Raw genomic sequence first — 69,511 nt, 5'->3', positions numbered from 1 at the left:
CTAAGAGGAACCTAGTGGAAGGACTGCCCAAAGTGACGTTTCGAAAGGATAAAATTTGTGAGGCATGTCAACGTTGCAAACAGATCAAATCCTCTTTCAAGAGCAAAGCCGAGACATCATCCACTAGACCACTAAGTCTTCTTCACATGGACTTATTTGGCCCAGTGGATCCACCCAGCATAAAGGGAAAGAAGTACACTCTTGTGGTAGTGGATGACTACACAAGATTCACTTGGACCGTGTTCTTAACCAAGAAAAGCGAGACAAAAATTGCCCTGCCAAATCTCTTGAAGCAAGTTCAAGTTGAAAAGGATGTCTCGATACTAAAGATCCGGTCAGATCAAGGTGGAGAGTTCGTTAATCAAGTAATCGAGAGCTACTGCAACGAGAACGGGATTCATCATCAACTGTCAGCTGCTCGAACGCCTCAACAAAACGGGGTTGCTGAAAGAAGGAACAGAACTCTCAAAGAAGCCGCAAGGACCATGCTCTCGCAAGCCAACATATCACAAGGATTTTGGGCAGAAGCAATCAACACAGCGTGCTACACCCAAAATCGGTCCTTGATAGTAAAAGGAGTTGGAAAGACTCCATATGAGTTGTGGAAAGGAAGAAAACCGAATGTAAGCCACTTCCACTCATTCGGGTGTAAATGCTATATTCACAACAATGGGAAGACTCAACGAAGAACTTTTGAAGAAAAGGCAGATGATGGAGTATTTCTGGGATACTCATCGACAAGCAAAGCACTCAGAGTCTTCAACAAGCGGAGTTTGGTGGTTGAAGAGTCCATACATGTTACCTTTGATGAAAGGGCATCAACAGATCAACCATCAAAGACAACGGAAGCTGCTGAGAAAGATCAGCCAGAGTCTATCGAGAGATCAAACTTACCTCTCGAAGACAAGCAGTCGATAGTTCGAGACGTAGCAGAACTCCAGTCAGAATCAGATGATGAAGAGTCTACCAAGAAGAAAGCGCCTGACTCAGTTGATCAAAACCAGATCATAGATGTTCAACCCATATCTCAACCTTCAATGGAAGTATCAACTGAGGAGCCGCAACCCGACCTAAGATGGCTGAGAAATCACCCTGCTGATCAAGTGATCGGAGATGTACGTGACAGAGTTCGAACCAGATCAGCATACAGAGAAAGCATGTTTGCTTGTTTTCTATCTCAAATAGAGCCTAAGGTGATCGAAGAGGCTCTATGTGATCCAGATTGGGTGCAAGCCATGCAAGAGGAACTTCATCAGTTTGAACGGAACGATGTTTGGGAACTAGTTCCGAGACCTCATCATCAGAATGTCATTGGTACAAAGTGGGTTTTCAGAAACAAGATGAATGAGGATGGAGTTATCGTTAGGAACAAGGCCAGACTTGTTGCCAAAGGCTACTGTCAGGAGGAAGGAATAGATTTTGATGAAACCTTCGCTCCAGTGGCACGTCTCGAAGCCATACGCATCTTTCTCGCATATGCCGCCTTCAAAGACTTTAAGGTATATCAAATGGATGTCAAGAGCGCTTTTCTGAACGGACTTCTCGAAGAAGAGGTGTACGTTGAACAACCTCCGGGTTTCTTGAAGGACGTAGGAGCTGACAAAGTATACAAATTAAAGAAGGCACTTTACGGCTTAAAACAAGCTCCGAGAGCTTGGTATGATACCTTATCCTCTTTTCTACTTCAGTGTGGGTTCACCAAAGGCCTAGTGGACAAAACATTGTTTAGAATTAAGGATGGGGATCACATCTTATTGGTGCAAATCTATGTGGACGATATCATTTTTGGAAGCACCAATCCAGACTTGTGCGAGAAGTTCTCCAGTTTGATGAAAGGAAAGTTCGAAATGAGCATGATGGGAGAGCTCAACTACTTCCTTGGACTACAAGTGAGACAGCTTAGGGAAGGTATCTTCATCAACCAGGAGAAATACACCAAGGATCTGCTCAGGAAATACAACATAGAAGGGAAATCCTCAGTCAAAGTACCTATGGGAACCTCTCTACGTATCGATGTCGACAGCGAAGGTCGAGAGGTCGATCAAACCACTTATCGAGGTATCATCGGATCTCTTCTTTATTTAACTGCAAGTAGACCAGACATATCCTTTGCAGTAGGTGTATGTGCTAGATTTCAGGCAAGTCCTAAGGAAAGTCACCTAAATGCATCCAAAAAGATTCTTAGATATCTAAAGGGTACGCAGAGTGTTGGGCTGTGGTATTCGAAAGGTGGATCTTTCGAACTTATGGGTTATTCAGATGCGGACTTTGCCGGTTGTAAGATAGATCGAAAGAGCACATCAGGGACATGTCAGTTTCTAGGTGGAAGACTTGTCTCATGGTTTAGCAAGAAACAACATTCGATAGCTACAAGCACTGCTGAGGCAGAATATGTAGCAGCTGGAAGTTGTTGTGCTCAGATCTTATGGATGAAGCAACAGCTAATGGATTATGGTGTTGAGTGTAAGGAGGTTAAAATTATGTGTGACAATACAAGTGCATTGAATGGTCATTCATATTGCATCCCGTGACTCAACAGTGGTAATCCTATTGGGCTATAAATAAGAGGGTTTCTTTCAGAAGTTCATACCATCAACTTCCCATGGAGAAAAAGAAAGGAAAAGATGATGTTCCATTCTTTTATAGAGGAAAGAAACCGGCAGTCAAGTCCAGAGATTTTCAAGGAGAAAACTATCCAGAATCAACGAAGGGTGAACAGATTACGGAGCTTCCTGATAATCCAAGCAAGAATCCTATTCCCATCCAAGGTGAATGGATCCCCAAATACGAGGAGATCCACAACGATGGGATACTGGAATCGGGAGAAGAGTCCTGCACAAGAGGGACTCCTACTGCTGCACATTCTGGAAAAGGGCCTTCCTCAACCAAATGGAGAACCAAGGGAAACGGAGAGGAAGACCAGATGGGACTTTCTGAGGTCTGCAGCAGCCAAAGGGATGATCATACCTAATCCAAAGACATTAAGAGGATTAGCGATGAAGATGGTCACTCCCAACTATAGTAAGCAGCTCCGGAGAGAAGAATAAGAAAAGGGAATAGCCACCCCCAGTTCTGTTATTAGACAAATAGGACTTTAGATGGCTAGTTCCCGCCTTAACGATAGATTCCTATTAGGCTGACCAAGGCCAAACAAAAGTTTCTAGGGAATTTAATAGGATATTGATTCATATGTAATGTATCTGGAAATCACTAAATGAACTTAAGGATATGTTCCAAGTGATATCTTTTAAATGAATCAAACTTGTTTCTCTCGCAATCTGTGTTCGAAAGGTAGTTCGAGAGGTCACCCGATCAGTTTGTCTACAAACATTATGTCTCGAAGAAGGGTAGTTCGAGAGGTCACTTCGAAAGGTAACAAACTGATATCTCTGAAGGAGGAATAAGGAGAGTTAGGGATCAAAGGGAAGATCCCTAACCAGATCAAGATGGAGGAATAAGGAGGGTTAGGGATCAATCACTCAGGGGGAAGATCCTTAACCAGATCAAGACGGAAGAATAAGGAGGTTTAGGGATCAATCACTCAGGGGGAAGATCCTTAAACTCATGAGGAAGATCATTCACCTTCGAAAGGTGAATTTGATAAGCTCAACGGATATATGAGGTGGAACGGCTATCTTTGGACATAAATGCTAGCCACGTGGTCATCGGTTACTGACGGTTTTTCGCACTTAAGGGCATTATCTTGATTAGTGGGAGCATGCTTATTTTAAAACATCAATACTCCACTATCTCAAAGCTTAAACCGTTTTATACTTTACCAAAATACCCTTACCAAAATACCTTATAAGCTGACCGTTATCAGGGGTATTTCTGACTTCTTACATCTTTTAAATCAACCGGGATCCTTTCCACGGGTCAAACTCTCAACCCTACCCATATATCCAACCCGAATTCGCCTAATATAAAAGCAAAATCCTTCTTCTTTACCCGGATTCAAACTCAAAACCATATACCCAAAATCCCCAAATCCTTAGACGCTGTACACATTCCCTCCAAAACACACAAACTTTCTTCAATGGCGTCTGAAACATCATCTTCTTCATCTTCATCTTCATCCTCCAGTGCATACCAGAGAGAGCTAGACCACATACGCTCTCAGATTAAACAAGTCAAGGCGGGAAGCATCCTTGACAAAGATGGCTTCATCACCCACTCGCCAAATCCAACAATGGCGGAGAGAGTCCTGAAGAAATTTGAGAAGGCAGAACTAATGCGATACATGACGCATGACTACCGAACCATTCATGACCTCGACTACACAGAATGGTTCGCTCATGCCAAGGTCACGAAGGGCAAGGTTGAAAGCCGCTTCAACGAAATAGACGTAACAATCTCCGTGGGTGATTTACGAGCAGCATTCGACTTTGCTACGTCGGAGGAGGCAGTCAAGCACCTATCGGACTACAACATGGATAAGCAGGAGTTTTGGGACAAAATCCGATTGGAGACTGCACCACCCAGAGCATCCTCCCCTCCGCAGATTTCATTTGAAGGAGAGGTTTGCCCTAGCCGCCGAGCTCATCATAAAATTCATCCTCGGCAAGGTGTCCGGAACAGACGAAGTCAAAATCTGGACACTCTGAAAATCCTCCACGCCATCTGGAACAACAACAAGTTGGACTGGGCTCACATCATCTTCGACTGCCTCAAACACCAAGTGCAGAGCTCAGTTTCCAACTCCGACCTGACAATCTACAAAAAGGTTGGTTTTGGCTTTGTTGTTCAATTTCTATTGAGACTGAAGGGCTTCGAACTGAGGGAAGGGCGAGAGGTTCATCGGAATACCTATATGGGTAGAACGAAACCTCAAGCTAAGGCAAAAGGTGCTAAGGATGCATCTTCACCCTCAAAGCCTAAGGGAAGGGGCAAAAGGAAAGCCCCAGCTAAGGAGAAGCGCTCTGATGACGAGCTTTTGGACACCCTAGTCAAGAGGGTTGAATTGAAAAGGAAGGCCAAGAGGACCAAGACTGCTGCTGTCACCCAGGTTCGAGAGGTGACACCATCCGCTATACAAGTACCATTTGAGGACAGGGCACAAGCCCAGGGGGAACCTCAGGCTACACTGGCCACTGAGGTTGAGAGAGTGCCCCCTACCAAGTCCCTGTCAGGAACTTTAAGTGTTGATATACTTGCTGTTGATGGTGCTGAGGATGTTGATGAATCTGTTGGTTTGCCTCAAGAGGAGGCTCGAGAAGTTGAAGGTACTGGGATCAGTGATCCAGTACAGGGTATTGTTGAGGAACCACGACAGGTGGTTCGAGAGGTAGATATTCCAGCAGCTGAAGATCTAGACTGTGTGGTGGCTGCTGATGGTCAGGGCACTGTGGTCAGGAACCCAGTGCAAGCTTTTCTGAATGATGGGTTGACACATGATCTCTCGGTTGATCGAGAGATAACTGAACAAGCTGTGGAGTGTGCATCAGCAACAGAAATCCTACCTGCTGACTCTGATGAGCTGAATGCTGAAATCACATCTCGATTGAATCAAAGTGTTGAGAATGTATCGAGTTTGGACGACTTCTCCAGAGTACTTCGCTGGATCAACTGGAGAACAGGTCCCTTTGATCAATTGATCTCAAGAGCAGCAGAGATGGAGGCTGAGGAACGATTTGCACTAAACTGGTTAGATCTCACTGAAATCCCAGCCGACGAGCTTCAAAACCGTGCCCATGAGATGCAAGTAATCAGGAGTAATCTTGGTCGATCTGACAAAGGAAAGGGCATAGCTGTTGATGCACAAGAAGATGAAGCCGAGCCTGAAGAAGATCCTGAACTAGATGCTCAATTTCGAGAGGATATCAGGCTTGCCACAGCAATATCCTTGGGACAAAGTGTAGAACACACGAGAGGTCCAGGAGAGACCTCTGGGGTTGCTCGAGATGATGCTGACACTCCTACTCCAACTGCAGCAATCCCCTTGTCCCAAGTGAGTGAATCTGCTCTAGAAGACCAGGTAGCTTCGAGAGGTGAATCCGAGACCTCTGAAGCACATGAGGTGGCACCTAACTCTGTCTTACTAATGCCACCACCTGAGTCCACACCCTCGAATGCAACAGATGAAGCTCAGACAGTTCGAGAGGGTGAAATTTTGTTGCTCCAACTCCCAGGCTTTCCCATCGATATGGTTAATAGGGAAAGGTGGAGTGCACCAGTTGCTCCTGAGATAATAGATATTCCAGATTCACCAGAGCATACTGAAGTACAAACAAGTGAGCAACAAGAGCAGAATGAGGAGAACCCTGCTGGTTCGAGAGTTGAGGTTCAAGAAGGTGGAAACCGGGAAGCACCTGCCGATGAATCAACTCCTCCAGTAGATGATCACGTTCCCAGCACTGGTTCGAGAGGTAGTGTTGAGGGGGAACCTCAATCAGATGGAAACCGGGAAGCATCTGATGCAGAGACTCCCACCTTGGCCAATCCTACCTTACCAGCAGCTGAAGCTGAGGCTCCAGGTTCGAGAGGTGAAGAGCAAGAAGTGATCCATCCCTCAGGTGGAAACCGGGAAGCACCTGATATGGAGCTACCTTCGAGCTCTGATCCCAGTGTCCCTGCTGAACCTCAGGAAGTCAGTCGAGAGGTGGAATCACGAATGCAAGTCATGGGTGGAAATCTGGAAGCACCCAAGTCCCCTCCGACTAGAGGTACCACTCAATCTTCTTCTCCTTCTTCTTCTGACTTTGATCAACAGGCCGAACGAGCTTTCATTGGTGAGGTGCGTCAATTCATGGCTGATCAATCTCAGAGGATGGCTCAACTTGAGCATGTACTTGCTGTTGTTCGAAACGCTGCAATACCTGTGACTGGCTCCGGTGACTCCCAAGCCAATCACGAATAACTTCTCGAACAAGCAGTGTGGGCTGAGAATGCAGCACAAAGGGCTGCGGATGAGGCTGCAGTAGCTCGAGCAGAGACTAAAAGGATGAGAACTGAATTCGCCGAGTTACGAGCAGAACTTCAAGCCCACCAACGCGCAAGTGAACTTCGACAGGATGTAATACAAACCATACTCACTGACCTGTCGCACCAAATGCCTGCCCAAATCCATGCACTCTTCGACGGTTTGTCCTCCTTACTTTCCCTCCGCTATGATGCCAACAAGGGGGAAAAGAAGACTCAGGGAGGGACTTCAACCAGCAAGAAGAGGGCGGCAAGTGAACCAGCTGGACCTCCTCCTCCTCCAAAAGTTCCAAAGTCAAACAAGAAAACAAATGGAGGAAGCTGAAAGAGCAGATATGTTAAGGATCCAGCGTTCACTGGAAATAGGAGAAAGAAGAGAAGAAGACAAGGAAATCGAAGAAAGAAACAAGAACAACAAACAGCCAAAGAGAAGAGAGACAAGCTACTCCTACAGAGCTACAAGGCAGGGACCAAAGAAGACTCAAACGAATATCTTCATGGAATCATAGTAAGTCTTCTTACCAAAACTGACTTAGCTCTTCATAGCGGTCTCACTCTTCCGGAATGCATCGAATGGTGGAGAGATGGGGTGATTGAAGGCAACTTCATAGGTGAAGCCTTTGTCAATTACCTTCACCTGGATATATCAAACGAATATCTAGAGCAGGTGAACTTTGAAGACCTCCACAAGACACGAGCAGCCATAAACGAGAAGAGGAAAGCGAATAAGCAGTAAGCTCTCGATGTCTACATGCATTCGAATTTGATGTTGTTCTTTATCTTCTTTCTTTTCTGCTAAAGCCCTGTAAAACACTCCTGTTATGATAATATATATATCTTTTGTTGGGGTGTTGCGTGAGTTTGGTTATTCTTGCTTTAGTAGAATTGTTGTCAAACTTACCATATGCGCTGAAAATAAAATCAATGCTTTTTCCTTTTCAAATCAGCCATATAAGTAAGTATAAGTGTTGGCATCATCAAAAAGGGGGAAATTGTTAGGAACATCATGTAATAGGTTTTGATGATACCAACTGTTAAGTAAGAATCCCCAAGTCTCGATACATAGGCAAAACAATGTAAGTTCGATAAGTAAACTAAGAGCGAAAATACAACCGGGTAATTTGAGCTCAACTCGGGAAATATTTAAGCTTAAGGTAAACTTGTTTGAACAACTTAGAAGTTTTCGTGTTGTAAGCAAACAGATAGATCAGAAGCAGGCACGAGACAACTCTGGAGGAATAAGGGTCTACGAGACATCAACTAAGTCTCGAGACACAAGCCAAGTTCGAGAGGTAAGGACCTCTCGATATACCTATCGAGTTCGAGACGTAAAGAATATTCGAGAGATAGACCTCTCGATACATGGGATTGAAACATCAAGTGGTCGAGACATCTTCTATGGTCTCGATAAACCGGCACTTCTCCAAGAGGCTGAATGTTAGTCAACATGTGCAGACAAAATACTCTAAGTTTGGAGAAGAAGAATATCATGGAGATAAAATATTGAAGAGGTGCTGAGCGGGAGGTTTCAAAATGGACGGAAGTGGATGACACGTCAGACCTCCACCACAAACGGTCAAGTGCACCAATCCTGAAGTGGTCAGATTCCCCAAACAAGGAATGGGAACATAAAAAGAGTAACTTTATCCAAAAGAGCAAGTGAAGCATGACTCAAGAAAGTGGAATATGGAAATTCACTACAAACAAAAGGCTCAAGTTACAAGACCACTACTCCATGAAAAATGCTGAAAATGTGCAAGACCCATGTTCGGCGTGGGAGACAATTTCAAACGGAATAATTTTCCCTCCAACGGAATATTCTCTACTCTCATATATAAGGACGTAAAGACACAAAGGTTGTGAAAAAGGTCAAGAGGTTAACAAGAGGTGTCTGATAAAAACGTTCCAGTGCAAAGTGCTTAACTTGGAATATCATCCTGATATTCAATACAGCGAGAGAACACATCTTAGTGTTCGAAGAGAGTTACAAAGCTAAACTGTCATACATCCAGAAGGTGACCAAAGCTGCTCTACATCAAAGTTGATTCAACGATAGCTTGTGGTCAGATTGGAGATCGTTACATTCAACTGTGACTATCAACAACGTCTTGCTTTGGATTAAGCAAGGGAGGTGGAGTATCCTGGCTGCTGTCCGAGCGAAAGAAACCTGAGGCTTGACGCGGCTTGGTGATCAAAGGTCAAGTGCTCGAGAGGTGGAGTAACTGGAAGCGGGGAGAAAACCTGAGGAGAGGCGGAGTAACCTGGCTGCTGTCCGAGCGAAAGAAACCTGAGGCTTGACGCGGGCTTGGTGATCAAAGGTCAAGTGCTCGAGAGGTGGAGTAACTGGAAGCGGGGCGAAAAACCTGAGGCTTGAGGCGGGCTTGGTGATCAAAGCTCAAGCGCTCGTTATTGTACTAGAAAGGGAAGTTTTTAGTGCAATCCTTCCAGGGAGTTTCTGGAAGAAGAGTGGAAGTAGGCGGGTTGGCCGAACCACTTAAAAATCTCTCTTGCATTTACTTTCTGTTTTTATCTCTCGCTAACTTCTCGATTGCACTGCATATAATCACACCTCTCGAACTAACCCAAACTCGTGCTAACCAAAAGGGGATAATATTTCCGCTGCGCATAAAACTTTGTCTTCACCTCGTGAGGTATCGAACCTAAACATCCTAAGTTCAATACACACGAGAGGTCGAAAAGATTTGCAAAATCTTATACAAGTCTATTCACCCCCCCCTCTAGACTTGTACCCCATCCCCTTGGGACCAACAGTAGTAACATTATTATTACTTGTATTATATGTGGTTAGTGTGTTGTATGGTGTAGAGTGATTTGACTTAGGCTTCCCTATTGTATAGGAGAGTCTTGAGGTATCCTTAGTGTTACAGGATTGGTACTGTAACTGAATAATCCAATTCATAGTTTGAACTCTCATCTCAATTAATGCAACGAATGATTAAATGCCCATTGGACATGTAAACGTCCAAAATATGCGAAAGTGTGTTTGTAAAAAAAATTGAAAATATTAAATCGTAGCATAGAATAGAATTGGACATGTAAACATATATAATCCTTCTTTTTTCTTTTATTGATTGATAATTGTTCCATATACTTCTTTTTTTTGAATACTATTGACTATGTTACAATGTAGTATCTGTTCATACATATTTTCTCAACCTACTGAAGCACAAAGAGCCAACGCACCTGTAACATCTCACTTGGGAGGGCTACAGCTATGCCGCTTGACCACAAGGTCTTTGACGTTCCATATACTTCTTTATTACACTAATTAAATGATTTATCTTCTAACATTGGGGAATGCAAATACGTGCACTGAGCGGTGCATACAGAATGATACATTCAAATACAAATCGTGTGAATGCATATAGAACAATAAATATAGCAATATACACAGATAGATTGTAACAGAACGACGTCACTTTCATTTGGGCGGGAAAACGCTAAGCTGTTATTAGCCAAGAGGTTATGGCTTTATTATATTGAAGGATGTGAGTCTCAAAAAAGGTGTCTACATCAAAAATTTGTGAGAGAAAGTAAAAGTTGTGAATAAAAAATGATTGGAAAAAGTGTCAAATAGGTCACTAAACTTATCGCTTTTGTGCAATTAGGTCATTGAACTTAAAAAATGTGCAATCCAACCATCAAACAAGTAAAATATGTGCAATAGAACATTTTTCTAATTTTTTAAAATTCAATTTGGGTTAAAAACATTTCAATATTGACTCCCAACTAGTATGGTATAGGAAAATGTAACTCTTAATACATACATGTAAGTAATATAATCGGATTTTACCGATAAATCTTTAAAAAATGTTTCAATTGCACAAATTTTACTTGTTTGATGGTTCAATTGCACACTTTTCAAGTTCAGTAACCCAATTAAACAAAAGCAGGAAGTTCAGTGGTTTATTTGAAACTTTTTTTTCAAAATAATAATACATGTAGTATTTTCTTTCTAAAAAATGATTATTTTTTAAAAAATATTTCCAGATTTCCAAACAAATCCTTATTTGATTATTTCGGTGATTGTCTTTCTCTACAATTACTCAATTAGCACAGCCCAAAATAAGCGTTTAAACCCAGCCAATCAACGGCGTCGTTTTCGTTTCCTGTGATTTCAGAGCTTTCCAGAATCGCAAGCAAATCGAAGCAACACGCCAACACTACAACCCTTCTACGCCCCGGTCTACTCCAGGGGAAGACAATCAAACAGAGAAAAAGCAACGCAGCAATGGTGTTGATCGAACCTGTGCCATCCTCTGACGAAACGTCAAAGCCAAAACCGCCACCAGTCAAGGCGGCTGAAGCATCGACAGACGCTGGTTCGTCCTCTGCGCCTGCGGCGGCATCTGGATATGGTTCCGATGGTTACGAGACTGCTAGCGACACCGAACTTAACGAGACCGATGAGGCAGAAGGGAAGAAAGAGGAACAAAACCTTAGTCACAGTAGTGTAAAGGACGAGAAAGCAAAAGAAGATTATGCGAGCCCTGCCACATCAACACCGTCGTCTTCTTCGGGTGGAAACGAAGAGGCGCCGATACAGAAAATGGAATCCGATATGGATCAACTTCACGAGGTTCTCTCTCTCTCTCAATACATATGACTCCGATGCTAAATTTGTATATGCTTATGTTGCATTCAGTCATTTTGAAAAGATTGATTAAGCTAAATAAGGGAATAAATATCTTCTACACTGCTGTTTATGCATTGTGATTTCCGGTATTATTGGAGCTTTGTAATCCAACGATGCCTTGGGGGTTCGCATTCGTGTTGCTAATATCTAGTTAACAGTGTTGCTAATATCTATTTTGGAGCTGCATATGCGTATTATTGTGCATATTATTATTTTTGCGTTTTGGAATTCGGAATACCACTGTGTGTATGTGAATTTTGGGAACGTAGGAGCAGACTATATTTTCTTCCCTATTTTGTGCAAGTAGTACTTAAGTTATTTGTTACAATTTTTTTTCTTTTATCTTTTTTTTTTCTTTTGTTTTAATGAATAAGTAGTTCAGTTGCTGATCTCTGTTGAGCTTGAATGTGATGGATGTAGTGAGCAATAGCTTTGAATATGATCAAATTCTTTGGGAGAAGAAAGTTCTGTTTGGGACCTTAGGATCATATTAGTTGCTGACTTGACCGAAAATAAATTGTTTCTAATGCTTGGATGACTTATCCTGTTATCCCAATTTCTGGGAAACCATAGAAGGAAAAAGAAAATACAATAACTTATATCTGTGAGGAGACTCCTTATTTAGTGCAAAAGAGAGTTTAGAAGCATTTGTGTTATTGTTTGTTAGCCTTTCTACTCGTTGTCACCTGATGCTAATTTTTAATTCATTGTTTCTTTAGTTGTGGCTTGTTCCTTTTTCTAATCTCTCTTTGTGGTTGAAGTGTTATCTCTTTTGCTCTTTTATAGCAAATTCTATTTGTCGCTGCTGTTTGTTGACATCAGTTCTTGTGTTTGAGCATCAGAAAGCAATGGCTCTGGCCAATGATTTGAAGCTTGAAGGAAATACATTGTTTAGGGATGGGCTTCATGAAGAGGCATTGTCCAAGTATGAGCTAGCTTTGCAAGCTGTAAAAGATGCCCCTTCATCTAGTGAAATTCAAGCAATATGCCATGCAAACCGTGCAGCTTGTTTCTCTAAACTGGTATGTTCATTCAATCATTTTAGTGGACATTCTATATTGAACTATTTTATCATGGAATTGGAAGGACATTCTTATAGGCACTTTGTATCCTAAATTTTCTGAAAGCCATGCCAAGATCTAACAAATGTAAACTCGTGTTATTACTCTCTCTAAGGAATATATGCTTGTCATTGGCATCTTGCTTTTATTCTTATTAGTGTCTGTCTTTGTCATATGCTATTTTGTGATCAATGCTTCAAAGTTTTGACTTCTTACATGTTTATAATAGTGAATTATGAATTTATGATTGTGGTGAGTGTATGAAATGCACTTGCTGTTTTGATACCTTAGCGATATCCCATAATTCCCTATATTATCTTTGACAATCTCATAACTAGAGTGATTTAAAAATGGTCTTTATAGACATATCCTCTAGACTAGATTGTTAGTCTTTGGCAATCTGTTGGATGAAGGAATATGATTACTTATTAACTGAATATTGGTTGCTCTTGTTCTCTCAAACCTTAATCTACACATAACCAGGCTAGAGTTATGCTTCAATGTCCTGATTAATCTATATTTTGAACTTACAAAGTACTGTGAGAACTTATGGTTTCCTTTTCCCTTTTGCTTGCGCTTTGCTATGCCAACTTTCACCAGTTTACTCTTATTTCCTGACCATTGGTCAAGATGTTCCCCATACCAGAGTGCCTTCAGAACTTCCTATAAGTTTTCTCTCCTGTCTGTTTTAGTTTGCTAAGGGGTTCATCTATTAATATAAATCTGTTAACTTACTATTCTTTGTATTCCAAGATAAGAGGTCAGGGAAAGGTTTTTCTGATAACATGGGGATAAATGACAGGCAATTTCTTCCAGTTAAATCATGTCTAGTGAATGAAGGATATTGTTAGAACCATAGTTATCACGGCGTCGCCTAGTCGTCGACTAGGCGACGCCTTGGCGTCCTGTCGGTGGAGACAGGACGCCTGGAGGCTTCGCCTCGCCTGAAAACGGTGAGGCAAGCTCCGGCGTCTTTGACCTAATAAGAATGAGAAGAAGAAAGCATTTCAGATCTAGTGCGTCGACTAATGTCTCCCACAGCTGTCGCCGTCGCCCTCCCACAGCCATCGCCCATCGCCGCCGCCGTCGCCCTCCCACCAGCGTCGCCCATCGCCGTCGCTGTCGCCCTCCCACCGCCTGAGTCATCCTTCTTTCTTATTCTTTCCTCTTCTTCTTTCTTCTCCATTTTCTTTGGTTTTCTGCAGCTGCGACTGTTTTTCTTCGCCCACTTCTTTGGTCAATAATATCAGTGGGCAGTGGTCAGTAGGCTAGGCAGTGGGCAGTGGTCAGTAGGCTGGGCAGTGGGCAGTGAGCAGTAGGCTAGACAGTAGGCAGTAGGCAGATGCAGTACAATTTATATGTTTAATTGTTTATATATATATATATATATATATATATATATATATATATTATAGTATTTTTTTAACTTGTCGCCTAGGCAACGCCTAGGCGACATGGCGGTCGGGGGGCGCCGCGACTTAACAGGGCGCCGTGATAACTATGGTTAGAACAGCCACAGACAGGTACTGGTGTTTTTATGAGTTTTAAACAATGTGTACTAATGAATTTAAGAATATAAGCAAGTATGAAAGTAATACAGACACAAGATTTCTGTGGAAAGCATTAAGGGACAGCGGAAAACTACAATAGGAATCCACTTTAATGAAAGCATTACAATAGAGATTCAGTTCAACTATTCCAACACTAAATATGGTGATGCCCCTCAGTGCCTGCCTTGGGGGTTTATATTAGCTAACAGGTCTATAAAAGTTGTGGTATTGTTATCTGAGTAAAATAGTTACTTAAATATAGGAGTCCTTTTGACTCAATTCCTTCAAGTAGTTTCCCTGGAGTCCTTGCCAAGTCTTTGGTATGATGGGGCTAAGCACCTTAGCTACCTTCGTTGGGCTTCCTTGTCACACCTTAGCCGCCCCAAATCCTTGTTGGGGCTGGACCAGGGTGTTCCTGGGAGATGAGGTAGTGTGGATGGCCACGCAGGCCCCTAGGGAATGACTATGCCCAACCTTGTCTTATCATGATACAGGTAGGATGTGAAGTTGGCATTTATGATGGACTTTCATAAAGTCTAACCTGGGTGGGTATTGAGATATAAATGGAAATCTTGACCCATGTGGGTATTGTACCCATAAAAATCTTCACTGTACCCTTATATTTAAGTAGAAATTTTCATTGAAGTGCTACTGGAAACCTTCAGGATATGAGACATTTTATTATTTCTTCCTCAGTTGCTTTTACCTTCTTTTTTTTTTTCTTTTTTTTTTCTTTTTTTTTTTTCACAAATTACATAACTGGTAAATCAATCATGGGAATCGGTGTTCACCTTCTTTGTGGAGCCATTTGAAAGCATTTTCATGTCATGCATCCAATATCTTCATTCAGTTTCAGTACTTGGTTTAGAGTGAAAAGACTCAACATAGTGCTTCATATGAAAATATATAAAGCTAGTCTGTTTCTGGATTCAGATTGCCTTACTTTTATTCTGTAATGGTGTTTTCTTCTTAGAGTTGATTCCTCTTTTGGTTTCTTGAGTATAGTCGCAATTCCAAATCTAGTCCACAACTTCAAGTTTGACTGGTTACTTTTAAAAAATTGTTCAACATTTAGTAATGCTCTCATATGTAGAAAATGATGAAATTTGGTGAAATTTCCACAATAAAAAAATAGATTGGTCTGACAAGTAATAAACAGTATGAACAGAGAATTCTCTCTGGGTAGTAGGAGTTTGGGGTGGGTGAAGAAAGTTGTTATACAGAGAGTAAGGACTAGTTTTCTGTAGTATTATTTCTTTGCTTTTTCTAGAAAATATAGCGGACTAGTGGTAATAGTTCAAGTCAAGGAAAGTGTTGACTTTAAATATTGCTTCCTGCAGAGCTCATTCTTGCAGATTCCTCTATTTCTGGTGAAGATTCTACGGAATCTAAAAGATACATTTCTCCTTCTTCAATTCTAGCTTTTGCACCTAGGTGACTAGGTGTTCAAATCCATTCTCTTTCAGAAGGGCTTGTGTGTTGTCCCTTGCCTTTTAGTCTGGTTCAGATTTCAAAGGCGAAGAATATGAAGGGGTAGTAAGGACTAGTTTAACCAGACATGACATTCCTCAGAGTATATAGAGGAAACAGAACAATTCTAAACTTGGAATAGAAAGATATTACAACTCCACATAAAGTAGTGAGTGAACTAAAATGGGAAACAAGATACACGTGCGCCATATTATTGAGTGGTAATGTATAGTCCAACGCATGTTATGCATAGCAACATTTGTATAAAAATTTGTATTTGCTTGTTTGACATGCATTGGCAACAGAAGCTGCTTAAGGAGCTTAGTGATACTAATGTGGATGTTGAGATATTCCAATTCTCCATTTCCAACTTGTATTGTATATGGAGTTGACAAGGTCTACAAAATTTCCAATCTCTTTCGCAATCTACTCTGCAGTCAGTTGAGTCTGAATTATGCAGAATTTCATAGGAAGAAATGAAGTTGAGGTGATCTTTGAATCTTCATTTTCTGCCTATTATTGGATGTTTCCCATTGTTCCTCTGAAATGGCTTATTGGAACAGAAAAGAGATGGGAAGAGTAGTTCTGAAAAAGGTTGACTTTTTAGGTTTTTTTTTGTGTGAGAGTTTTTAGGATATTTTTCTGCTTAATGTATCATTAGTGTTCTGCAGTTGGTATAAAGCCAAAATCCTTCAAAATTTTATTCTTTTGAAGTGTTTGAAAGCTAGAAAATGCTCATTACTGAAGAGGTCATTTCTTTAACTTTGTTATACATATGTTATTATTTTTAGTTGCCATGTTCTGGGCCTAACCTTTTGAAATTAGTCTTGTTTTCATTCCTATGCAACAAAGATAGAAAAGTAATCCTAGGGATAGGAATCATAGGTAAATAAGTAAACAATTTAACCAAGAACAGCTGTTAGAACACTACTTTCTAGGGTCTCGGGACAACAAAATGTATTGCAACCAATTCCTCAAAAACATTGACTCTTTGCATGCCTTTGATTTGAGCAACTTAGGCACTACCAGTGAGCTTATGAAAATCCTACCAATACCTCAAAAACATCTTTGCATATGCTTGATTTGACCAACTTGGGCACTATCAGTGAGCTTATGAAAATCCAGTGTTCCAAACCCAACATGAGTGATGATGTGAGAAACAATCATTATTGACTTTTACACAATCTTCTATACAAGTGAAGTTTTTCCCAAGTAACTTCAAGCTGCCATTTCATGTGTTCGTTAACTATTTCTCAATTTAACGCTTGACTTGTGTTCTAGAAATAATGTTTTCTAATTCACAGGGAAAATATACAGAGACAATCAATGAATGCACCAAGGCGTTAGAACTAAATCCTACATATGTCAAAGCATTGCTTAGAAGGGCAGAGACAAATGAAAAGCTTGAACATTATGATGAGGCTATCAAAGGTGAATAATACATTTCATTCTGCTAGGGAGTATTATTTTATCTCCAAGGACATTTCCATTTATTAGAGTTCCTTTGATTGATGTTATATTGAATTCATATTTTTCCTCTGATATTGGTAACATTAGCTGATATTCACATTTTCCCCTTCCTCCTAACACACCAGAATAGGCCAAGATTGCCCCTGACAAGCATCCGCATGCTTGAAATTGGTGTTGCAAATCCTTTAGTTTCATAATTGACTATTTTATTTATAAGATAAAATGCTTCTTATGTTGTATCCTCTTATAGACATGACAAAAATCTTGGAGTTGGAACCTTCACATGATCAAGCTAGAAGAGCAATTGTTCGTTTGAAACCACTGGCAGATGAAAAGCGTGAAAAGATGAAGGAAGAAATGATTGGTGAGCTTTAAATATCTCCTCATTTGTATTACTACCTCGGTACTATTTTTCAAAAAATACAAGTACTAATTAAATGATGCTGCTACCATACCATCCTGTCTATGACAGTTGGTAATGAATTGGCTTCCTCTCTAGTTTTATGTTGTTTGCGTAACATCCTGTATCTGTGTAATGGAGGTCTCTGTTAAAAAAAACAAGTAAAAACTGAGCAAGTGGGCTGATACCAATTTTTGTTTTATTGTATGTTTTTTTTTTCTGTCTGTAAAATTCTGATTTTGTCTTGTAAAATGAAGTTGATGTAATCATTTTGATGTTTGTGCAGGGAAGCTGAAAGACATGGGAAACTCCATTTTGGGGAAATTTGGGATGAGTGTCGACAACTTCAAAGCTGTCAAAGATCCAAATACAGGATCCTATTCCATTTCATTTCAGAAGTAGTGGTGTGACAATTCTGGGATGCCTGTGGGACTATTTTTTGTTTTGTTTTGTTTTGTTTTGTTTTGTTTTTTGGTTTTTAGTGGAGTATATAAAACCATATGCGGATATGCCCTTGTATACGTCACTATTGACTATTTGGGTCTCACCTGGGAAATGACATGATCTTTTGGAACAGGGAAAATCTATAAAAAGGGAATGTTATTAGAGGGATTATTCTTCTAAAATGACTTAAATTTGCGGATTTTTAGAATTATATTCGTTTTCATTTCTTAATTGAATACTCTTATTCACTATTGTAATTAATCATTTTATTAAAGCGTCATTTCATTTTTTGCCCTTACACTAGTATAGTGAAATTTATGTGTTACTGATATTTAATACTATATTTGTGAAATGACACTTCTTTTGTAGGTTTCCTTGTGGATTATTCTTGTGAAATGACTTAAATTTTGAATTTTTATAATTATTTTCGTTTCATTTCTTAATTGAATATTATTATTCACTATTGTAATCAATCATTTTATTGAAGCGGTCATTTCATACACAGTAGTATAGTCACAATTCTATATCGTGCTACTGATATTTCTCAAGACATTTAATTTTATACGTCTATACTTGTGAAATAACACTTCTTTTGTGGATTATTCTTGTGAAATGACTTAAATTTTGAATTTTTATAATTATTTTCGCTTCATTTCTTAATTGAATACTCTTATTCACTATTGTAGTCAATTATTTTATTAAAGCAGTCATTTCATTTTTTGACCCCTACACGGTAGTATATGAACAATTCTATATCGTGCTACTGATATTTCTCAAGACATTTAATACTATACTTGTTACATAATTAAATTTGAAAATGTCTCAACCAAAACTCGTGGATTCTATATTGAATTGCCAATATGGTTGAAATATCAGAAGTTGAATATACTCTTGATTAAAATTTTTAGCATATTATTGTTTCTTCTAAAATGCATGGTTTTAAGATTTAGATGGAGACAAATCATAGAAGTTAGGACAGAATTTAAAATGTATCAGTAAAGAACTAAATATGTTGCATTGTCACACAATTAAAGATTATATTTATAAAACTAGACAATTATGGACTAAAAGTACTAGTTGTACACAACTTAAGAATGAATGTAATATTTTTTAAGTAAAAAAGAAGAGTGTAAGATCAACCAAGTGAGATGATTGAAAAAGAAGTAAATTCTGATTACTTTATAAATTTTGATTTTGAAATTTATTGTAGCTCTTATTGAGGTCATCTCAAAGTAACGGATTGAACCCAAACAACATTTCAGTCTTCTTTTATTTTTTTATTTTTTTGGGGGTAAAGTTCTAATAATCACTTTTATTGTTCTTTTTTTTTTTGTTAGTTCTTTTGTATCATTTTCAATTCTCATGCTAAATAATATGATTTTACATGCCTTAAAAGTATGTGTTAATTTTTGTCAATAATAATAATAATAGACAATTTAGGAACTTGGTTGCACTTACACTTTTGCGCATAGTTCATTAGTTAATTTGAAATTTTGTTGTCATGCACCTTGTGCTCAAATGTCACATTCATAGCCCTCCTTGAGGAAAGGTCACAAGGAAAAAGTATAGAACAGATACTACCTTATAATAAAGTCAATAATATTCTTAAAGAAATTAAAATTTTTTTCATTATTCTTTTATTAAAAAATAAAAATAAAAACAAATCAAATAAATAATAGAAAAAAAATTGTCAAATATGTCACTAAACTTTTACATATTGTGTAATTGAACCATCGAACAAAAAAATGTGCAATTGAACCATCAAAATCTCAAAAATTGTGTATGTAACAATTTTTACAGGATACTTCAAAGTTGTCTTTAAATATGATGTCATAATTTCAAATTATATAAAAAAAATTATTTTAATTATTATTTTTAAAAATTTTAAAAAAATAATTTTCAGAAGGTGACTGCAACCACCTATTGTGGATGAAGGGAAAGACAGTCATGACTGCCCCCACCTTCGTTGGGTTTATCGAGGCAAACCCCACTCCTCATCTGAGTGGGATCCGGCTCAAACCACCTTCGTTGGGTTTATCGAGGCAAACCCCACTCCTCATATGAGTGGGATAAGGCTCAAACCCGGGTGATAGACGATTTCGAACTCAGGACCTCACGGCTGCGAGCGTCTTGGTCTTGCCACTCAGGACCCCCTCTTCATCTGAACAAAGGAGGGAGTAGTTATGGTTGCCTCTCCTTTATACACAATAGATGAAGTGGGAGATTGACTTAACCTTCTTAAATTTTTTTAATTTTTAAAAATGAAAATTAAAATAATTTTTTATATATAATTTGAAATTATGACATCATATTTAAGAAAAATTTTGAAGTAACTTGTAAACAATGTTATTTACACAATTTTTGGGATTTTGATGGTTCAATTCTTAATTTTCTTTATTTCATAGTTCAATTACACAAATAATGTGTGAAAGTTTAGTAACCTATTTGACATTTTTCCTAAATAATACTAGGTAATTAACATTTACAGCAGTCTCTCCTCTCTGCCGAGCAACTCTGGTCGTCTCTCCTCTCTCTCTCTCTCTCTCTCCATTTTCGACCATTTCTTCTTCGCGTCTTCGGAATCTTCGATCTGCTGCTTCTCCGGCCACCGCCCAGCGGAGTCCGGCGACATCGCCACTGATCGAAGCCTCTAATCTTTCAGTTCGTCACTGCCTCGAACTCCTCACCGCCTACTGCCACAAGCATCATTGCTTTCTTGATCAGCTTCCTGAAACCGTAATAGGTTGTCGTCTCTGTTCTCAGCGATGGCAAATCAAGGAGCGAAGAAGCGCAAGGAAGAGAACGCTCGGCACATGAGGACCCTCCTTCGCATTATCCTTATATGCAATGTAAAAACTTTTTCTTATTTTACTATTAATTTTGAAAATTACGATTTTATTTTTGGGGTTTTCCGTTAATTGATCATTTAATTGTGTGTATATACTATATAGGCTGTATATCTGCTGGTGAGATTTGGGATTTTCTACTCTAGTATTTCCTGGATGCACTGGTTCGGGCTAGTATTCACTTCTGTAGCCTACATTTTACCTTACCAACAATTGGCCGCCATGGCTAAACCCAGTTATGGTGATGATGGAGAGCTCATTGATGGTGGATACGATATGAGTACTGCCGGAGTTTGCGGGTATCATTTTCATTTTGTCTTTATATTTCGAGCAGCATTGATTCGAAAAGATTTTGATGTGAATTCTATATGTTTACCATGTGGTTTTTTTAGTTGAAATTTGGTCTGATTGTGTACTGAAGAACCCATGTAGCTTTAAATTGGGTTGTTACAGCAAAAGAAACTCATTATAGTTGCATTTTCTTTTTGCAATAGTGTCATCTTGCATGGGAGTTTTCCAGAAATTTGGCTCTTAAAGCATAATGGGGGAAATTAAAATAAAATGGAAATGAAGAAAATTTTCTGATACATTATCAATCCCTTGCAGTATCCTAGCAAAGTATTAAGTTTTGTATTATATGCTTGTTTTTTGATCATTTTAGGGATTTGCTTACCTCATTTTATTCTTGCAGCTATCTACATGACGTGATCTATATCACATGTTTTGTTCAACTTGCATCTATCTTGTCGGACAAGTTTTGGTACACTTACCTAGTGGTATGCTTTATAACTTCAGCTTTTTTTCCTAATGAACTTTTTCCCTCATTACATTCTTGTAGTTATTAAAAGCTGTAGCTTCTAAACTTCAATTTATATTCTTTATCAAAAGCATTTCTTAAACTATGACATGCTTGCAAACATGTTAAAGGTTGCCAAACATAGAGGTTGTCTCATAAAGGTGAATTTGCTGGACATGTTTTTAGGAGCACATTTTCTATGTTGAATTGCAAGTGTAATATAATTGGGAAGTTGAAAGAAAGAAGAGATTCGAGGAATAGTGAAAACCTAATCGTGATTGGTGGCCCTTTGATGTTCAATAGTATCTGCCTTGTGAATATGCATGGCTTTTATGTAGCATTGTGGATTCTCACAGGTTTTTAATATTGTTTGCAATAAGCGAAGATGCTATAGTTTGATTGGAATATTGGATTTTGCTTTCTCAAAATGGTTCTATAACTTGTTCAACCCTTTTATATTATTATTTGAAGCAGCAGAAATCAAGGAGAGCTTTGACACCCTTAGAAAATTTGTTTAAAAAAACTTTGCATAGGCTCCTGAGAACCGAAGAGACTTCTTTTTGGTTAAAAGAAGTGCAAAAGAAAAACAACTAGCTTCAAGTTAAGAAGAATAGTTATCTATTGAAAAGTTGAACCCCATCCATGACTACAACTCTACAAGTGTACTTATTAGGGGGAATACCCAATATCAATTCTAATTCTACTAGGAATCATCATAGAATATTTAATTTATAAAAGAAACAAAAGATTGCAAGTAATTTATATTCGTGATAGTTTTGTAATACCATTAAATGTAAGTATGTAACTCCATCTTTATAGGTTTCTTCTACTAGGAATTATAATGGAATATTTAATTAATTTAGAAAAGAAACAAACTATTATAAGTATTATTGGTGATAGTTTCCTAATACTATTAAATGTAATCCCAATATCTGTAGGTTTCTAAATCTCTTTCAATTCTCAGTTCTAGTCAGATTGCTTTGTGTCAATTTTCAGAATGACAATACTAGCCCGCTCAAGCTCATGGTTATCTTCCTCATCAAGGCCACAAACATCCTCTACCTCATTCTCTCATCTAGTTCTTCAAACTTAGTTTACTCAGCTATGTTCGCCATCTTCTTCCTTGGGCAGCTGTTAGATGCATAGCTAGGCTCTCATATTTAAAAGATTTATTGATTGATATTTGGCTGTGCATATGGAATGTTGCTGGATTTCTTATGCCCTTCTCAAACCTCATGTGCTGGTCTCTTTTCTTCTCTCTTAAGCTCTGGGTGAGGCTGCCCTACTTGGGCATCGCTTTTTGTAAGAGTCCTGCCTTCATGGCCATATTTCACACCTCAGTTAAGGTCATGGCTGTGTGGCAGTCCATCTTTCCTTGGGTGGTTGGCTTCAGTCTATTAACGTAACTTGAAATCTGTTGGTCCTCATATTCTGTTAGATTGTTGTTTGTAGAACTGGTAGAAGACAACTTATTGAACTCAATGGGATAGTCATAGACATCATTTTCCATCAGGAGCATAATTGGATTAAATATTGCCCATGTTTTGCTGTTGGGTACTGTGCCATTAACAACTTCTTTATCTTTGACTGAAGTCATATTGGTTGTTTCCCTAGATGCCTCTGCCAGTCTTATACTTTTTCTCACCATTATGATGCTCCATTGTTGAGTTGATAAGCCACTAATTTTACTTTTCTCAACCTACCACCATTGTGTGGTGGAGTAACGTGTAGGACAGGCTGGGCAATTCCTTGACTACCAATGCAACTCTATTTCCTCTATTCGCTTGCAATCATAGGCGATACATGATGTCACGAGATCATTTAGGGTTCCTATAGTTTGATATATACGTCCTTAAATTCTCCCCATGCATTTTTCTCAGGCTTGAAAATTTGCTTGCATCTCAGTTGTGATGTGTTGCAGTTCCCAGACTCTATCGATAGGATCAATATGGCCTTGTTCAGTAGCCATTGAATTGGGTGGATCTCTGGTTGATTTTTTCTGTGATGCAAATTATTTGAATCCTCTGTTGTTTATAAGAGAGGATGGTTCTTGTTAGTACTACATTGTTAGATAATCTTTGGCCTGTAATTTGGGAAAATATTTAGGTATGAAATCCATAGTAAACAGAAAACCCCTAATTTCTTCTCAAACACCATCCCTCAATTGTCATGGCTATGAAAAGATTCAACTAGTTCAGCTTCTTCCCTACCCCTCTCTGGTCAGATTTGAGTCTTAGCACTGATTATAGTAGTACAACCCTGGAAGGTTGTTTTTGTTATTCATCTTGAAATCTTTTGCTATGATACCATAGTCTTAGATGCAATTTTCAAATTGAGGCTGTTGAGACTTTCATCTCAAGTCTTTCAATTGCTTGAAAAATTGGTTATTCCATAATTTTTACTACCTGAACCAAACACATCAAACTACAGTTTTGTTAGGTTTCAATTTATAGATTTTTCAGGTCCCTAGCTTTGCCGGTTAGGTTGGCTTGGTTCCAACTTGGCCCCCGCCCCCGCCCCTAGGCTAGGCTGATATGAGTTGTGTTAGTTTTAAGTTTGAAGCCTTTTCTGCTTTATGCCGGTAAAAGTGTAAGACTTGAGAGAGTCATCAGAATAATAGAGTCCATTCATGTCCAAAATATTCTTGGGAGATTTGTCTTAGTAAACATTCTAGGGAGATTTTGTCTTAGTATTGGTAGAAAGTGTTGCAGTTTGTGACCCTGGGCTCCTTATTTAGAACTTGTTAGTTTATCATTTCCAGCATTATTTTCAGAGTGATCTGCTTCTGGTAACGAGCAACAACCTAGTCGATGTTTTAAGTGGATTGTGGTTTTGGTTTCCAGATACCAGGATTTGCACTATACAAATCATTTGGATTCCTGAAAGGATTTTTGTCAATGGGTTCCGAGGTATGTATGTTGGTGTCTCTGCTATTTACTCGTGGTTCTATGGGGTGTGACTAATATAATGGTTTTGGTTGCAGGATGCTGAAGAAGATGAGAAGACAAGGAAAAAGAGAGAGAAGATGGAGAGGAAGGCTTCAAGAACTAAATTTGTCAAGGCAAAAGGTCGATGATTATATATTCTATTTAAATGGAGAGATCAAAGGGCCCTTTAGTGAGGGTTGTTGGAGACTTTTGCAGTAGCGCTGCTGTTCTCATGGCTGCTGATGTATTTTACTTTGTGTATTTGGAGAGAAGTGTCTTAGGATTTTGATTTTGATTTTATTTTAGCTAACTCTTTGCTGCATGCACGATAATAAGGCTTTCATTTTACATATAGGTAGAGTTCACCCGATATACACCCTCAATGAGTGGTTATGAGTTTTGCTCGTCACTCTAAAAAATTAATAATTAAATTATATACGAGATAAGAATGAAAAATATGTCAATTTATTAAATTGTTTATTCATTTTAAATGAGCGTCTACCTTTTGGCAATGCATCTTTAACTCACCAAGCACAAAGTACGGTTTGGCATAAATAAGCAACTATAAGTGAATACTTGGGTAGGGGTTCACCTTGCATTGTAGACCCTGATACAAAAATAACTTTTAGATTTTGTATCTTTAGTTGACACATTCTGTACCTGTAGCTATCATATTATGTGTTAGCAATTATCAAGTTATTTGTTTACGTGTTACCCAGGGACGGAGCCACGTTAGGAGGTAGGGGGCCCTGGCCCCCCAACCGGCCAACCCCCACGCTTTACCCCCTACCCCTTACCTTCACATTAATTCCTTTTGTCTCCTGGCCCCCCCAACCCCCATGCCCTTACCCCTACCCCTTACCCCTTACCTTCACATTAATTCCTTTTGTCTTATTCTCTTGTTTGTTTTTAAAAAAAAATTCTCCCTTATTTTATGGCTTAAAAGAGGGAAAAGTAGCTTTTGCCTTTTGCTTTTCCTCTTTTCTGCAGAAAGAAGCAAATAAAAAAAAAACTATGTGTTGCTTTGCTTTCCTCGAAATGATCAATCGGCAGAATCAGTAATAAAAGAAGATGAAACCCTTTGCTTTGTTAGCACTCCCTAGCTCCTCCTTCAGCAGTAAAAAGGCAACCAAAGAAACCCATTTTGCTTTCCTTCATTTTGTTTCGGCTGATCGAGGGAAAGGGACAAACCATTATTGTTTGGTTTTTCATTTCACCCTTCTTCTTTGGCCTGTTTCCATAATCATAAACTCAGATTTAAGGTTTTCTATTCTCTGAATTATTGGGAGGCTATTAAGGTTCACAGACCAGAGAGGAGAGGTGAAGCAATGAATACATATTTAATTTTCAGATTTTGACAAAAATAGAAATCAACAAGTTTTGTCTAAATCTCTATTTCAGGTAAATATTTTCACATTCAAGTTACATATTTTGAATACGAGATATTATTCATTTTAGCCCTTAAATGTGAAAGAATGTATTTAACCTAGAGTTATATATTTGATAATTTATGGATGTATGATTCGTGTATAATAGCTTGGAACTTTGTACGGTTAATTATAATGTCTACTGACACTTTGAATGTTCTCTACTATATGACTACATTGGCCTCTCCAACCGGAATTTTCTGGCTCCGTCCCTGGTGTTACCTGTATAGAATGTATGTGTTAACTGAAGGTACATAATTTTTGTATCGGGGTTCACAATACAATATGAATCTGGTCCATAATATAACAATTGGAATACATGGCGGTTAATGCAAGGCAGGTTTAACAAGAAAATCACAGCAGAAGATTGTAAGTTAATGCCCCAACAGGAGATACAAATCTATATTGATAAATCAAATTTACAGTTCTACTTCAGATTGAGGCATAGGATTTCATTTTACATTATCATGTCACTGCCTTGTTTATCATAAACTCAATACGCATTTGACTACTGAGGGTGACAACAACACAAGTCATGATGGCATCATTCGACACAAAAGCGCATCGAAAAAGCTTGAAGATGAAACAAACCTATGAAGCTAAGCTGTACCTCCTTTATCTGCAGTGATTGTTAAAAGATTAAATTCCCGCTCCAACGCCCAGGAGGACTCATTCTGATAGTTGACACTGTACCCATATTCCATAAAATATCCTGCTAATGTTATTACTGATATAGTTGCTCTGCGAAATGCCAAAATCCAACATCAGATGAACACATCACTAAACTAAATTCGAATAGCATTATAACAAGCATACTATTGTCTGTTAATTGCGTAATGCACAATAAATAAATATATTATCTGCATCTTGCCTAAGGAAACAATGACAAACCAAATATACATTACAACACTATCTAAATATCAATATAATATATTCAAGTGAAACTATGTGCCAAACAATTGTCACTCGGCAGCTTGTTGAAACTTTCTCCCTGCACAAAATTAAGTTCTGTACACACTAATAAGAACATTTTTTGTGCATTATCTCTCACTAAAACGCCCATTCATGATTTACAACAGCAAAATTCCATTGAGAAAGCCTTAAATTCCGCTGCAAATCACAAATTACAACAAAACACAATTCCCATGAAAAACGCCCATTACAACTTGATTCAACCATAATTGCAATGGAATTCAATTTCTGTTGGGAACGGTTTAACCATAATTTTATTGAAAATTATGGATGTCTTATATTTCATAGTTTCTTGATTAAAAAAAAAAGTAATATAATATTTACATTTAAATATTTAAATTATTTGTAAAATTTTAATTAAATCTTGAACCGAAGATATTTAATTTCCAAATACATATACACTCCCTGCTTTAATTTTTATGTACCAATCACATATCAAGTGTATTAACATTTAAATACTTAGACAATTTGTAGCATTTGAATTTTTTATTTTCAATTCCAAAGGCATTAGTTATCGTGTATTTTGCACAGGTGGTTGTCTAATGCATATGTCTGGAAAGGGTAGAGTACATTCCTTAAGCTGCATTATGTTACTGTTTAACATGGTTACATAAATAAAACAAAATAGAGAAAGAAGCTGGTGTGTAGTGTCAGAAAAAAAAAAAAAAAAAAAAAAAAAAAAAAAAACAGGAACAAATAGATAATAGATAAATGTCAAACAAGGCACCAAAACAAAATGGGCATGATGATATGTGATCTGACCTTAATGCCACAGTTCCAGACGTTGAGGGTTCACTAACTTTGTCTGTCTTGCGGATCAGTGTGTTACTGCAAAAAGAAAAGAAAAAAAATAACGCTTTATAATGAAAACTATAAGAAGATTAAGGCTTTTGAAGTAAAACTCTAACAGATAGAACAGAGCCTGCCTAATGCCCAACCTCAAAGAGGATAAATCAAAAGCTGTTTAAGCCTTCATAATCTTATTAGTAATCCAGACTAATGACTGAATGGGCCACCTGTGGAATCTCAAGGGTGGTCTCTAATGCAAGCCAATTTAGAAGAGAAAACTAAAACCATTTTTAACTGAATCTCATATAGAGCTTTGGTATTTGCATTTCTATCTGCAATCATAATACTGCGGTGACAATAATAATAATTATGTCCTGAACACGAAATAAATGCATGTCGCTTAAACACATGCATTTATGCGCTCCATCTACTCTACAGTTGGGACTAAAACTTTTTAATACTTCATGTGTGGCTGGGTAAATAATTGATGTTACCTTTTGACTCCAGCTGAAACAGCATTATGAAGCACATGGTGATGAGCAGGATCTAATGCATCACAAACAGAATCAGGTATTACTGATGCAAAAAGGCCACTTGATCTTTTGGTTCTGGAAAGAGGTAAAATATGCAAAAATAACAGGAACCAAGTTTATTAATGATAACATTAAAAGAAAAATCTTTAATGTGGAAATCTTATCAGAGACAAAGTTCTAGCATGCTCTTCTATGAATGGCAGTAAGCCCAGCTGAACCAATTAATGTGACAGAAGAGGTTCTTAATGCTGTTTGAAGAGAGGGGAGAAATCAAACAAGGTAGAAATATCAAGCAAATCACTGAATTTCTAAAAAAACCAGGATGTCATGATGTCAAATATGCAATCATACTCAGGGTAACAAAGTTGGTGTTTCTCTTAGGAAGAGTTAATCACCATGCTAGGAAAAATTATGTAGCTTATTTAAAGGGGAGAAATGAAGACAAAGATGTATAAAAAGAAGAGGAAAAATTAATTTTCAAGACTTCAATCCTAGCAATTGGACACAATCGTCATTTTTTCTATTTGGTTCAAACTTAGATACTGGAAGCTGATGTAACTCTGATAAAAGAATAAAAATATGTAGAAACCTAACATATGGTAGTAGTGTAGCAGTATAAAGGGACTCAGCTCTCACCTTTGATTCAAGGTGTTGCTCAGAGAGAAAATGTGAGCAGAACCTGAAGAGCTTGTGGCCAGAACAATATCAGGAAGTCCAGTCATTGGTGCAAATGACAGAGAATAGATAATTGATGGGCATGTCCCCCTCCTGAAACTGTATGACTGCCAATCAAACAGACTAAGATCCCATACACACAAGAAATGGAAAATACCAAACAAACTAAAAAAGAACAACACCAAGAATGTAGTATGCACAGGTGCAAAGATTTAATGAAACATGAAAGATCACTGTATCCCTGCACTCACAAAGTGGAGACTCCAAAGAGTCCTGAACTGGGGTGGAGTTGTTCTATGACTCTCTTATACATGCTAAATAATGAATTCATAATTATAATTGGGCCACAACAAAATAAATCTGAAGAACTGCTTAGAGGTTCAATTTGTCCAGGATATTTCAAGTGCATTTTTCTTAAGTGAATTTGACCTATCCCAGGGCTAGATGGCTAGTTTATTAGACAAGAAGGATTACATTGACCACTCTGTACAAGGAGGAAAGGTAGTGCTCCATACATGCTCTATAGACCATTCAAACTACACCATCATTCTTTTCACATGGATTCTTACCATTAAAATAAATAAATAAAAGCACATGTTAGTAACTGAATACTAACAAAATTTGGAAAGAAGTAACAAATTTATGATTAATATCTGCATGCAGAAATTAGTGGGGGTATGGCAGCAAACATAACCCTGTTTATGATTTGAAAAGATAATTTAGGTAAACCCAATGCTAAGCTCTTTTTCCTCAAGCTGGGTCTATAGTTGGCAAAAGGTGACAATATTTATGACAACATTCACTGTGCAATTGCAGAAAACATAAATCTGTTTATGATTTTTCACCTTGGTAGCATCTGAAACAAGATGAACTCTGACAATGGTCCCTTGCTCAGATGCAGTTGCAATGTACATTCCCCTTGAAGATAGAGCCATGGAAGTTAATGGTGAGCGATGTGCATCTATCTGCATTTTATATCATGTTGACAAAACAGAGAAGAAGAAGGTGAGAGAAAATTAAATTAACTGAGAGTTTGTAGTAAGCAAACGGTTGGTTATGAATCTATTCCCCTTTGTAAAAAATAATAAATTAATAGGCTACACAGAAACAGTGGCAAAAAGGGAATATTTCAAAGAGAGCATCATTAAGCTTAGAATTTACATTTTAATTGTATAAAACATGGGCCAATAAATTATGAAATTGAATATGAGGCTAGATAGGTTTTAAGGTTTGGCAAAATAGAATATTCCCCATGCAGTAAATCTGGTATAGATTCCTATTAACCAGAATTTTGCAGCTTTTCAAATCCATTGTTATTAACCATCACCAAAGAAGGAAATCTAAAACATATTTTCCCTCAGAGTTCTCATTAAAGACAACCCTTGAATTAGATACATAAGTTCAAAAGATGGAAGCACAACCTCACAGTGCAAGTGGAGGTCCATCACGTTGTATACTAACACTGAACCTTTTGTTGTACTTGCTGGAAGAGCCAAAAATGAACCATCCAAACATGGGGAAAATGCACAGTGTCCTAATATTAAAAATAATGTGTTAATTAGAAGAGCAGAAGGCAGTTTTAATGATGTTGCATAACTTCCTTCAGTTGTTAATATCAGTGTTAAAATGTTTCCAATGAGCAAGTGATGTATATAATTATTGGCTATAGAAATGCAGTAACATGGATACAACAAAATCATTTCAAGTACGGAAAGAAATTTAAGCACAGCTTCTTCAAAGGAAGGAGGAAAGATTGATCACATTTTAATATGATGATCAAAGATGAAATGAATTCTAAGAAGTAGGAAATTTAAAGATTCTGCAGAAGAAAGTAGAGATCTCTACTATGTTACCTGTACTACATAGAATATTAACTGAATTTTGTAGTTATTCTGTCTAAATGCAATAACAAGAACTTAAGCGAAATGATCAAATGGGAAGAACTAGGATGTGATCTCTTAAGGGCTTCACATCACCATCTACATTCTACATTCCATCATTTTCATTTCTTTGAGACACAGATTCCACTTCACCTAAGGGCTTCACAGAAAATGTGATCTCCATTCAAAATCTATAGTCCGCCCTATCCCTTGCTTAAACTTGCCACTTCACCAATTACTCTGAACCAAACTGCATGTGCATTCCTTCTTCCTTCTATGTCATTCTTTCTATATGACTATATACTATAGTCAAAATTTATTCTTCGATGTATGTACATTAACTAGTGGTCATATAAGATCATTAGTAAGCTTCAACTTCTCCCGATCTAATCTCCAGATTTAACAGATAGCATTGAGTGCATAGAAGCTTACTCCATCTATTATATAATTGTTATTAGATGTTTGCAATCCAAACCATAAGAACTATAACCCTATGAACTTCAACAGAAGCAATATGCATAAAAAATGAAGATATGGCAATAAAGTTGAGGAGATGTGCCCAGCACATACAAATACAACCTAAAGAAATTTTTCATTACCACAGATGAAAATAATTTTTTTACAGCTGAAAGACGATGCAATTTTTTGCATAATTGAGAATAGAATGAAACTTATAGAAACTAACCTCTTGAATTTGGAACAGTATCAATAGTATCCAATATCTTTAGACTGTTAATGTCATATATGAAAGTCTTCTCTTGCAATATGACAATCAATCTACATAATCAAGATCGTACTTTAATCATCTTATTTTCTATGTGGAGAAAATCGGATTATTAACAAACAATAATATGCAGTGCAATTAGCTGAATTCAAAGTTACACAAAAGAAAATGCTCTTCACGATGTTAAATGCATAGTTTTCTTTCAACAATATTCTTTGATGCGAGCAGTTGGACAAGAATCACCACATTCTGTATCCCAGGACCATATAAGTGGTTGTTAAATACATGTACAAGTCAGTATACTAAGTAGTATAAAGGAATTCAAGAGCATGTGAAAATGTAATCAAACAAGAATACAAGATTTCCACATGTATATTGGGTATTTGAAAGAATTAGAACAAGTGCATAAATACATGTACAAGTCAGTATGCTAACATATCAGAAAAGAGTCTTCTTGCTATTTTTTCTGTTTCTATCTTAATCTTCAGATAGTATCAGAGCTGTGATGGAAATAGAGAAGGAAGCCCAACGAAGAGATAGTATTGACATAGGGTGTTGCTTGTCTGCCTCTCATCTCAATGATGAAGGAAGATTCAAAAGTGATACTTAAACCTAGGAGAGAAGTCATATTGCCACACATGAAGTTACTTCTCAGGCAAAAGTCTATACCCTCTGCTCAATTCCTCCTGCCCCTTTGATTTGATTACAGAGTGTGATGGTTTGATAACATTTTAATGGTTCAATATGTAAGTTTGGCTACTGTTCCAGTTGTTGAGCGTAGATTGTGTGATAGAGGTTTCTTTTGTGTGCGTGGTTGCTGTTTTGGTTGTGCTATAAATCCAGAGAGGTGTTGGTGTGGTTGCTGATTTGGTGTTGATCTCTGTTTTGTGTTTATATGTTTTACGTGTGTGTGTGTCTGTGTGTGGTCTGCGCTAGCAAGGGTTTTATGCTCTGTACCCAGAGAGGAAGGGAGTGTAGGACTTTTGTGAATGTTGCTTGTACTTTTAAAGAAAAATGGAAAGTAAAGGGGAAAATGTCACCATTGTTTCCACATACTACATATTAATAGACATCATGCTAGAAACTGATGAATCAAATTTTGGAGTAGAGGTTCGTAGTAAAGATTGATTTCGGTGGTTAGAAAGAGAAAAGCACCTCACTAAGATGTGTCCAACTGATGAAAAGGCAGCACAGATAGACAAAATGCTTTTATCCTGAATAGTTAATTGCATTAGTAGAGAAGTGGTATTGTCAGTGCAACTAGGGGTGGGAAAGGCCAGGCCCCTTGCAGGGGCCTATGTCCTGGCCTAATTAAGGCCTAGCTCGTTTAGTAAAAAGGTGAGCCAATTTTCAAAGCCTATTAAACTAAACAGGCCAGACTTATATATACCAGGCTCGACCTTCAGACCTACAGGCCCAGCCTATATATATATATACACAATATAACCCAAGTATATATAATTACCAAACCCTAACCTTCCACCTACGAAATCCCATTCTAAATTATGATTCAACTATAAACCTTGTTGTTAATCCTGCTATAAGTGTTATTATTGTTTAATTTTTTTATTAACTATTTTTACTGTCATAATATTTAATGAAATGTCTCAACTTAATTATACAAGATAACAAATAATAATACAATTGAATTTATTTCTAAAAAAGTTAACGATCATGCTGAAGTCCTGAAATGTTTGATTTTATTTTGTTTTAATGTTATTATGTTTGCATTGTGGTGATATACTTATGTAATTATGTATTAATTTTGTATTAGGTATATTTCTTAAATTATTTAGATATACCTATTAAAGTTTTTAAAAAGTCTTAACATGTAGGCTTTAAATAGGCTCAAAGTATGATTTACTTTGAAGCCTTTTTAATGGCCTAAATATTAAACAGGTTTTTAAAATGGCTTCAAACCAGGCCAGACCAATTGTAGGCTCAAGCTTGAGCCTAAAAAATAGCCTATATACAAGCTCAGGCCCAGGCCTAAGCTTTAGATTTTCGTAACAGGCTCAGGCCTAATTTTCTAAAGCTTGACTCGGCTAGGCCTATTTCCACCCCTAAGTGCAACATTGTGTGGAGAGAATTGCATATTTATCTATACAATTAATCAAATTCATAACAGCACCTAAGTTCTTACCTTTGCTTATTCATGCGAACAGCAAGAATTGAAGTTAAGAATTTCAGCTCCTGGAGAGCAACTCCAGTCATTGTATTAAACAAGCATAGTCTCCTAGGAGATAAGGATGGCTATTGAAACCAAGAAAAGAAAGAAGTAACCATCAGAAGCTTTAAAATATGAATAAATAATTAGAAGAAGATCAGCTTAGGAAAAGGTTAATAGACCTGTTCACCAGCCCCAACAATTGCAAGAAGACTTGACCTGTATAGCATCTCAACTATGATGAATGCTCCAGCAGCTATCCAAAAAATCAAAGGTCACATTACTTTAAACTTAAGTACATTCAGACTAGCTTCATATACCTTCACAGACAAAAGGATAAAATTCTGCTATGTATCTTAGCAACACTTTCATTACCTAAACTACAGTGTGATCATCCATGCCAAAACAAGTCAAAAGCAATTCGGAGCTACATTCACTACCTAATTTAAAGCACCATTTTTAAAGCAAAAATACTACATATTTCCAAATTCCAAGTTCATGAACAACAAACTTTCAGTACTATCAGTCAACTATTTCCTGTAGCAGGATAATTATCATCAAAATCAATAACTGACAGAAATTAGAAGAACAAAACTAAAAGAAATATCGCCACGATTACGTAACGTATCCGTCTTACCTCTTTCATAAAGGAGTTTCCCTGTATTAGAATCGAAGATTTTAAAACCTTCCTTCGTTCCAATTGTAAAGCAACTGTAATTGAAAATAAAACGTAAAAATTAACACCCAAAAAAAATCGATTTTAAGAATTTAACACAGGGAAATCATCAAACTGACATAAAAAGTAGATAGTTGTCAGAAATTCAGCAAGTAAAGGCAACAAAATATGAAACAAAATAAAATTGAAAGCAAATATTTGAAAATCTCAACGTAAGTATTACCTGTTATCTTGATTGAAGGAAGCGCAGAGTATCGGGCATGAAGATGACTGACTTGCCATGATCGTGTGAACTTTAATTAAATTAATTAATATACTTAGAGGGAGAGAGAGAAATTGCAGAAAGATGAAATTCAGAAAGCAGAATTTAAAATCTGGTGAGTTTATGTACTGCACTCCGCTTGCAGAGTTGCAGTTGCAACTTGCAACTGCAAGTTTGTGAAGACCGAAACGAGAATTCTTGGCAAATTATACCGTGCACCAGCCTCCATACGTCGAAGAGGAATTATATTCTCATAATACATTTTCATCTCTTAAAGACTTATAATTATACTGAAACTCTCTATATCACGTATATATTGAGATTAAATAAAAATAAAAATAAAGAATTGATGATTCTTTTTCTATTTCCCATTTTCTTTTTTACTTGCTCTATATTATTATGTCTACTGCTTTTCTGAGATAGAACTATTTGCTTGCTTTTGAAATAAATTTGTCTAAAGACCTAGCCCTTTTATGAGGAAGGAAGAAAATTTTAGAATTATCTGTCCCGCACCAATTTCCTCGTTGATTGTTTCATAGTCTGTGCAAAAATAAGCTCAATAATAATACTCAATATTAAAATTTTAGTTATATGAAATATTTTTTAAAATAATAGTATGCTAATTCAAGTGTTAATCTTTAGCATTCTAAAATCTAAAATTCAACAAATAAACAAATGACTTAATCAATCCAAAATTTATTAAATCAACGACTTATTTAAAGTTTTATTCAAGCTAAAACACATTAAGGGTGTGTTTGATTCAAACATGGAATTAAAATCAAAATGGGAATCAAATACTCCGTACTTAGTAATAGTAATAGATTTTTGTGAAAATATTTTACATGTTTGGTAGTATAGTAGAATTGAAATAATTACTAATATTGATCTTTGATTATGTATAACTCTATAATGGAAATAAAAAATTTAAAAATACAACAAACAATCAAGACAATTGATCATAATATAATAACATCCAAAACACTAATATGAACAAAAATTTAAGAACATTAATCTAATCTTAAAAATTAAATTACTAATATAAGATGAAATGATACCCTTTTTTTAATTAGGTAATAAAATTCTTAATGGAAGAAATATCAAATCTCATAATTGTGTCTTAAAAAATTGTCAAAAAAACAATAACTATAATTTTAATTCTCATTCCTAATAATGTAAACTCATAAACTAAAAACACCCTAATATTTACTGAAGTCAAATTCCTGTTAAAATGTCTATTTCAGAGCAACTACCATGTCATAAAATTAAACCAACCCGTGAAAGAAAATACATTACTCAATTGCGGAAGTAACACTTTCCGCAATGAACATTGAATCAAGCACAAAATGTCAACACATTTACAACAACAAATCATAAACCAAGTTAACACATACAACAGATGGCATGCTACTCTATTTTTATAACCTTCAATAAAAACTTTTAATGTAACTACTAAATATATAAATTTTATTTACTGATAAAATTGGATATCACTCTAAACTTTCTTTAACATATATGTAGTAAAGCAAACTCACTTGTCTCATCAACATAAAATGGGGAATACTCTTAAATAGGATTAACCTAGTAAACATTACACTAGTTCTGCCACTCCATACTTAACAAACTTGGCTATCCAATATCTATGCTCATATTGAGCTTCAAGCACTAGTAGACTTATAGTGGCACTCGTCAATGGTTGAGTAAACCAGACCTTCTGCTTCAAGTGACTCAATTGCTTCCCTGATATTCAAAAAAACAAGTCAGTTAGAAAATACATTACTCAATCTATTACTAAGAGAAGGGTGTGATAGAGACTAGAGGGAGATACAAGATCTTCTCCAATGGAACTTTAAGCTGTTGAGCGATCTCATTCCTGTGCATTCCCTTTTCCTGCGCACTGAAACATACGAAGATGTTAATAGTTGAAAGAAAAATATTTTAACTCCCAAGTTATTAAAAAAACAATGAGGCTNAGTTGCAACTTGCAACTGCAAGTTTGTGAAGACCGAAACGAGAATTCTTGGCAAATTATACCGTGCACCAGCCTCCATACGTCGAAGAGGAATTATATTCTCATAATACATTTTCATCTCTTAAAGACTTATAATTATACTGAAACTCTCTATATCACGTATATATTGAGATTAAATAAAAATAAAAATAAAGAATTGATGATTCTTTTTCTATTTCCCATTTTCTTTTTTACTTGCTCTATATTATTATGTCTACTGCTTTTCTGAGATAGAACTATTTGCTTGCTTTTGAAATAAATTTGTCTAAAGACCTAGCCCTTTTATGAGGAAGGAAGAAAATTTTAGAATTATCTGTCCCGCACCAATTTCCTCGTTGATTGTTTCATAGTCTGTGCAAAAATAAGCTCAATAATAATACTCAATATTAAAATTTTAGTTATATGAAATATTTTTTAAAATAATAGTATGCTAATTCAAGTGTTAATCTTTAGCATTCTAAAATCTAAAATTCAACAAATAAACAAATGACTTAATCAATCCAAAATTTATTAAATCAACGACTTATTTAAAGTTTTATTCAAGCTAAAACACATTAAGGGTGTGTTTGATTCAAACATGGAATTAAAATCAAAATGGGAATCAAATACTCCGTACTTAGTAATAGTAATAGATTTTTGTGAAAATATTTTACATGTTTGGTAGTATAGTAGAATTGAAATAATTACTAATATTGATCTTTGATTATGTATAACTCTATAATGGAAATAAAAAATTTAAAAATACAACAAACAATCAAGACAATTGATCATAATATAATAACATCCAAAACACTAATATGAACAAAAATTTAAGAACATTAATCTAATCTTAAAAATTAAATTACTAATATAAGATGAAATGATACCCTTTTTTTAATTAGGTAATAAAATTCTTAATGGAAGAAATATCAAATCTCATAATTGTGTCTTAAAAAATTGTCAAAAAAACAATAACTATAATTTTAATTCTCATTCCTAATAATGTAAACTCATAAACTAAAAACACCCTAATATTTACTGAAGTCAAATTCCTGTTAAAATGTCTATTTCAGAGCAACTACCATGTCATAAAATTAAACCAACCCGTGAAAGAAAATACATTACTCAATTGCGGAAGTAACACTTTCCGCAATGAACATTGAATCAAGCACAAAATGTCAACACATTTACAACAACAAATCATAAACCAAGTTAACACATACAACAGATGGCATGCTACTCTATTTTTATAACCTTCAATAAAAACTTTTAATGTAACTACTAAATATATAAATTTTATTTACTGATAAAATTGGATATCACTCTAAACTTTCTTTAACATATATGTAGTAAAGCAAACTCACTTGTCTCATCAACATAAAATGGGGAATACTCTTAAATAGGATTAACCTAGTAAACATTACACTAGTTCTGCCACTCCATACTTAACAAACTTGGCTATCCAATATCTATGCTCATATTGAGCTTCAAGCACTAGTAGACTTATAGTGGCACTCGTCAATGGTTGAGTAAACCAGACCTTCTGCTTCAAGTGACTCAATTGCTTCCCTGATATTCAAAAAAACAAGTCAGTTAGAAAATACATTACTCAATCTATTACTAAGAGAAGGGTGTGATAGAGACTAGAGGGAGATACAAGATCTTCTCCAATGGAACTTTAAGCTGTTGAGCGATCTCATTCCTGTGCATTCCCTTTTCCTGCGCACTGAAACATACGAAGATGTTAATAGTTGAAAGAAAAATATTTTAACTCCCAAGTTATTAAAAAAACAATGAGGCAAAAATATTTTAACTCCCAAGTTATTAAAAAAACAATGAGGCTTGTTACACACTAAAATTCAAACAGCACAAAGAATACACTCCAATACAATATATTTGTTTGTCTGCAAATCTATCCTGTTTCATAGATGTTACATTGGGATATTTATTCAAAAGACAAAGCAATATTGACTACTCCAGCAAACATATATAACCAATCCCAAAACAGCCACAAATGTGATCCTCCTTTGACTAGGATTTGGCCCATCAGAGTAGCCAGGATTACCCCAAAAAAAGTTCTATTTTAATTACTTTAAGGAACCCAACCATTTATATAAATGGATTATCCAATACCTGAGGACTTGATAAACAATTGATATTATCAAGTCCAACATGGAAAATATGGGAAAGTTTAAGTCACTAAAAGTTTCCAAACATCTTTCACATCTTTAATCTCTCATAGTTAATAGTCAACTAAACAATTATTGAGAAAATGAAATGAATAGTTTTTCATAATATACAATAAACAAAAGAACTATGTCCATAAACAAATGCCTCTAAAAATTACTAAGTTAACCATGGAAATAAAGGTTATTCCAAATTTCAAATTTAGCATGGTTTGCAACAGATTTTAAATTGACCATCTTCCTAGCCCAATGAAGACTTTAAACCAGAGTACAACTTACATTGATGAAGGCTGATGCAAATAATCCATCACCATTTTTTCAATGCCCTTGAGCCCATCCATACACTTCTGTCCAGAGAACTGAAAAAGTAGATGGGACTTAGCGTACAGACTGGGATCAATTGTTAATATGTAACAAGTATGGACTTACTTGAACTGTGGAGGTAGAATTATATCCATTTGATTGAGTGTTGACCTGGGACTGCCCTTCAGTTGGATTCTGGGTAGAAAGGCTACTTTGTATCTTGTCAAAATGAACAGGGTAAAATATAGCATTTAGCAATACAGTTGGGAAACAGAGCCGCTCAATTAAAAACATACCTTTGGCTTGGCATTGCAGTGATGGACATAAATACACTCAAGAAAGTGGTTTGCAATCATATTATAGTCAGTCACGGGCCTGAAGAGGATAAACAAAAAACAGAATTTAAACATAGAACAGAGAATTAGGGTACAACATGATTATCTCCAAGAGAACTTGTGTAAAAACATTCCATCAAAGAAACCATGCGGTTGGTTTTAATTATAGTGTTATTTCTTTTTGACAGTCTTCTTAAATTGGCTGTAATATAATGAATTTAATCCAACAATGCTAGAGCTAGTATTTTCCATAAGCAATATTTACATCAACTACTGAGAACATGGTTTGCTCTGTGCAATGGCTTACAATACATATACTCAGACATAGACATGCTTCATATATTTCCCTATATTTCAAGCTGCAATTATGAATTTTTTCTCAAATTGGAAGTAAATTTTCTTTAAGATTGATTGAAGTCATAGAACATATATTACATTACTAAGAACATAATGTAGAACAAAAGAAAGAATAAGATATTTCATTTCAAAAAACCTTTATCATTTAGCCATTAAAGATAGTTCAGAAGATAACTAGAACAGAACAGTTTTCTTTTTCTGTTTAAAAGAGAGACATACCTTATAGCAAAGCTCATTATCTGCATTTTACCCTGAAAGCTTTTCAAGTGCCCATGAACAACAACATACATCCCATCCCTAATTAATTAAAAAAAATTAATAAGGAAAACATCCTAGCTTTAATCCAAATGAAGATTATATGAGCTTATACTTACAATACTCCTGCTACTTCATTGTTGTCAACAGAATCATTCAGCCTAAAAAGTGAAAAAACAATTTCAGCAGAATCAAAATCAGTTGAACAGTTTTAATGAACAATAAGAACACATTGAATTTTCATTTCATACTCGTGATGAATATTTTCAGTTGTTTTAAAATAAGGTTTATATAAGAAATATGTACATCCCTAGAAGCTTTATAAGACATAACGGCTACATTGAGAAACACTAATGAGTAAAGCTTTTGAAGCATATCAATATCATGGTTCTCTTTCAATTATTCAATTTCTAATTAACGAAACAAATATAAAAATTGGTGACAATATGCTTTGATGCTATCTATTAACTGAAAATTACTATGAGCTCTTTCAGGTAGTTTTCCAAGAAATCTAACCATCTATTGCATTCGATGCGACCGGTGCCATCGTCAATCACAAACGATACATCAGTGACCCTCTCAGCTTTCTTGAATGCCATCCCCACCACTCTCACCTATGTAAAAATGAATTACCATTACAATACAAACTAATTCAAAAAGAAACAAAGGAAATACAACATATATTAACAAATAAACCGTTAACAAACCCTACATTGCTGACATCAATGCCATCAATCAGGAAACTAGACTTATCGTTGCTCGATTGAACTGCTTGGCTTATCTGCTTCATTGTTAGTGGAAGCAGAGGCGTCTGGTCGCGACTCTACCAAAAATTTTAGAAAAAATATTAGCACAATAATATAAATAAATAAATAAAAGAAGAGGTGTATATATGCAGAAATATGAATTGTAATTTGTTTATACACCTTGGCCGAGGAAAGGGATGCGTCTGGGCCTTGAGTGGACTGAGATGGGACAAAGCCGCCGCCAGAGAAAGCGGCGAAGGAGTCGAATTGGCTGTTGTTTCCGAACATTTTCCGTTCTATTTTCGTTTCTTAATTTTCTTTAGCTCCAAATTTTGGGTGTTCAAAAAGATTACTGTGATAGAATAAATCGGCTGTTAGGTCAAATATGAAAGACGGGGGGAGCTGTGAAGGAACAAAAGCAAATAGCACGCAAATGTTAGAATTTCCCGCCTTCTGTAATTGTTATGGCCCTATTTTCTCGCTGGAAATGGGGGCAGCAATTTTAGATGCCCTATAAACTAAAAGGCTAAAACTAAAATTGAAAATGAAGATGAAGCAATATATATATACTGTTATAAATTATATATTTAGTGTGGCCATTATGTTGTAAACCGTTGTAACGGCCATAATTATTATTGTTATTATTACTTGTATTATATATACATGTTGTCCCCTCTTGTAAAGTTAGTTGGATGAATGGAATGGAATAATGATCACTTGTCTCTATTGTTATTCTTCTTCTTCTCTTATTTGTCTTTGTTTCCATTTTACATATACAATGCGTTTCCCCGGAGATGGCTCAGAGCTATAGGCTATAATCATCTCAACACGTTATCAGCACGATATATATCTTCGGTGAACGGTATGCTATTTATATCAATTTTTCTTAGAAACTGTTATTGTATGCGTACAATTGCTCTCCATTGTTTTCACAATTACCTGAATTTTAGAATACGAAATCTGTGATATATGAACATTATTTATTTCGTCTGCATTCGCATGAAAAATTAGAATAATTACCCTGTAAAGAAACCTAAGCTTTTTTTCATTATACTCAATAGAAAGAAAGGTTTCTACATCACAGATGAGCATTAAGCATACATAGGTCTTTTTCATTCTATCGGGTTCTTACCTACATTAGCATATCACAGTATCCATACAATGATTACAATCTGTATTGTTAGTATTCAATGTTATTTTCCCCAGTTCATATTAAATGTTTTTCGGATTTTTAAATTCGAATTATTCATTTTTTTTTTAAAAAGCACAAATTTTTTTTGGGGAAAAGATAGATCTGCTGTTTCCCAGATTATAAAAAAATAATCCGAAATATTTCTTTTCTTCCTCGAATTAAACGTCTGCGCTGGATTCCAACCGCAATTGTGGGTGACGCGGAGATTCGAACCCATGATCTTTTGCATGGCTTTGATAGGATTCCAACCGCAATTGTGGGTGACGCGGAGATTCGAACCCATGATCTTTTGCATGGCTTTGATACCAAATTAAAGCATGTACTCCATCTCAACTAAAAGCCTAAGCTTGTAGTTGGACTACACATATTATATTTATTTATGCTCACACTTCGAAATTTTTTTCGAAAATAAGAACCCAGCAAATTTCGGATGTTTTTTTTTTAAAATACTCAAACCATACAAACCTCTTCGATTCCCCTCTTCGGATCTGTTCCGGCGATTTTGTGCAGCCGCGCCTTGATTCGACGATAAGCGATGGAAACGGTGGCGTTGCTCGGCGGCAGAAGGCGGTGGCTCGCGATCGCTTTGCGCTTGGGCCGATGGAGGAAGCGGCAACGCCAGGCTCTGGCTGTGGCCGGCGACAGCAGGTTTTCGCGATCGGCCAGCACTCCGGCAAGTCTCCGTCCGGTGGTGACGACGACGGTGGTGATTGGCATTGTGACAGAGAGATGGCTACGAGCCCAATTGGCTCAGCGGCAAGCGGGGCTTGGTTCAGTGACCTCTCTGCGTCTCTCTCTCCCACTTTTTTTTCTCTTGTCTGAAAGCTGCTTTTGGATGTTGTTATGTGGCTGCTAGTAGGGGTGGGCCGTGGGCATTTCGGTTTTCGGTTCGGTTTTTTCGGTTTTTCGGTTTTGAAAAAATTAAACCATTCGGTTTAACATTAGCCGGTTCGGTTTAAAACGGTTCGGTTTCGATTCGATTTTATTTCGGTTCGGTTTTAGACCCTTGAATGTGAACATTTCCTAAATTTTTGAACATACTACCAAATAATACATATTCACATAATCAATATCCAAAATCTAAACATTAGATAACGAAATAACAAATAAAAGTTCAAACATACTACTAATATCCCAAACTTCAAATATTACAAACTTGAAACATAACATATCCCAAATCCAAAGTCTAATACCAACATAACAATTCAAAGTTTCAAATACAATCAACATATCCAAAGTTTAACACCAAAATAACAATTCAAAGTTCAAATAACAATTTAAAGTTCAAACATAAAGTTCAAATTTATATCTTGTTCAGTTGTTCATCCATCCATAAGTTGTTCAGTTGTCCATCCATCTATAGTTAATATTTAATAAAACAAAAGCTATTACAAATTTATAAATTAAAATAGCAATGGAACTACTAAAAATTTAAAATGACGTTTTAGATTAAAAGTCCAGTGCACTGGAATTGAGTGCCCTGGGATTGTGCACAGGAATTCCCTGGAATTGAACTGGAATATTTTCCAGTGAACTGGAATTCCAGTTTACTGGAAAATTTTTAGTCGGCAATTAGGCAATTTAACAATAAGAAACTAATGGAAACCTCAAATAGGCGGCCGATATTATATCCTCAAATTCAAAAACCCTAAATCAAAATGGAAAAATTAAAAAAAAAAAAAAAATCCTAGAGCAAAAAGTCAAGAACAATTAAAAAACTCCAAATGAAAAACTAAAATATCAAAATCATACCCTAAAAGGCCTAAATAACTACAAAAAGAGTAAAAGACTAAGGAAAGTTTACCTCGGCCATAAATGTGTTTAGACTTTAGAAGCGTGACCAGCCGGTCGGAGTTGAAGAGAGGAACTGCGTGAGGTCGGAGTCTCGGTCTCGGAGATCTGCGTGCGCCGTGCGTGAGGTTGGAGAGACGGAGAGCTGCCTGCTGCGTGCGTGAGGTCGGAGAGACGGAGAGCTGCCTGCTGCGTGCGTGAAGCGGTGAGGTCCGATAGGCGAGAACTGCGTGGGAGTTGGGATTGACTTAGGCCTTACTGCCTTAGGGTTTACTATAATTAATTAATATATATCTATATATATTTATAAAAAAAAAAAAACGATCGGTTTTCGGTTCGGTTCGGTTTTAACCGAACCGGACCGATCGATTTCTACACAGTTGGGACCGAACGGTCTTTCGGTTCGGTTCGGTTTGCCCAGGCCTAGCTACTAGGGCTACTTCTGATAGAGCTACCAAAGCTAAGGATGATTAATATGGTTTTGGTCTTTGGGCCGGGTCTGGCCCAGTTCTGCCAGACCTAGGCTATTTAAATAAAAAAAAAAAACATCAGTTATTTTGTTTTTTGCAGAGCTCAATTGTTTGAACAAAATGGTTGGATTATTTAGCTGGCTTTGCATGACCCAATTAACCCAACAAAAGTTATTTTGGGCTTGTGTCTTTTTGTTCATATGTTTTATATTGGGCATGTAGTTTTGTTTTGGGCTCAATTTAAAATATTATCTTGTGGGATATTATTGTTCTTTGGATAAAACAAAATGATGGATTATTTTGTTAAGCAAATTAAATTGAAGCTTATTTCAATTATTACATTCTAGGCTAATTTAATTTGGGCTTAAAATCTAAGCCGTTATATAATTTTTGGGTCCTTTTTGTTTCAAAGTATTTGAACTATGTTTAAATGCTCGATCCATTTGATTTCATATTTGGGCTTAATTCTTTCATTAACCCAATTTCTTAAAATCTACTTCCATAATTTGTTATTTTGGGCCCATGTTTATTAAGGGTAAACCCTCGTTTTGAGCTCACAATTGCAATCCTCTTGTCCAAATTTGAGAACATCTATTTGCTCAAATTTGATTTAATTTGTGGTCATATGAACCCTCATAGTATTCTCGTTGGTAATACTTATTTGCTATAGGGCATGAAGTGAGATAGAATATATTGACAAAGAGTTGCTATCTTATTCTTGGGGTTGCATACCACAAAACGTGACATGGTTTTGCTCGGTTGTACTTGTTGTTGCTAAACCTTAATTTATCCCTTGTGGTAACAATTATAGAAATCCCTGCAGGATTCATTTTCTAAAGACACAATTTGATTGACTTTAAGCTTTAAGGATTTTTAAGTCAGTGCCTGAATCTAAATCTGCTATCCAAACTAGTCAAGGGCAACCTCATTCATATATAACTCTGGCCCAGCAGCAAAGATGCTTCATGTGGGGATATCAAAGGCAGTTGATCACGTGTGTGCCACACCCCGAAGCATTTTGTTGAAACATAACAGAACATCACAATGTTGAATCCAACCAAGTCACTTGCCTGAAGCAAATGTTCTTGTTGGTAATATTGATAAACCTATTTTTTTTATTCAACATCGTTTTAGTGATGTTTCTTTTGGTGTAATCTTTATATACAAACCTCTACAAATTCTTTTTTTTTTTACCATTATTGATTAGGTTCCTTTTGTGAGCTCCGATCGAGCCTCACTTTTACTCTACCAATTTAAGTGACATTATGTCAATTGGTTTGTATGACAACTACCTTATCATAACTCAAAATTTATATCTATCCCAGAAGTGATGGGCTCATCCTCTATACAATAGTAATTATGTTGCAAAGATGCTCAATATTTTGATCGAGTGGATGATTTATGTTTAGTTGATGATCAATATCCCTCAAAATGTGATAGTTCATCCCAGTATGAATGATCATCAATAAGATGATTCTGGTAATAAGTAGAGGAACCTTTTTCAACTGTCTTCTCTCGATGTTGTGAGTCAAACCAAATTATCCACATCATGCCATTACAATTATTTGCTATTATTTGCTTTAATTTTATTAAAGCTATTTCGGCATTTTTTTGAGGAATCATACCGTACTTATGATTATCATTTGGTTTGCCAAAATGTTATGATTCGACCCAAACAGGCATTGATGATTTTGGGGACATCATACCTGATATTTTCAAATCTAGCTCACTGCATATACATCCCCCATAAACTTAGTACGTGTAAACCATTTCCCAATCTGCGTAACTATTTTTAGTGTGCAGTACAATTATTATATCACCACCATTGCATATGAAATCAATAGATACGCTGACTGCATACTGAAGATCAGTTTCACGGCATTAGGGGAGATATACCCAAATTTAAATGCCGAGAAATCCCATGAAATGGAATGATCTTCATTATAATCCACGTACTAGTAAAACTGAACTAGAAGTTCATAAGATAATCTATTTGCAATATTAGCAAATAATCTGCCAAATATATATACCGATAACGTATATATACACTGATCATGTTGATCAGAAAAGAGTGACAATGTCCCATATATAATCCCTAAATTAGACCAAATAATATATATATCGATACTCCTTGACGCCAGTAGTGTAAGGAGCACTATCAGTTTCAGAGATATGAAACATAATACTAGATCTAGTAAAGAAGCATTGTCACTTTTGTCCAAAAAAAGGAATTACGTCCTAAAGACATCTGTCCAGAAGACAAAACCCTAGTAAGGTGCACCAAACAAACATAATACTAGGTATGCGGAACAATCAGATCTTAATACTTGGGAAATGTCAACGATCTGATTAAATTATCATAAATTTGGGAGAAAATTATATAGTTGTCGAACATACACCTATATAATTGCTCATTTAAATAAACTGGATCTAGGTGAGGTGCCAGAAGCATCCTCATTATTTAATATTTAAAGGAGCAATTACGGCATAGCTCGACTCGCTGAAATCTTGATAAAACGTACACCATTGAACGTTAACCCTGTTGGTTACAAATGGGTGTTTGTACGAAAGAGAAATGAAAATGATAATGTGGCATAATAGCGAGTGTTTGTAGCACATGGGTTCACGCAGAAACCATTGATTAATTTTAATCAAATCTCCCATGTACGATGATATTAAGTTCCGCTATACAAGATAATTGGCAGAATAAACTTAAATATGCAACTAATAAACGTCGTGACCATATGACAATAAGGTCACTGGCCGGACTGTATGGTCTTTGGCGCCGTCTGTGGGGAACTGAACAAAAAATCGGTGTCCCTATAAATTTTCTTGTTAGGTGGAGAAGAAATTGAATATGTAAACGCCCTTGTCCTTGGCCTTCAGCGAGACCCAGAGTCGTTTCTACCTTCAAGCAGCCCATATGAAGCACTGCAACTGCATGCATCTTGGAATCGGAATTATCCACTGTTCCTTACCTTCAAGACACTTTTCATTTGGTCTCCATTGCATGCACCAAAAACTGCACCTCCCAGCCCAGAATCGCGGAGAGCAGGTTGGCGTACTGGGTCCCATCATCTTCATGTTCGTGTTGATCATTTTCGCATGAAACATCATTGTTAGGACCCTTTAAAATAGGTTGGCTATCACTAAATTACAAGAGCGTCTGCCATTTGACTCTCAACTCCAAGAAGTGTTAGTTGCATCCATGCGCCCAGCGAAGAAGCCGAGTTTTCTTCTAGTTGGCGTGGGTGTGGGCGGTCCAACCAATAGAAAGATGCAAAAAAGAAAATAAGCTGATTGGTTGCATGTGGTGGCAGTGTGAGGTGGAGCAAGCTGATTGGAGAATGTGGCGGTGGAGGGTAAAAGTAAAGATAGTGGAAGGAAAGAGAAACTGGAAAAGAAAATCAAAAAGGAAAATAATAATAAAAAAAAAATTTGCATGGATTAGCAGGGGATGGCTGGCGTGAGTCTTCTCCTTGTTGCCTTGGCTCTGGAGTAGGCAACTGCTACCCAGAATGCCTTTGAGGAATTCAAGCACCACCACTATAGTTTCTTTTCTCATTTGGAAATCCAGGAACTATCGCTCCAAAATCTGGACTGCAGGTATATATATGGGAAATGATCCACAACCACATACATATATGCTTTACTAGAAGCTTCAAATTGTCAAATTAGTTTCTGCGTTGGGAAAGAGATATTTTCCTGGGTCATCTGCTATAGATTTCTTGAAGACAAAAGTGGATTCTCCTTTCTCATTCAAAGAACTCACCGCGGTTGCACAAGTGCATGGTTGCTACAGATTATTGCCGATGCCTAGACTTACGCTGTAGACCGGACAAATCACGTGCATGCATTTGAACGATCTTGACCGTCTCGGCCCGACCTCACTATGTGTTTAGTCACACGAGTTATCAGCCAAGCGGTTCCCGACCTGTTCAGCCAAGTGGTGATCGACATTTAGCCTTGTGGTCAACTAAGGATAGGCCGGGTGTAATTCACTTACCAACCTCAGTTTGTTAACACGAGGTGTAGTTCCGAGCCGAGGTTCACGTCCTGTTTCTCGTGGTCGGTTCCCCGGGCTCACATCTCGCATGTTGGCGATCGGTCAGGCACCAGCATGTGGTAGGGGTTGACCGGATTCCTGTAAGTTCCGATCATTATTGAAGGGCATCCCTGGGTTTATATGGCTTCAGTGTTATTAACGGCCCCGATAAACCAGTCCTGATCATCTCAAATATCCGCCACACTGCTCGTGACGAAACGACTCAAACTTTGAAATCAATTCATCATATGATCGTGTGATCGGTAGAGTCATTTGACCATGTAAACGCTCGCATGAAAAATAATTGAGGTGTTACGTGGCATTCGCACCGTCACCAACTAAAGTAATTCCCGATCTTGGGACATCACCGCCTTCAAAACTGCTCGACCTAGTGATCAAGAGCTCGGTTTCACAATTATTTCTCTAAGCATAATGGTGATCGAGTTTACCGCTATGCTCTACTGCGATTGCTTTCCTGGTCAGTTTTTGTTTGTGGTCGATATTGGCAGCGTACAGTGTTGCATTATTTCTCGAGGTAGGCAGTCAATGCAGGTCTCCCGACGCCTAAGTACGGGTCTAATGCATTCTGTATCCATCAAAGGTATATTAATTTATGCAACTGGCCCCTTCCCAATCGTACCAGTTGTAGCAAGCGAGGCTCCTCAAGCGGTGATTCCCTGAAAATAGACCTCCGGCCTTAATATTAACTCATTTCAGCAGTACTCCGATCAATTAGCAGTAAATCTTTGCCATGAAGAATCGGGCAACCGACGAAGCCATCCGACCTCACTGTTCTGGCTTCATGACCTCCAGGAATGCGTCATTTGAGTTTCTCTCACCAATGCCAACAACGCAAGCGTGAGATAGAGATGTTAAGTGGCATTCGCTGTCTCTTCAATCTCAAATGGCCGAGCAGAGTACGACCGACAGAGGAGAAGATTCTAAAGATAACATTGCAGCAGTTTACAACAGTGCCAACCGCCATGTGACAAGCTCAAAGGCTTTGGGGATCTCCGGGTAGGGCGCTCGGTGGGTGATGAACTTCTCGAACTCCAGCTCTTGCATGCAGCCGAATCAAAATTATTCATTCATTTGTCGCATGTCGCAAGCAGCCAGTGCGTGGATGAAGATTAATTTCAACGGCGGACTACTTCAACAATACCATCGAGTCCGGGTCCGACTGTATCGACCATAATAGCTGCAATAATCTCGGTGGTCGAGATCAGGCTCACTGTCGACCTCAAGCAAATGACCACCAGCAGACCATTTGTGGTTTTGTTTCTTCAGTTACACCGGCGGTCGACAGTCTTGCAGTTTGCAATGGATCATGATCCGCAATTTGGTTGAATCCAACCCTCCCTGGACTGATGCTTGAAAGCATTCAGTTCCGTGATCATATTACATTACGCTGCATGTCGTAATGTCGCAGCGCGAGCGATCTTCTTTAACCTTAATCTTCCCCGATCAAGTGAGTGAATCAATGAAATCACTGAATTTACTAGCCTGGATTTCCCTCTCGACCGGTGATCGCAGTGGCGATATGGTAAAAGACTTCCTAGACATACGAAGGAGCCCATTTTCTACAAAGCTCCAAAGTTGGAACCTTCTCACCGGGCTTGTCGAATTGAAAATCCACAATAGATCACGGTCAATAGATAAAGAAAGAACGGAGTGTCATCGAGCTCGAGTCACCAGATGAGCAGCCCAGATTAATTATTTGAGCTTCACTCAGCTTTCCAAGAACCCCCGAGCTGATGAGTTGTTAATCAGGCAAGTCCCAACCAGTTACACTGGGCATGTTCGTCTCCCGGTCTCCGCCGTTAAAGCTCCCGAGCTGACAACCGCATAATTCCCGACCTTCAACCCCGGTCAAATCATGGTCTGTGCCTATCGCTCCTGAGCTATTAATTGGCACCAGGTCTGAGTCGTTTCCCGGCCTCTATTATCCAAAAAATCAGCCCAGCCATTGTAGACTCCATTTGGTTGACCGGTAATTGAAGATTATGATATCACACTTTTTCCCGAGGTATAGTTCTCAGCAGCATCGCCCAGCTCGATTCTGATCGAATCGACCACAACAACCTCCTCCGAGCGCGTTTGGCCGTGATACAACAAATCAGCTGGTCTGGATATCATATTTACGTATTAAATAGGTGGGTTACCAACCGTCTTTAGTGAGTGCTCAAATGTTCGGGGAGTAACCGCTGCTCCATATAATCTGATTGGCGTTTGGGTTCCCTTGCTCGAGCTTTCCAAGAAAAGGGTCCGAGTCTAAAAGCTCTACTATGGTTAAAAGCTTCCGAGCACAGTGATAGCAAGCTCTAGCAGTAGATTGATTGAATTTTAAAATTTATACGTTATAGCAGTAGTTTTAAATTATAAAATGTATGGCCTAAATTGTAAATTGTATAAGTTATAGGCCCATACTTAAAAATTTGTATTAGCAAATTCAAATGTAATAAGCCCGGTCAAGTTGGTATTCCCACCACCGGCACCCAAAGTTCGGTCAGGTCGGCCCGTCCACCACCGGCATTGTAATCCCGAGGTTAGATCTCGATATAATTAATTACGACGGCGGTCAGAAAAAACGCTACGACGACGGTCGGAAAAAACGTTACGGTTCTCGGACCGATCTGTGGGAGCAAGGTGCCCGTTTATTTGCCCGGCTATAAGGTGTTGGGAGTAAGGCGCCCATTTACAATCGTTGAGATCGGTCACGACCGAAAGGTCGGAAAAAACTACAGTCCCCAAACAGGCGGGTGCAATGTCCTCGACCATGTAATTTCTAATTTAATTTGCTATGTAAAATCTAATGCGATCATGTATGCATGTTAATTGTGTACGAAGCACCGGTTAGGTTGATACTATCACCATCGGCACCATTAAGCCCGAGAAAAATCTTGGCACCATTCCGGTCATCGAGCCGAAGGCCGAAAAGGCATTAGATCGAAAAGATCGCATTTTGGTCACCGAGCCGAAGACCGAGAAGGCATTAGATCGAAAAGATCATATTCCAGTCACCAAACCGAAGGCCGAGAAGGCATTAGATCGAAAAGATCGCATCCCGGTCACCGAACCGAAGGTCGAGAAGGCATTAGATCGAAAAGATCGCATTTCGGTCACCGAGTCGAAGGCCGAGAAGGCATTAGATCGAAAAGATCATATTCCGGTCACCAAGCCGAAGGCCGAGAAGGCATTAGAACGAAAAGATCATATCCCGGTCACCGAGCCGAAGGCCGAGAAGGCATTAGATCGAAAAGATCATATTCGGGCCACCGAGCCCAAGGCCGAAAAGGCATTAGATCGAAAAGCCTTTGGTCTCTTTGTCGGAAGCCTGACCATAAGATAGCCTTATGTTTGATAGTAAATTGCGCACGGTCATGCATATAGGTTAGTCGCGCATTAAGTCCAGTTGGGTCGATGAAATTTAAACATCGTGAATCCCCAAAGTCCTACTAGTTAGGCAAATTGACCACCGATACCATAAATATGGTCCAATACTTCGGCACTATAAACTCTACCGAGTCACTTCCCGACCGCAGTCAAATTTAAAAACAAACTCGGGTCTCCTTATGCTGGCGATTCTCGCACCATAGGGAGTGGGGGGCTACTAGTAGGATATAGGGCAACTCCCTCGTCCTACGGAGCTCATTAAAGCAATTCCCGACGGTCATACACTTCTCGATCGAGGTAACATTGGTGACTGTAGCATGCTTCCCAAGCATATTGACCTTCGTGGTCTCGTTAGACTTTCGAGTCTCCTAACGTCCCTCCACTTCGGATTCTCGGTTCCTAAGACCCAGCGTAGAACGGGAAAAATACCCCGTTCACATGAGTCTAGTTTTCAAAAACCCGTCACAGTAATTAAACGTGGTAATCAAGACCAACCGAGTGCGATCGGCTAAGAACGGTCTTGTGATCGGGTAATCCGGATGGAAGTTTGACTGGGCTCAAACTAGCTGCAACCAGTTGCCCGAATAAAGGGCATTGGGGGTAGCATTCCCACTTATGATCGGTAAAACTTGGTCTCTTAAATCATGTTAGAGACTCGATCCATAGATCGTGAGTAAATTCGATCTCTTTATTGGAAAATTTGAATCTCTAAATCGAGATTAGATTCGACCTCCCGACCATCCGGTCACTGGGTCGGTAGAATTTGTCATCTCAGTCGTATCGCAAATCCGATCCCTAGATCGGTAGAGTTCGGATGACCCTTATAGTTCAAAAGACTGCCTAAGGTTGTGCTCTTTTTTCCTTGGTTAGGATTTTTTCCCATTGGGTTTTTTCTTAGCCTAAGGTTTTTAACGAGGCAACCGGCGCAGGTCGCAGACTATACGGTCAGTTTCCCTAGCTCGAATTCTTCCTCGGTGGCGCTTAAAGTTGTGCTCTTTTTTCCTTGGCTAGGATTTTTTCCCATTGGGTTTTTTCTTAGCCCAAGGTTTTTAACGAGGCAACTAGCGTGAGTCATGAACCGTAAGGCCAGTCTTCCAGCCCGACCCCTTCCTTGTTGACTCGACGTTAGGGCTCGGACTGGGGGGTTACTTGATAGGGAATATACCCCGGGTATACGACCTTAAATACTTTATATGTATGACGGTATATGAATACGGGTACGAGCCTATAAAAAGGCTTTGATCCTTCACTTGAAGGGACTTTTGGCTCTCCCTCCATCTCTCTAGAACAATCATTTTAAAGCCTACTCCCTACTCTCCCTTCCTCTCAGCATGATTCTAGGAACAATGAATAAAGAGGGGAAATTGAGGGCTTAATTACGTTATTTGCACTGTACTTTACATACAATTTCTCTACATACTTAGTATACTCAAGTATACGGATGAATTAACATCATCAGAACTGATTGACCCGGAGTATGTGTGATCAACTAAGTTTGCATAAAATACACGGGTAAAATGGTAAAAGAACAAATATTTTAATAATAGTGAATGGATTCATGCAAGAATATTATAATGTATGTTGTGTGAGAACAAGACATGATTTGTAATAACTAAACAAGGCCAATTTATACATGAAGATTCTAACTAATTTAGTTAATTTCGTGGTGTGCTATAAGACTAGGTCAAAACCCGCATTTGGGCCAAATCCAGTCACCCCGACTTCGAAGATGGGCTCAAAGGTGGAACGGCGATCGCTCAGGGTCCTCGCATCCTACTCGAGTAGCCTCCCACCCAGGTCCCCTAGTTTGGAACGCTCAATCCAAGTTGCCTTCTTCATCTGGACCCCCTTAGTTCGAATTACCTCTCTTGGCCCGAACCACCTTTTTGGTCTGGGTCTCCTTATTGAGCACCAAATCATCTTTTTGGATCGCTCGGGTAATCTTATTGGGCCCTAGAGCTATGGGATCCTGAATCCCAGGTCTCTATTATTGAGTAATTTCAAATATGTTAAAAATTAAAAGTGATAGTTTCAACCCATTAATTATAGATTTTGTTAACATTAATAATTTATTTTGAATTTTTAAATTATTAAAGTACATATTATTCATTGCGATAAGAGTATCTACTATACTAATAAGAGCCAAAGAGAGTTAGGCCTAAAATGGATAGAAAAATGGCGGTCAAATTATTTAATCAAATGGATGGTTCAGATAAATTATTTAATCAAATAGATAGTTAAGATAATTCAGATTAATATTATTAATAGAGATTACCTAATTTAACCTTACTTTTATGATTATTCGTTAAGTTTTCCGTTAAATATTCTATTCTCCGTTAATATTCCGTTAACTTTTAACTTACCCATTAATTTCTATAAGAAAGATCTTAGGTTCGAACCTCATCTCAATCAAATTTGACATAATTAAGTTTCTCACTCTATTTACTCTTATTAAATTAAATAAATTAGTAGCTACAACAAAAAATGATACATATGTATTTCTTTAATTTAGAATTATGTGTCTACAATATCTTTATTTGAAAAAAATTATTCATTATCAAAAAATTAAATTAAATAAGAGAAATAATTTCATTAGTTATATTGTCTTTATTTTCTCTCATACAAAGATTCTTCATTATAATTATTACTAAAATAAATATTTGCAACCTTGTAAAATCGATAGTCTAAATATTTAGTCTAAAAATGATAGTCTAAATAAATACTACTTTTCTTTTGAATATTTCTAAGTGTTCTTAATTCTCTTTTGAGTAGCATTGTCATTGTCTTCATCTTTACTATTTGTTCTCTTCTTTTTTGTTGGTAGTGTGTTATTTGCAATTCGGTTATTGTTGGTAGCATAGATGACAACGTCATGCAATGAGATTATGATATAGGAGCTATGAACTTTCCTTTAGGTGTTCTGCTTGGGTTCATTTGGTTCAACCATTATTATTGAATGAGTTATTGTGGATAAAGAAATCCATAGTTTAAGAAAAAAAGATTAAATAAATTAATAAAAATTTGAAAATTTAAAATATTATATATTCCAAAATATTAAAAGGTAGTTTCTCGCTTCAATTTGCTGGGTAATGGGTTATTTGAGTACTTTCATTGTCAACAAATTCCCCAAGTAGTTAATATGATTGGTTTTCATTGTCAACAAATTCCCCAAGTAGTTAATATGATTGGTTTTCATTGTCAACAAATTCCCCAAGTAGTTAATATGATTGGTTTCAAACTATAACAAATTCCCCAAGTAGTTAATATGATTGGTTTCAAACTATTCTTTTTTCCCCAAGTAGTTAATATGATTGGTTTCAAACTATTCTTTTTTTATTTTTTTTCATGGTATTAAAGAAATACATATGTATTGTTTTTTGGTGTAACTACTAATTTATTTAATTCAATAAGAATAAAATAGAGCGATTTCGCTTCAATTTGTTGGGTTATTTGAGTACTCTCTTTGTCAATCAATCCCCAAGTAGTTAATATTAGGGCTGTTAGCGAACAGAGCTTTCGACAAACTACTCGTGTTCGAGCTCGGTAAGCGTTCGTTTATTAAGGTAAACGAACATTAACAAACAAAATTTAGAGCTCGGTTAATAAACGAACAGATTCTGAACAGTGGTAAGCTCGTTTGCTAAGTGTTCGCGAACAAGCTCGTTTGTGTTCGTTTAGTAGTTTTCGTGAACAAGCTCGTTTGTGTTCGTTTAGTAGTGTTCGCGAACAAGCTTGTTTAATGTTCATTTAAGAATGTTCGCGAACAAGCTTGTTTAGTGTTCGTTTAATAATGTTCGCGAACATGTTTACAAATATATATATATATATATATATATATATATATATATATATATATATATATATATATATATATATATATATATATATATATATAAATTGTTCGTGAAGACGTGAACATAGATTATTTATTGTTCACGAACAAATTGTGTTCATGAACATGTGCAGGTGTTTGGTTATTAAGTGTTTATGAACGTAAATGAACATGTTTGTGGACGTGTTTGTTAACGGTCGTGAACGTGTTCGTGAACATGTTCGCGAACGTTAACGAACACTAACGAACGCTTAACAAACGAACACGAATAGGATTTTCAAAAACCTTAACAAACGAACACGAACGCGAACACCCCAAAATCCTTAACAAACGAACACGAACAACCTCCGTTTGTTTATGTTCGGTTCGTTAACAGCTATAGTCAATATAATTAGCTTCAAATTATTTTAAATTTTTTTTTCATAGTATTAATAAAATATTTGGTAAATAAATATATAACATTATTTTGTACTATAACTTTGATATTTAATTACAAGATATTGTAAAAATAAGATAATGGACAATATAATGAATATCAATTGATAAATTTGAATGTAAAGAATCTTTGCATGAGAGAAAATAAAGACAATATAACTAATGAAATTATTTCTCTTATTTAATTTAATTTTTTGATAATGAATACTTTTTTCAAATAAAGGTATTGTAGACACATAATTCTAAATTAAAGAAATACATATGTATCATTTTTTATTGTAGCTACAAATTTATTTAATTTAATAAGAGTAAATAGAGTGAGAAACTTAATTATGTCAAATTTGATTGAGATGAGATTTGAACCTAAGACATTTCTTTTAGGAATTAATGGGTAAGTTAAAAGTTAACGAAATATTAACGGAGAAGAGAATATTTAACGGAAAAACTTAACGGATAATCATAAAAGTAAGGCTAAATTAGGTAATCTCTATGAATAATATTAATCTGAATTATCTTAACCATCTATTTGATTAAATAATTCATCTGAACCATCCATTTGATTAAATAATTTGACCGCCATTTTTTCTACCCATTTTAGGCCTAACTCTCTTTGGCTCTTATTAGTATACTAGTTTTATACGCGCATTGCGCGGATGGGTTAATGCCCAATGTTTATATTTAAATAAATATTTGAAAGTATATCATTATATAGGAGAAGTTTATACATGGATAATTGAATGTCGAATTTTTTTATTTAAATATCTAACTTAAAGTATATGAATCCAAGATAATATAGAAAATTCATTATAATTATTACTAAAATAAATGTTTGCAATTTTGTAAAATCGATAGTCTAAATACTTGGTCTAAAAATGATAGTATAAATAAATACTACTTTTGGTTTGAATTTTTCTAAGTATTCTTAATTCACTTTTGAGTAACATTGTCATTGTCTTCATCTTTATTATTTATCCTCTTCCTTTTTGTTGGTAGTGTGTTATTTGCAAATGGGTTACTGTTAGTAGCATATATGACAATGTCATGCAGTGAGATTATGATATAGGAGCTATGGACTTTCCTTTAGGTGTTCTGTTCGGGGTTCATTTGGTTCAACCACTATTGTTGAATGACTTATTGTGGATAAAGAAATCCATAGTTTAAGGAAAAAGATTAAATAAATTATTTAAAAATTGAAATTTTTAAATATGATGTATTATAAAGATATTAATTAAAAGGTAGTTTCTCGCTTCAATTTGTTGGGTAATCGGTTATTCGAGTACTTTCATTGTCAACAAATCCCCCGAAGTAGTTAATATGATTGGTTTCAAACTATTCTATTTTTTTAATGACATTAAAGAAATACATATGTATCATTTTTTGGTGTAACTACTAATTTATTTAATTCAATAAAAGTAAAATAGAGTGATTTCACTTCAATTTGTTGGGTTATTATTTGAGTACTCTCTTTGTCAACCAATCCCCAAGTAGTTAATATAATTAGTTTCAAATTATTTTAAAATTTTTTTCATAGTATTTATAAAATACGTGGTAACTAAATATATAACAATATTTTGTACTATAACTTTGATATTTAATTACAAGATATTGTAAAAATAAGATAATGAACAATGTAATGAATATCAATTGATAAATTTGAATGTAAAGAATCTTTGCATGAGAGAAAATAAAGACAATATAACTAATGAAATTATTTCTCTTATTTAATTTAATTTTTTGATAATGAATACTTTTTTCAAATAAAGGTATTGTAGACACATAATTCTAAATTAAAGAAATACATATGTATCATTTTTTGTTGTAGCTACTAATTTATTTAATTTAATAAGAGTAAAATAGAGTGAGAAACTTAATTATGTCAAATTTGATTGAGATGAGATTCGAACCTAAGACCTTTCTTAAAGAAACTAATGGGTAAGTTAAAAGTTAACGGAATGTTAACGGAAAAAGAGAATATTTAACGGAAAACTTAACGGATAATCATAAAAGTAAGGTTAAATTAGGTAATCTCTGTTAATAATATTAATCTGTATTATCTTAACCATCTATTTGATTAAATAATTCATCTGAACCATCAATTTGATTAAATAATTTCACCGCCATTTTTTCTACCCATTTTAGGTCTAACTCTCTTTGACTCTTATTAGTATATATATATATATATATAGATATTCATTACATTGTCCATTATCTTATTTTTACAATATCTTGTAATTAAATATCAAAGTTATAGTACAAAATAATGTTATATATTTATTTACCAAGTATTTTATTAATACTATGAATTTTTTTTAAAATAATTTGAAACTAATTATATTAACTACTTGGGGATTGGTTGACAAAGAGAGTACTCAAATAATCTAACAAATTGAAGCGGAATCGCTCTATTTTACTCTTATTGAATTAAATAAATTAGTAATTACACCAAAAAATGATACATAAGTATTTCTTTAATACCATGAAAAAAATAAAAAAGAATAGTTTGAAACCAATCATATTAACTACTTGGGGAATTTGTTGACAATGAAAGTACTCAAATAACCCATTACCCAGCAAATTGAAGCGAGAAACTACATTTTAATATCTTTGGAATATATAATATTTTAAATTTTTAAATTTTTATTAATTTATTTAATCTTTTTTCTTAAACTAGGGATTTCTTTATCCACAATAACTGATTCAATAATAATGGTTGAACCAAATGAATCCCAAGCAGAACACCTAAAGGAAAGTTCATAGCTCCTATATCATAATCTCATTGCATGACGTTGTCATCTATGCTACCAACAATAACCGAATTGCAAATAACACACTACCAACAAAAAGAAAGAGAACAAATAGTAAAGATGAAGACAATGACAATGTTACTCAAAACATAATTAAGAACACTTAGAAAAATTCAAATGAAAAGTAGTATTTATTTAGACTATCATTTTTAGACCAAATATTTAGACTATCGATTTTATAAGGTTGCAAACATTTATTTTGGTAATAATTATAATGAATTTTTTATATTATCTTGGATTCATATACTTTGAGTTAGATATTTAAATACAAAAATTCAACATTCAATTACCCATTTATAAACTTCTCCTATATAATCTTGCATTGATATACTTTCAAATATTTATTTAAATATAAACATTGGGCATTAACTCATACGCGCAATGCGCATATAAAACAAGTTGTATATATAAAGATAAAGATTTATAGAGGAAATTTTTTTTAAAAAATTACAAAATAATCAATATATCTTTGATAATTTTAAAATTTAAAATAAATTATTAATATTAACAAAATTTATAAGTAATAGATTAAAACTGTTATTTTGACATAATTAACAACAAATTTATATTAAATAATAATTTATAAACTAAGTCTACAATTTAGATATAATTAATAAACTAAAATCGTTGGTTTGCCTTGTTTTTGCTAAACACATTATAACTATTCCAATTCAAATTCTGATTTTAATATTTTAACCAAACGTCCTTTAAAACTGATCATTTTCTCATTTCAAAAGGCACGGGCGCAAATAAAAACTGATTAAATAAAATACAAATATTGCGTTGTTGCCTTAAAATAAAACAAATATCGCAAAAAGGATTAAAAGAAATAGAAATATTTTAAACAAAATAAAATACAAATATAAATATTAATAAAAACGACACTAACAAAAAAACAAGAAGTAAAAGATTCAGTTACCACGCCACACTAGGCACGGGCGCGAAATAAAAACGGATTAAATAAAATACAGATATCACAAAAAGGATTAAAAGAAATAGAAATATGCCAAGGGCTTTGTGGTCCAGTGGCATCAAACCCTTCCCTGTATATGGGAGGTGGTGGGTTCGAGCCTCAGTGGAGGCGTTGCTGTCTCTTTGGTGTTATTTCTTTATAGCATTCATTTAAAGTAAAATGTTAAACAAGGAATTATAAAGACCAATTAATTACTAAAAACTAGAAAATTTATTACCTTATTATGGAGTATTATTTTAATAATTTGGGATCGAGTTATTATGCAAAGTAATTAATGCTTCGGGCTTCGGTAATAATTTGGGATCGAGTTATTATGCAAAGTAATTAATGCTTCGGGCTTCGGTAGGTTGAGAAAGTAGTTTAATTTGGGATCGAGAAAGTAGTTTAATTTGGGATCGAGTTATTATGCAAAGTAATTAATGCTTCGGGCTTCGGTAGGTTGAGAAAGTAGTTTATGAACAGATACTACACTGTAATAGAGTCAGCATTCAAAAAAATAGAAATATTTTTTGGAAACAAAATAAAATATAAATATTAATAAAAATGGAACTAACAAAAAAAAACAAGAAGTAACAAATTCAGTTATCACTTACCATGCCACACCGCCCCCAACGATTTTTGAAACAAAATAAAATACAAATATAGATATTAATAAAAACGGAACTAACAAAAAAAAAAAAACAAGAAGTAAAAGATTCAGTTACCACGCCACACCGCCCACAACGAAACGAGAGATTCGAGACGACGGAGCATAGGGTTAAGAGAGAGAAAATTTGTAGTTTTGATATAATCCGGAGTAGAAAGTAAGAAAGAGAGAGAAAGAGACAGTGTCTGTGATGGCTGCTGCTAGTAGTGAGAAAGGTCCAGTGGAGCTGTGTAAGGGCATCAATGGCCTCGACAAGGTTGTTCTTCGGGAGGTTCGCGGCAGCTCTGCCGAGGTAGTAACGCCATTTCTCCCCGATTCAATTTTCTCGTGTTGTTTTCATTTTCGATAATACTTTGGGGAAGTCGATTAGGATATGAAATTTATCTGTGAAGTGTCGTTTTCGATTTGACTATTTTTTGAATTATTTTCTCTCTTTCTTCTTTGGTAAATTGAGATTGGTGTTTTAATTTCTAATTTTTTACTGTCTTCATCTGAATCTGTTGCACTGGATCCTAATGTTGATGTAAAATCTTAATAGATCCCATTCTTGTTGGATGTAGGTTCCTGTTTAGAATTTGTATGTACGAATCCGTATGAATTGAACCTGTAAATGTATCCGTATGTATATGCAAGTATGCAAGTCGACTTTCTCTAAATTATTTATAATGTGCAAGTATTAGAAAATCTTTACTGGATGATCACTAGATTATGCTACTGTTTTATGAGATTGTGTTTTTATAGTTTTACCATAACAACAGTATGCTGCCATTCTTGAGTAATTGATAGATTTTATAATAGTTGGTTCAACTTCTAAATGCGCAGTCTGACCTCATTAAAGCGTGTGAGGGAGTGTAAATGAGAATCTTCAGTTATAGAAAAGCAACACTACCAGAAGTTTGGTTAAACTTATGCTTTTAATCACATTAGTTTCTATTCTTTTTGAATCTAGTAACACTTTAAGCTTAACATTGATAAATACTGAAGTATTATTTAAATATAGCTATTGATCTGCATGATTATAGATTATGAAATGCCTCTGGGATAGGCGTTACTTCATCTTCCTAAGTCTTTATGTCAATACATCTTCCCATGCCAAACATGCATGCTTACTATGCTTGGTGTCTTGGTACTGGGGTGATACTGTTAAGCACTAGAATGCTGGTTAGACAAGTAGTCCCACATCAAGCATGTGTTTCTTTTGCTATTTCTCAGTTTTGGGATGGGTGGCAGTGAGTGTTTATGTGCAGTTTGGCATTTTCCTTTGTTGCTAGAAAGCAAGTTTTGAAACTTCTAACAATGTATTGTGCAAAGTTTTTCTATTCTTACCTTCATGATGTCCTTCCACTCACTGATCTTTTATTTGTGTAGTATATCAAGTTGTTTGGTTTTATATACATTGTGTAGTATATCAAGTTGTTTGGTTTTATATTGTATATTCATTCTTCTATCTACTATCTAGGTGTATTTCTATGGGGGCCATGTAACTTCATGGAAGAATGAACATGGAGAAGAAATGCTTTTTGTCAGTAGTAAGGTACTTTCATGAGCTCAATTATGGTCAACATAGTTTTTTTTTTTCTTCAATAAACTTTGCCTGCTGAAATAAGATATCCTTTAATTAACTTCTACCTGAAAACTGAAAGTTTATAATGCCGCATGGGTGAATTTCATGACTCATGATCTTATAATTGATAAATACATAAAAGACGCATGTTCTCTTTTACAGTGAATTTCATGAGTTAACTTCAACTGATAATGCATTCCATTGCATTAATAATTAAAAATCAAACTTCATGTGGGATTGATCATTATGACTTTATACAGTGTTTTCTGGTACGTACAACTTGTATGTGAATGGGTGTAATGAAGTTTAAGTCATTATGCTTTGCAGGCCATTTTCAAGCCTCCAAAAGCAATTCGTGGAGGTATCCCTATATGCTTTCCTCAGGTATTATGGTCTTTTCCTATGTTCTGTATGTTAGTCTGATCTTATTTACAACTTACACTAACCGCTTTCTGTTTGCAGTTCTCAAACCTTGGACCTCTTGAGCAACATGGATTTGCTAGAAACAGGTTTTGGACTGTTGACAAGGATCCTCCCCCAGTTCCACCAAACTCTAGGGCATTTATTGACTTGATACTAAAGCCCTCTGAAGATGACTTGAAAATCTGGCCTCACAGGTTTGGTGGATGCACATTGATTACTTTTTGGTTAACTTTTATTTTTTCCGCACTTAGCTTTTCTGACCTGGTTTTTTCTAGTTATGAATTCCGATTGAGGGTAACATTGGGACCTGCTGGAGATCTTATGCTAACATCTCGAATAAGAAACACCAACACTGATGGAAAGCCCTTCACCTTTACATTTGCGTATCACACCTACCTCTCTGTTTCAGACATAAGGTGAGCCAGTCATTATGACTTGTATAAATCCATTACTTAGTAAATCCAAATCAATTGGTATTCTTTTCTTGTAGTGTGTGGTTTCTCTTTTTGTATGCCACTATGCCTTGAGTTCATGAATCTCATTTGCAGTTATATGTGTTTACATTTTTGCATGCTGGTTCTGTACAATATGAAGTGATCAGATCAATTTTTATTGTTGATCTGAGAAAAGGATGACATGGCTGTCATTTTGCAATTATTCAAATTTAAGGAGCTAAAGAAATAAATACTGATTCAAAGCTGATCACAATAAACTGGATTATTGTTATAATTTATGGAATGATTAAATTATATCAAGGTATTTGTTAATAGTTTTAGGATTCCCTAAGACTAGCCAAGTCAACTTTTCTTCCTAGGTATGTTGCAACTAGCCAACTATGGAGTTCAATGATGATCTGATTGTTTTGCTGGTTCCATTTGCTTATCTAAGGAGGGGTCTAAAAATTTTGGTTTATTCTCTTCTCTATATTCTATATTTCATTCTTACCTTTATTATTCTATCTTTTTGTTTATTTGTGATATATAGGATTTCTTGTGCTAGATAAGTTTTATCAGAAGATCAAGCTCTTAAATTACTTCAAATAACAATAACTCAATATACCATCAAGGGTGTTGGAATGTCTCGGTCTTGGGGTTGTTAAACATTGTATCAGTTCTCCTATATAAGAATTTCATGTCTTCCATTTTTGGAGAGATGCATAATATTTTCAGTAAATATATGTATAACTTTACCCACTGTTTCTCATTTTTACCTTTTCCTATTTCCTCTACATTCTACTCTCTTCTCAGAACTGTTGCCTATTTCACCACTACAAGATCATGCACTAATTACATGTTCTGATTCTGGTATTTAATTTATGTATAATCCTGACCCAATTACTTGTTGAAATTTATCTTCAAAAGAGGATGAGCAATATGGGGTGTTAGCTGTCTACAATTTTGTAGCAGCAAATAATGCTTTAAGAATATATAATTATGGAAAACTTCAATATTATTGTTTGTGCTAAGCAGGTCATGATGTGAAGGGTGCTTCTTTTCTTCTGCATGAGAATCTGTTTTTTGGATAAATTTTTGTTATGTATGTCTAGAGTATACAATGCCTTTTAGATTAATTGTTTACTGATTTTGTGTTTCATGAAGTGTCTTATTAAGTTCATACATGATTGTCTATCTTTAAGGACAAGTGAACCTTGGATGTTTAGTTTTTTATGTGATAGGCTTATACAATGATGCTTTTTTACTTGTACTTGTGCTGCTGATGTGACAGTCTTTGGAAAATGTTCTGTTCATATTTTTGAACCATGGTTTTTTGCTTTATAATTCTTGTAACAGTGAAGTTCGTGTTGAGGGGCTAGAAACACTGGATTATCTTGATAACTTGCAGAATAGGGAGCGGTTTACTGAACAAGGCGATGCTATTACTTTTGAAGGAGAAGTAAGGATTTTAGGAATTTTCATTGTGTCAAGTATTTGTTGCCTTTACCATGTCTCTCATCCATAATTTGGAACACAATTTTACATAGGTGGATAAAATCATCCATAATTTGGAACACAATTTTACATAGGTGGATAAAATGTATCTTAGCACTCCAACAAAAATTGCAATCCTTGATCATGAAAAGAAAAGGACATTTGTTATTCGTAAGGATGGACTTCCTGATGCAGGTAAGATGGTCATTCCCATTTGCTTTTTCAAGACGGGAAAATTGGTTTCTATTTAATGTAGGACATCTTATTTTTTTCCTGAAAGGGTGATTTATTCTTTCTTGATGGATGGGGTGTAAAGTGGATTCTTTACTATAAAAGATATTTTTATAAGCAATGTTTTTCTGCTAAATATGAAGCTAGCTGGGTTTTTCACTGAAATTCTTTTCTATTTAGGGTATTTGATATGCAACATATCTGCCAAATCATTAGTTTTCTGTTTTTTTTTTTCTAACATGACTGATTATTAAGTTTCTACATTTCCCTTGAAGTGGTGTGGAATCCTTGGGACAAGAAGGCAAAGGCAATGGCCGACTTTGGAGATGATGAATATAAGCACATGTTGTGTGTGGAAGCTGCTGCTGTGGAAAAAGCAATCACTTTGAAACCCGGTGAGGAGTGGAGAGGAAGGCAGGAACTGTCTGTTGTTCCTTCAAGCTATTGCAGCGGACAGCTTGATCCTCAGAAAGTTCTTCATGGCAGCTGAAACATGTTTGTGCTGGCTTATATCATGTACAGGTATTTCTCTATTTAAAATTGCTTTATGTTGTAGAATTATTGAATCACTGAGGAATTTCATAGCATTATTCTGCATTTTCAGAAAATAGTAGTATTGCATGTGGCCATTTCAGTTGTGTATATTCTTGTGAAATATTCAGCATGTGTACTTTTGGTTTGTTCAGTGGCAGTTGATGGCTGGATTGGAAAAAGTGATTGTGGTTTATGTGTTATACATGTTTATGGACAGACTTTTGTCCTTTTATTCCACCATCACTAATTTTGTTTAAACTTAATGATGTGTCTTATTTCCTTTGTTTTGTAGTACTCTTTTTTTTTACTACTTTGCCCTTATTTTGGCTAGGGCAAGACTAAGGAAACTTCCTAGCAATTTTGGATGAGGGATTTGCTCTCAAATAAGTTATGTGAATATTAGAAGAGTTGCTCCCTTTCATTAAGAGTCAAGTCTCTAAGTGTATCTTGGAGGCTTTACTCTATATAGATAAAGCTGCTTATTGTGTATAGTTTTGACATTATTTTCAGTAGTTCCTCAATAAAATCTGTAGTTTCCCTTTATTCCTTTACCTTTCAACATTCCCCTTATAATTTTCCACTTGGGAACGCATTGCATTCAATTTGATTGATTCCTTTGACAGCTTCATTGATTGATAGAATTGTTTTATTGCTTCAACCTTCAATTTTGTTTTGTTCTCTTATAGATATTAGAAACTTAAACAAATACATTTGTCTGCCTTTAATATAGTTTTGCTATTGTCTTTTGTAGGTGCTCTGCTGCAATTCATGGTGGGAATACAACTGCAATCTCTGTTGAAAATCTATTGTTTTACATTTCCCTTCATATGACATCTTCTCTATATTGAATAGAAGTTGGATTTGAGTAGTGAAGACTGAAATAATATTTGGTGTTAAGGATTTTACCATTCTGGTTCCATGTCAGTTTAATGAAGATGCATGGTCAAGATGGCAACAGATTAATACATTGCTCCTATTTTTTTAGGATATATCATGGATTAAGGGGCCTTATCTTTCTATACTTTCAAGGATCAATTCTATAGAAATTCTGAATTCATCTAATATGTTGAAACATATACATGTATATACCAGAAAATATTTCATTTGCCATATATGTTCTGCATTTGTTCATGTGTATGTTTTTATTATTATTAGAGTGGTGATATTATATTTAGGTGCCATTTGGTTAATATTATATTACATAACTAGTGTTTTACTCGTGCAATGCACGGCAATAATTATGATATGATGAATTAAAGGAGAAATTTACAAAATGGAAAATCATTGTAGAATTGTATGAATGAAACTATGATGAAATATTAGGAATAAAGTTCAAATTGGCCACTGAACATAGCCTGAAAGTGCAATTAGACCACTGAACCTAAAAAATGTGCAATTAGGCCACTGAACATTCCAAATGTATGTAATTTCACCTGATAGCAGGTTACCGTGCATTTCATCAGGTTATTTGCTTATGTGGACTATGAGTTGGCATTTTAAAATAATTTTGAATAATAAACTATTAAAATAATTACAAAATTAAAAAAAAAAAAAAACACTGCCACCCCCTCCCCTCCCCCCTTTTAATAATACCCTTCCCACCTTGATAAGAAACATGTGGATGAATCAAATTAAATTTATTTATTATTACTATTACTATTATTATTATTATTATTATTATTATTATTATTATTATTATTATTATTATTATTATTATTATTTACGGAAACTCAACTTTTTTCACAAAACAACTTTTACTTTATTATGGTGTGTGTTTTTTTTATTTAAATTTCTAATTTATTTAAATTTTTTATTTTAATAGTTTATTATTAAAAATTATTTTAAAATGTCAATTCACCGTCCACGTAAGCAAGTAACCTGATGAAATGAGAGGTAACCTGCTATCAGGTGAAATTGCATACATTCGGAGTGTTTAGTGGCCTAATTGTACTTTTTTTTTGTTCAGTGGTCTAATTACACTTTCAGGTTACGTTCAGTGGCCAATTTGAACCTTATTCCGAAATATTATAATAACATTTTATAAATTTTGGAAAATCTCTTTGAATACAATGTTTGTTGTAGAATTACTTTGGGTGTTCTCTTTATCACAAATCAAAATCTTCAATCCATTTGGGTTAGTGACTCTTGAAGCAGCAACATATAATTGTCCATGACTAAATACTGGTCTTTTAAAAAAGAGGCCTACGTGAGAAAGTGATTGACCTTGACCTTTGTTAATCGTCATTGCATAAGAGACGATTAGAGTGAATTGTCTTCTTTGAAATTTAAAAGGCAGTCTCGAATTTGAAGGAGTTAATGACATTCTTGGAATCAAGATTTTATGACCTACACTACTTCCAGATAATACCTTTGCTTCTAAAACATGATTTACAAGTTTAGTAATAACCATCCTTATCCCATTGCACAAACCAACTGAGTGGTCAATATTTCTCAAGAGCATAACCGGAGTACATACTTTCAGCCTGAGTTCATGATTAGGCACACCAGAACACTTAATCTCAATGCTACCGAAAGAGTTCTCCAAACAAATGTCTTTCCAGTTCCTCTATAGCTGTAGACAAAAAAAACTCCTCCATGATTTGAATTTACATCATTCATTATTGTGTTGTAGACATCATGTTGCTCATGTGTTAGATTTGATACCAACTTTTTGTGCTCTTCTTTAAGTTCTGCTTAGTCATAACACATCTCATCATACACCAACCTATTCATCAAACTGGCCGAACAGTTAAGATTTGGAATTGGCATTTGTTGGTAATCATGTAGGCTCTTCCCACATCTTTTCAACAATTTCTCAATCTCAGCTAATGCTTGATTTTTTATTTCATCAACACTCAGGACTAAATCTAAAAAATATTACACAATATATGTTAGAAAAGTATCACCATCTTGGAACTAATAATATTACACATGAAATAAAATATTAAAGCAAATGAATAAATATATACCCTGGAAGTTTAATATGATACGTTGTTTGTACATAATATCATCGGACATATATGTCCAACATTTGTCCCAAACCACTTCCAGACAGCTTAAACAATTTGAGGACAACAATGTTGTGAATAAATTTCTTAACTCTCTTGCAGTTGTCCACTGACTTGCTTCAACAATTCCATCAATATATTCTTTGTCGTCTTCCAATAGCCCATGTGCATAACATGCATCACGGTAATTGTCGTACAACACCTCATTGATTGTTCTTAAGTCTTCATAACACGTAGGCTCTTGGATTACATTCAAAAGACATCTCAAATAGTACATCTCACCACTTATAGGAGGAACATAAAAAACTCGACCAATTGAAAATCCTCATTGTCTTGGAACAAATTCCCTTGTTGCTTGTTTCCAAACGAACTTTGTTGGCATCTCTGCATAAGTTAGTTGCTTTGCCTCAAGGTATTTTTTGTTTGCCTCAAGCCAAGCCAGAAACATGCTATGTTTTACCGTATGTTGTTCTACAATGACATCAATTGGAGCATCCTCATCAAAATAAATGCTTTGTTCATTTGGCAGATGAAAATTCAAGCGCTCTACAGGAGGATATCTGTATTGTATTTCAAAACCTAATATCCTCCAAGCAGCTTCGCAAAGCGATACATATCTACAATCGTAATACATTTTGACCTCATCAATAGTTGTCCCAGATTGTTTATCCGTAGCACTTTGATAAAAAGAAGCTGTAACTCGATCGTTGCCTTTGTTTACGTACTTGAATAGATATTTGATAGATCGAGATTGGTTACACCACTCAACATTTATATGAGCACCGTACCTAAGCAAGATGTAACGATTGTGTGGAACCACATATCTGTTGTCAAGTTCAACACCAGCCTTCGTGAATACGATAATATATATCATATAGTAATTTGATTGTTTACGAATATAAAATAAAAAAATACGCAAGATTAAAATATTTTGAACCATAATTGAATTGCATGGTATATTGAGAGGAATTTAATTACGTACATTAACATAATATAGTAATATTTTTTTGGAATACTAAAATATACATCATATAGTAATTTGATTGTTGGAATTTTTTTTTTGAATATTATCATGAGAGGAATAACATAATATAGTAATTGTTTTTTTGAATACTATAATATACATCATATAGTAATTTGATTGTTTACGAATATAAAATAAAAAAATACGCAAGATTAAAATATTTTGAACCATAATTGAATTGCATGTTATATTATCATGAGAGGAATTTAATTACATACATTAACATAATATAGTAATATTTTTTTGGAATACTATAATATACATCATATAGTAATTTGATTGTTGGATTTTTTTTTGAATATTATCATGAGAGAAATTTAATTACATACATTAACATGATATAGTAATATATTTTTTAATACTATAATATACATCATATAGTAATTTGATTGTTGAATTTTTTAT

General features: G+C 35.8%; 5 protein-coding genes and 1 long non-coding RNA gene across 10 annotated transcripts; 3 read left to right on the top strand and 3 right to left on the bottom strand.

Moving 5' to 3' along the window:
• The first annotated feature begins 11,042 nt into the window (after positions 1-11,042).
• Positions 11,043-18,206, top strand: LOC116014485 (tetratricopeptide repeat protein 1). Its single transcript, XM_031254549.1, has 5 exons — positions 11,043-11,518; positions 12,418-12,597; positions 16,961-17,087; positions 17,377-17,490; positions 17,813-18,206. Exons 1-5 carry the CDS (start codon positions 11,171-11,173, stop codon positions 17,926-17,928), a joined length of 885 nt encoding a protein of 294 aa, XP_031110409.1. The 5' UTR covers positions 11,043-11,170; the 3' UTR covers positions 17,929-18,206.
• A 2,255-nt stretch (positions 18,207-20,461) lies between these two features.
• On the top strand, positions 20,462-24,932 carry LOC116011992 (transmembrane protein 208-like). The gene is made up of 5 exons (XM_031251445.1): positions 20,462-20,819; positions 20,922-21,115; positions 21,508-21,592; positions 24,456-24,521; positions 24,596-24,932. The coding sequence occupies exons 1-5, from the start codon at positions 20,736-20,738 to the stop codon at positions 24,686-24,688; spliced, it is 522 nt and encodes a 173-aa protein (XP_031107305.1). The 5' UTR covers positions 20,462-20,735; the 3' UTR covers positions 24,689-24,932.
• A 973-nt stretch (positions 24,933-25,905) lies between these two features.
• LOC116012205 (autophagy-related protein 18b) lies at positions 25,906-34,926 on the bottom strand. 2 transcript variants are annotated; one of them, XM_031251691.1, is made up of 12 exons: positions 34,606-34,926; positions 34,344-34,417; positions 33,889-33,962; positions 33,683-33,792; positions 31,501-31,592; positions 30,357-30,469; positions 29,781-29,900; positions 28,897-29,042; positions 28,222-28,335; positions 27,701-27,766; positions 26,577-26,707; positions 25,906-26,188 (listed from the first exon to the last, which is right to left on the bottom strand). In XM_031251691.1, the coding sequence occupies exons 1-12, from the start codon at positions 34,662-34,664 to the stop codon at positions 26,139-26,141; spliced, it is 1,149 nt and encodes a 382-aa protein (XP_031107551.1). In that variant the 5' UTR covers positions 34,665-34,926; the 3' UTR covers positions 25,906-26,138. The 2 variants fall into 2 exon arrangements, with proteins under 2 accessions (XP_031107551.1, XP_031107552.1); XM_031251692.1 differs by having other exon boundaries at positions 26,558-26,707; positions 34,606-34,925.
• A 1,161-nt stretch (positions 34,927-36,087) lies between these two features.
• Positions 36,088-36,559, bottom strand: LOC116014277. The gene is made up of 2 exons (XR_004097376.1): positions 36,470-36,559; positions 36,088-36,381 (listed from the first exon to the last, which is right to left on the bottom strand). It is a non-coding gene; the product is annotated as an uncharacterized LOC116014277 (long non-coding RNA).
• A 1,347-nt stretch (positions 36,560-37,906) lies between these two features.
• LOC116012768 (replication protein A 32 kDa subunit A-like) lies at positions 37,907-44,053 on the bottom strand. Of its 3 annotated transcripts, none has more exons than XM_031252423.1 (11): positions 43,810-44,053; positions 40,994-41,165; positions 40,780-40,890; positions 40,584-40,681; positions 40,187-40,228; positions 40,032-40,109; positions 39,417-39,495; positions 39,247-39,339; positions 39,097-39,176; positions 38,289-38,357; positions 37,907-38,200 (listed from the first exon to the last, which is right to left on the bottom strand). In XM_031252423.1, the coding sequence occupies exons 2-11, from the start codon at positions 41,099-41,101 to the stop codon at positions 38,119-38,121; spliced, it is 840 nt and encodes a 279-aa protein (XP_031108283.1). In that variant the 5' UTR covers positions 41,102-41,165; positions 43,810-44,053; the 3' UTR covers positions 37,907-38,118. The 3 variants fall into 3 exon arrangements, with proteins under 3 accessions (XP_031108283.1, XP_031108284.1, XP_031108285.1); XM_031252424.1 differs by lacking the exon at positions 43,810-44,053 and adding an exon at positions 42,471-43,018; XM_031252425.1 differs by lacking the exon at positions 40,994-41,165.
• Positions 44,054-60,444: 16,391 nt separating this feature from the next.
• LOC116012767 (putative glucose-6-phosphate 1-epimerase) lies at positions 60,445-66,205 on the top strand. 2 transcript variants are annotated; one of them, XM_031252422.1, is made up of 9 exons: positions 60,451-60,686; positions 61,854-61,928; positions 62,286-62,342; positions 62,421-62,575; positions 62,657-62,797; positions 64,172-64,274; positions 64,405-64,504; positions 64,816-65,062; positions 65,826-66,205. In XM_031252422.1, the coding sequence occupies exons 1-8, from the start codon at positions 60,585-60,587 to the stop codon at positions 65,028-65,030; spliced, it is 948 nt and encodes a 315-aa protein (XP_031108282.1). In that variant the 5' UTR covers positions 60,451-60,584; the 3' UTR covers positions 65,031-65,062; positions 65,826-66,205. The 2 variants fall into 2 exon arrangements, with proteins under 2 accessions (XP_031108281.1, XP_031108282.1); XM_031252421.1 differs by having other exon boundaries at positions 60,445-60,686; positions 62,421-62,797.
• Positions 66,206-69,511: the final 3,306 nt, after the last annotated feature.

The sequence above is a fragment of the Ipomoea triloba genome, chromosome 3, assembly GCF_003576645.1.
Source record: "Ipomoea triloba cultivar NCNSP0323 chromosome 3, ASM357664v1".
Lineage (NCBI taxonomy): Eukaryota > Viridiplantae > Streptophyta > Magnoliopsida > Solanales > Convolvulaceae > Ipomoea > Ipomoea triloba.
This window is presented reverse-complemented; position numbering and strand designations above follow the sequence as displayed.

Coding starts and splice junctions, on each gene's coding strand:
- LOC116014485 (XM_031254549.1), top strand. CDS start 11,171: ATGGTGTTGATCGAACCTGTGCCATCCTCTGACGAAACGTCAAAGCCA. Junction 12,598..16,960: donor CAGCTTGTTTCTCTAAACTG/GTATGTTCATTC, acceptor TCTAATTCACAG/GGAAAATATACAGAGACAAT. Junction 17,088..17,376: donor TTATGATGAGGCTATCAAAG/GTGAATAATACA, acceptor ATCCTCTTATAG/ACATGACAAAAATCTTGGAG.
- LOC116011992 (XM_031251445.1), top strand. CDS start 20,736: ATGGCAAATCAAGGAGCGAAGAAGCGCAAGGAAGAGAACGCTCGGCAC. Junction 21,593..24,455: donor TTTGGTACACTTACCTAGTG/GTATGCTTTATA, acceptor TTTGGTTTCCAG/ATACCAGGATTTGCACTATA. Junction 24,522..24,595: donor TTTTGTCAATGGGTTCCGAG/GTATGTATGTTG, acceptor TTTTGGTTGCAG/GATGCTGAAGAAGATGAGAA.
- LOC116012205 (XM_031251691.1), bottom strand. CDS start 34,664: ATGGCAAGTCAGTCATCTTCATGCCCGATACTCTGCGCTTCCTTCAAT. Junction 30,470..31,500: donor TACTGTTCCAAATTCAAGAG/GTTAGTTTCTAT, acceptor TTTTAATATTAG/GACACTGTGCATTTTCCCCA. Junction 29,043..29,780: donor TTGTTTCAGATGCTACCAAG/GTGAAAAATCAT, acceptor TTTGATTGGCAG/TCATACAGTTTCAGGAGGGG.
- LOC116012768 (XM_031252423.1), bottom strand. CDS start 41,101: ATGTTCGGAAACAACAGCCAATTCGACTCCTTCGCCGCTTTCTCTGGC. Junction 40,682..40,779: donor ATGGCATTGATGTCAGCAAT/GTAGGGTTTGTT, acceptor ATTTTTACATAG/GTGAGAGTGGTGGGGATGGC. Junction 40,229..40,583: donor CGCATCGAATGCAATAGATG/GTTAGATTTCTT, acceptor TTCACTTTTTAG/GCTGAATGATTCTGTTGACA.
- LOC116012767 (XM_031252421.1), top strand. CDS start 60,585: ATGGCTGCTGCTAGTAGTGAGAAAGGTCCAGTGGAGCTGTGTAAGGGC. Junction 62,798..64,171: donor CTCTCTGTTTCAGACATAAG/GTGAGCCAGTCA, acceptor TTCTTGTAACAG/TGAAGTTCGTGTTGAGGGGC. Junction 64,505..64,815: donor GGATGGACTTCCTGATGCAG/GTAAGATGGTCA, acceptor TTTCCCTTGAAG/TGGTGTGGAATCCTTGGGAC.